Below are 71,340 nucleotides of genomic sequence, written 5' to 3'. Positions count from 1 at the left end.
AGCCTACAGAACTCCAAATAGACTGGACCAGAAAAGAATTTCCTCCTGTCACATAATAATCAAAACACCAAATCCACTAAACAAAGAAAGAATTTTAAAAGCAGTAAGGGAGAAAGGTCAAGAAACATATAAAGGCAGACCTATTAGAATTACACCAGACTTCTCACCAGAGACTATGAAAGCTAGAAGATCCTGGGCAGATGTCATACGGACCCTAAGGGAACACTAGTGCCAGCCCAGGCTACTATATCCAGCAAAACTCTCAATTACCATAGATGGGGAAAACAAGATATTTCATGACAAAACCAAATTTACATAATATTTTTCCAATAGATCCAGTCCTACAAAAGATAATAGATGGAAAACACCAATTCAAGGATGGAAACTACACCCTAGAAAAAGTGAGAAAATAATCTTTCAACAAACCCAAAAGATAGCCACACAAAACATAATTCTACCTCTAACAACAAAAATAACAGGAAGTAACTATCACTTTTCTTTAATATCTCTTAACATCAATGGACTCAATTCCCCAATAAAAAGACATAGACTAACAGACTGGATATGTAAATAGGACCCAGCATTTTACTGCATACAGGAAACCCACCTAAGTAACAAAGGCAGATACTACCTCAGAGTAAAAGGTTGGAAAATAATTCTCCAAGCAAATAGTCCCAAGAAACAAGCTGGAGTAGCCATTCTAATATCAAATATAATCAACTCAACCAAACATTATCAAAAAAAAAAAAAAAAAGATTAGGAAAGCCACTTCATACTGGTCAAAGGAAAAAATCTACTAACATGAACTCTCAATTCTGAACATCTATGCTCCAAATGCAAGGGCACCCACATTCATAAAAGGAACTTTACTAAAGCTCAAAGCACACATCACACCCCACACAGTAATAGTGGGAGACTTCAACACTCCACTCTCAGCAATGGAAACAGATCATGGAAACAGAAACTAGACAGAGACACAGTGAAACTATCAGAAGTTATGAACCAAATGGATCTAACAGATATTTATAGAGCATTTCATCCTAAAGCAAAAGAATATACCTTCTTTCTAGCACCTCATGATACCTTCTCCAAAATTGACCATAAAATCAGTCACAAAATAGGCCTCAACAGATACAAAAAGACTGAAGTAATCCCACGCACCCTATCAGATCATCATGGACTAAGGATGGTTTTAAATACAAATAAAAACAATGGAAATAACACATACACATGGAAGTTAGACAACGCTCTACTCAATGATAACTTGGTCAAGGAAGAAATAAAGAAATTAAAAGCTTTTTAGACTTTAATGAAAATGAAGACACATTATACCAAAACTTATGGAACACAATGAAAGCAGTGGTAAGAGGAAAACTCATAGCTCTAAGTGTCCCCAAAAAGAAACTGGAGAGAGCTTACATTAGCAGCTTGACAGCACACCTGAAAGCTCTAGAACAAAAAGAAGCAAATACACCCAAGAGGGGTAGACGGCAGGAAATAATCAAACTCAGGGCTGAAATCAACCAAATAGAAACAAAAGAACTATACAAAGAATCAACAAAAACAGGAGCTGGTTCTTTGAGAAAATCAACAAGTTAGATAAACCCTTAGCCAGATTAACCAGAGGGCACAGAGACAGTATCCAAATTAATAAAATCAGAAACAAAAAGGGAGACATAACAATGAAATATATCTTAAAATAACTATTCTGATTGTTGAATATTAACAGTTGAAAATATTAAAATCATGTTTTACAAAAAAAAAAACCTTGCAGTAATTCTGTATCCAGCAAAACTGATTTAAACTAAGAAAGAAATTAAAGCATTCTAGATAAACAAAATCAGAGGTAGTTCATTATCTTAGACCTGCCTCCAAAGAAATGTTAATTGGTGTCTTTGGGCTAAATGAAGGAAGTTTTGGATAACTCAAAATCTTATGAAATGATAAATCCTCAAGTAAAGATAAATACATAAACAAAAAAAGAACAGGGCAGCGAGATTCCTTCTCTGTAGCAACTGTTTCCGTTTACCAAGGACCAGCCACAGGCCAGGCATTATACTGAGCCTGTCAGTCAGGTTCTAGGAGGAAAAGTCAAGTCATGTGGATGGAGTAAAATAAAGGCAAAGGACAAATTAACAAATCATGCCATGTGAGTGAGCGCCTATCCCAGGGCAGAAATGGAAAGACAGGCATTACCACATTGAGCCAGGGGAGAGGCAGTGTGATGCAGATAGAAGGATGTGAGCTAGTGTGAAAGGCAGTGTGATCCAAGAGACCAGCAGGGAGGAAGCCAGACTCAACCTCCTTCCTTCCCTGCAGGACACAAAAGGACAAACAGAAGTTCTTCCACTTGCCTACTAGCTGCCCTGCTGTGTGTAGTTAGCTTCCATAGGAACACCCTGGTAGGGATTGTTTACAGCTCCAGTTGGCAGTGTGAACCAGGAAGAGTGGGGTCTAAAAATGAGGCAGATTAAAGTCTCCTGCAATAGCCAACTGAATTCAGAGCATCAGACAATACTCTGAGGGCTAAAAAGAGTCACCTGAATAAAGTGTCAATCACAAGGACAAGCTACATGTGGCCAAAACATGTTTCTCCATGGAGGCATATGAATAACAACAGGCTGAAGTAAACTCACTCTGATCCACTATGCCTGGGAGGAGCATAAAAGCATATTGCATAAACAATTCCTTGTTTTGAAGAAACTGAGGCAACAAAACTCTTGTTTTCTCACCAATGCCCAGAATTCTCACTCGACTCCATTCTTGGGTTGTGTTCTGACAACCTCAGAACCTTTGCGACATAAAGAAATTTAGGCTTACAAGAGAAAGCATGCTTCCCACTCCTGGTAACCATGTGAACACAAATCTCCTATGGCTATGAAATCTCAAAAAAAAAAAAAAACAAAAATACTAAGAAAAGATGATCTTAGGACTGGGGAGGGTGTTATTCAGCTGGTAGAGTAATTACTTAACACACATGAAGTCCTGGATTTTATTCCAGCACTGCACAACCCAAGTATGGTGATGCATTCCTGTGATCTAATAGAAAGTAAAGACAGGAGGATTGGTGTAGCCATTTAAAGGCCAGCCTAGGATACAGGAAACCCTTGGATGGATGGATGGATGGATGGATGGATGGATGGATGGATGGATGGATGGACTGATTGATTCTCTCCCAACATTAACTGCTATTTTGGGGAGAATATATTTCTATGTTCAATATTTAATACTACTCACATCATAGAGGCAGCATAAATGCAACAAAGATCCAACAACGAATTTCCACACGTACCACTGACTTGTAAGACTTGGGCTTTCTCCCTTTCTTATTCCTCACCGACCCCAGAATTCCAGTGGTCATGTCAGAGTTTGGAGGGGAGAAGGTAGGTGAGCCACTGTCTGGATGGGCTGGAGTAAGAGATGCCCAGCCAGAGGATTCTGGGTCTCCTAGCTCCACTTCCTCCAGTTTGCTGTATACAATGTATGATTGCAATCCTGTGGTGGGCAGAAGGCAGAGGAGAGATGGGGATGGGGGAAGTGTATATGGTGGCCAGATGTCAACCTCAGATATGAACCTCAAGCACTGTTCACCCTATTTCTTGAGATAGGGTTTCACCGGGATCTTGCCAAGTCCACTAGGTTGGTTGGTCAGTAAACCCAGAGGCCTTCCTATCTCAGCCTCTCCACTACTTGGGATAGGAGAGCGTGACACAATACCTGGCTTTTTTGTGTGATTTCTAGGAATAGAACTCAGGTCCTCCTGGCATGCACTTTGCAATAGAGTCATTTCCCCAGCCCCAGTGATTAGAATCGTAATTAAAGTAAGAGCTCCTTAACTTACAAAAGCCTCCGTTGGGAAACCACTGGAGCAAGTGTCTTAAGGCCATCAGCCATCATTCTGGCTTGTCACAGTGGCCAGTGCCCAGAGGCCTGGGTGTGACAGCAGTGAGGCCAGTCTTTCTTGGGCTGCTTCATCTCTGCTGGTTGTCTCAGGTTGTCTACCCAATTGAGAGGACACCTTTCTCCAAGCCCGGGGCCTGATCACCCAAAAAGACCTTTCCCTTGCCTCTGTCAGAGAGGCCAGAGAGAGGAGTCAGATTCTGTCTGTCTGTCCTCTAATGCCCAGCATCCCCACAGTATGCCTCTCAGGTGGTAACATGTCTGGGCCTTGCTGAAGGAGTGCTCCCCCGCCCAACCCAAGCACTGCCTGCCTCCTCCAGCTCCCTGGGTCTTCCAGACCTAGATTTAGAACACCAGGTCAGATGTAAAGAATAGAAATATGTATTCTTCCTCTCCACACCCAGGTTCCTCATTCTGGGGCTGGGAGACCGCCAACAAAAATAGCATGATGTCATCCCCGGCTGATCCTGTTAATCCCTTTCTGTCCAATATTGAGTCTCGGTTTTTATTTAAAAGTGATTTTATTGTCAAAGGCTGGTTAAGAGCCTCTGAGAGTGGTGCAGGGAAACCTGGGGACGCCTTTGATGTGCTGAGTGATGCAGGGCCCCCAGGCCCCTGCTTCTAGCATGGAAAGAAAATGAGATCTGCAGAAGGCTTGGGAGCTGGAAACATTCTGTTTCAGATGGCGTGTGTTACCCACAGCATCTGGTTTTACATGTCATGGCCAGGGCTGGCATCCTGAAGAGGATTTTTCGGCCCTTAGCAGGTCTGCAAAGATCGTCAGGTTCTTAGGAATGCCACCTTTCCTGGCCCCATATTGCTTGAGCATCCTGAGCCCTCAGCTGGCATGCTCTGCACACACACACACACACACACACACACACACACACACACACACACACCACCTTTAGAACAAGTATCCAAATCTCAGTCTATCCTAGAAGGGCAAGGGTGGAGTTAAGACCAGCAGGTACAAATTCTAGACTGAGCTTTGGATGAATCTGGGAAAGACAGTTGACCTCTGTGAGCCTTATGACTGTACCTCACCTGTAGGATGACGCATACACACCTGCATAGTTACCCAGCCTCCATCAGAGGGGATCACCAAAAACAAAATTAAATTATGCATTCAAAAAAGCTCTAAAGAGACTGAGGCTACAGCCCAGTCGTTAGAGTACTTGTGTTGTATACACAAAGCTCTGGGTTCAATCCCCAGAATTGTAAAAACTGGGCATGGTAGCATATACCTATAATCCCAGCACTTGGGAGGTAAAAGAAGGAGAATCAGAAGTTCAAGGTATTCTTTGGCTATGAGGGCAGCCAGGACTACATGACTACATGAGGAGGGAGAGAGAGAGAGACAGAGAGAGAGAGACAGAGAGAGAGAGAGAGACAGAGAGAGAGAGACAGAGAGAGAGAGACAGAGAGAGACAGAGAGAGAAAATAAAATGTTCTCCTAACCAAAGAGCCCTGTACTAAGTCAAGTATTTTTCCAAGTAGATTGGAGAGCCAAGTTGGGGGGAAGAAGAGAGAGAGTTGGGGATATTTAGAAGTGAGTGATTCCAGTGAAGGACCGGGCAGTCTATGGCAGGAAAGGGAGACACAATACCAGGAGGAGACAGATGGTAATGGAGAGTGATGAACTGGGCCTAGGTGATCTGAGATCAGGTTGCGGTTTACAAGTCGTTGTCGAAGGAAGCTGGTTTGGGTTAACTCATGTGACCCTGGAAGATCTATCCACATAGATGGTAAAGGCTCAGGAATGATAAAGGGAACAGAGCGAAAGGATACCTAGGAACCAGGAGCTATGGTAGACAGTGACCAAGGGGTTGACCAGATGGTCCAGGAGGGCATAAGGAATGGGAAGGAACTAAGTGTGTGTCTAAAAGAATAAAGTCTTTCACCAGGTGATAGGTAGTTCAGGAGTGGCCAAAGGAGCCAGGATTTCAAACCTGTCCCCTCACCCTCCGAGGGATATATGTAAATAAGAAGCCCTTATCTAAGTGGACAGGGTCAAAGAGAATATGGTTTTCAGAGGACAAAAAGAATGTACATGAAGCAGAGATAAGGTCAATGAAAGGGGTTTGAAGACCAGGGCAACTGAGGAGAACCTAGCAGTACAGGCTTAGAGTCTTCAAGGAGGTCTGAGATCCTGCCTGAGACTGAAGAGAGGGATAATGGGCCTGATGGAGTCCACTCCCTAAATCCTAGCAGTCGGTGAGAACCAGAGCTGAAGGCTTCCCATTACGTCTTGGCCACAAAGTGGGTTTGGGCAGGCAAGTGAGATGCTACTATATAGCTCACATTAGCCAGACGGCACCTAAGGAATGCTTTTAAAAGCCTTGTGTGATGGGTGGTGGCTCTTCAGTCAACTGCTCAAACAGGACTTGTGAGGGAGGATGGTGGCTTTGATGGCTAACATTGTCAGCTTCACAGGATCTAGAATCAAATAAAAGATAAACTTCCAGGCACACCTGTAAGATTATCTAGACTAGGTTAGTCTCTGGCCAAGCCTATGAGAGATTATCTTGGTTAAGTTGAGGTGGGAAGACCTACCACAAATGTGGGCAGCTCCATTCTCTAGGCTGGAGTCCTGAACTAAATAAAAAGGAGGAAAAGAGCTGAACACCAGTGATCATCTCTGCCTTCTAACTATGGATGTAATGTAACAAGCCAGCAGCCATCTCAAGCTCCCGACGGCATGACTTGCCTGCCACGATCACTTTTAACTTTGCCACTGCCTTGCTCCTGGCTCCTTTACCTTGGCCTTAGACTTTATCATTGTCTTGCTCTGGACTCAGAAAGCCAAGTTCTTCAGCCTCTCTTGCCAACATCAACCACATACAAAGATAAAGCACGGGAGCTCCGGGTTTGCTGAGAGTCTAGGTGCCTATCAGGGATCCAAGGAGAACTGGATGATAGGCACTGGTCCAGTAGTTGTTGCCTTCTCACATAACACCTCCTTTCTGCCCCATCTCCAGTTGTTGTGTCACAAGTCACTGGTTTACCCACCCTGGTTGGCAAGTTGGTTCCTCTCTAGGAGGCAGCCTGTGGGGCTCTCAGAACATGGTAACTAAGCTTTCCCAACTGCTTATTCGGGAGACCAGAGAAGACGGTTCAATGCCTCTAGGCCTAGCTTTAGCAGTCACACATTACCTTGCTCACTGCATCTCCTGTCCTGGTGCCTCAACCTTGATTCAGTGTGGGAAGGGACTCTCCAAGGATAAGATATGATCAACAAGGACCACTCAATTCATGCTATGGACCCCTCTGTCTCTTTCTAAAGCACTAATGTGGAGACCTGGGATATAGTTCAGTCAGTAGACTGCTTGCCCAACATGCATGAGGCCCTGTGCTCAACCTCCAGCACTAAGTAAAGGCAGATGTGGTAGTGCACTTCTGTAATTCCATCAGGGCCAGAAAAATCAGAAGCTCAAGATTAGCTGTGACTGGTATCACAGGCCTTTAGATGTATCTCTGTGACTGTCCTGGAACTCACTCTGTAGACCAGGCTGGCCGCAAACTCGCAGAGGTCCACCTGCCTCTCCTCCTGAGTCCTAGGATTAAAGGCATGAATGACCATGCCTGGCTCACTAATTATCTGTTTTTTAAAATTTTGCGTACGTGCACATGATGGGGCTGCCTGTGTGTCGTGAACAGCTTTGTGGGTTGTTTTTCTCCTTCCTTCTTCATGTGGATTCTGGGGAGGAGGAGTTGATAGGTACCCATAAGCCTTTACAGGGGTTCTAGGGATCCAAGACGTGCACAGCAAGCCCCTTTACTATTGAGCCCCATGCAGGTCCTAACTTAGACTAGCAGCTGAACAGTAGTAGCAGAGTGTATGCTGTCTTTAGCAGAGAGCCTTGTGCTTTTTCTGCACCTAGCAGGATGCCTAGGAATGAATCAGAGTTTGCAAAATACTGTTATATTGATAGCACAGGATACGGCTGCAGACCCTGGCCACCAACACCCAGAATGCCAAATAAGGTGATGGTGTGGGGTGGGAGGTGGGGGGGACAGTGAAAAGCTGGGCTCCTCTCAGGACTAGGGGAAGTGATTAAGAAAGACAGTTTACAGATAGCAACGTATCAGTCTGCAAAGCCCAAGTGTCCTTCCCAGCCAGGTCAGAGAAGTAGGACTCAGATGTAAGACACAAAACACAGCCCCAGCTTGTCTGTGGTGCTGAAGGCTGGTACTATGTCCACAGATGTTTCAGGTCATTGGAGCCAGGTCTCAGGTTACACTCCTTCTCTCCCTCAGCTTCTAAGGGAAGGACTTGCTCCAGTGCACAGCAGTTACCACAGCCCCATTAGTGTGGGAAATACTTGCCAGAGAGCGTCACCTTCCAGGAGGAGCAAGGTCTTCATTTCACTTGTTCCAAGACTATTTTAGCTTCACAGGGTTCCTTAATCCTCCCTCCCTCCCTCCCCCCCACTCCTCCCGGTCAGCTCAAAAGCCTGCAATCCTTCCACACACACCCAGTATTCCTTTTAAGTTTAGCAGTTGACCTAACAACAGTGTCTCCTTGCAACCTCCTTGCAAGTGCCCAGTATCTGCTGCCTGCCTTATCTGAGTGTCAACACTGTGAGGCAGGACAAGGAGAGGTCGGGTTTAGATATCTACTGAGTACTTAGTGATAGAAAGACAGCAGCAGCTGACACTGCGCTTAACGCTTTGTGAGCAAACCACAGAACGACCATTACATGGCCAGGCGAGTTAACTAAGGCTTAAAGGTATGAAAACGTGTTGTGGCCTCAAAGGTATAAAAATGTGTTGGGGCCTTGGGATGAGAATGGCATTAGTGCTGTGTGTCTGGTCGTATTAAACATCCACCCTAGTGAGTAACCACAGGCAGGCGCCAGGAAAACACTTCTCCACATCTCTTGTCTTGTGTCTATGAATCAAAAGGAAACCGTCTCCAAAGTGCCTCAGAGGTTTGTGGTTTGTGCCGTTGCCAATAATAAAGATGGACCCCCCCCCTCCTTTACAAGCTGGATAACATTTGAGAAAAAAGAGGGCCTGAAAAGATGGTTCAACAGCTAAGAAGAGCTCATACTGCACTTCTGGAGGACTGGCATTCCGGAGGATTTAGCTGAAAATCTAACTCCAGAAGTGCAGCATCTTCTTCTGGCCTCTGAGTAGCTATGTTCACCTCCCACTCACCCCACATCCATAATTAAAAATTTAAAATAAGTCTTTGGGAAGAAATTTGAATACTGGGTGGTGGTAACCTTAAGTCCTAGAACTTGGGAGGCAGAAACAGGTGGATCTCTGTAAGTTCAAGGCCAGCCTGGTCTACAAAATGAGTTCCAGGACAGGGCTACATACAGAAAAATTCTGCCTTGAAAAAGAAGAAGCAGAGAGAGAGAGAGAGAGAGAGAGAGAGAGAGATTTTAGCTAAGAGGGGTGTCTTAGTCAGGGTTTCTATTCCTGCACAAACATCATGACCAAGAAGCAAATTGGGGAGGAAAGGGTTTATTCAGATTCCATTTCCACATTGTTGTTCATCACTGTCTTAGTTAGGGTTTTATTGTTGTGAACAGACACCATGACCAAGGCAACTCTTATAAAAACAACATTTAATTGGGGCTGCCTTACAGGTTCAGAGGTTCAGTCCATTATCATCAAGGTAGGAGCATGGCAGCATCCAGGCAGGCATGGCACAGGCAGAGCTGAGTTCTACATCTTCATCCAAAGGCTGCTAGTGGAAGACTGACTTCCAGGCAACTAGGGTGAGGATCTTACGCCCACACCCACAGTGACACACCTACTTCAACCAGGTCACACCTATTCTATCAAGGCCACACCTCCAAATGATGCCACTCCCTGGTCCATGAATATACAAACCATCACAATTACTAAAGGAAGGCGGGACTGGAACTCAAGAAGGTCAGGAAGCAGGAGCTGATGCAGAGGCCATGGAGGGATGTTACTTACTGGCTTGCTTCCCCTGGCTTGCTCAGCCTGCTCTCTTATAGAATCCAAGACTACCAGTCCAGGCATGGCACCACCTACAAGGGTCCCTCCCTCCTTGATCCCTAATTGAGACAATGCCCCACAGCTGGATCTCATGGAAGCATTTCCTTAACTGAAGCTCCTTTCTCTGTGATAACTCCAGCTTGTGTCAAATTGACACAAAACTAGCCAGTACAAGGTGATATGCTTAAATAAGAATAAAAGCTAATTAATTAGCTTATCATAGTCTTTCCTATGTGGAGTGCCATTCCTTACTAATGGTGAATTTGCATTTCTTTGCATTTCTTATTTCTCTCTTTCTCCCAATGGGTGATTCCAGAGCCACTCAAAATTGAAGTATTATTCACACTAGTTATGCATGGCATCTGGGAAATATCCTGAAATATAAAATAAGTTATCATATATGCTAGTTTTGTATTTGTAGGTCTATTCATGCATGACACATAGGATACATGGTATCAATTATTTTTATATTTTTATTAGATTTATTTATCTTATTTTGTGTGTGTTTTGCCTGCACATCAGTATGTGTGCATGCCTGGTGCCCTCAGAGGTCTGAAGAGAACTTTGGATCCTCTGAAATTGGGGTTGTAGATGGTTGTAAGTCTCCATATGGGTGTTGGGAATTAAATCCAGGTCCTCTGCAAGAGCAACAAGTGCTTTTAACCTTTGAGCCAGCTCTCCAGTCCCAGTACTAATTCTTTATGCTGACCATAACAGACCTCAAAGCTGGTTTTTATTTCATAAAAATATTTTAAAGATTTAATTATGTTTTTTAAAAATTAAATAAATTTTTATCTAAGTTGATTTTCAAAGGTTGACATATTATAATTTACATTGGATCTTTAAGTTGCAATAGATTGTTTTACATATTTAGTCATAAAAATATTGCCATATGAAAACATGAGAGCAAGGAACTGAAGGATGGAGATTATCAAAGGACATTATATTCACTAAATATATATACTAAAAGACCCAGAGTGATATGACTTTAATATAACTCATATTTCACCTTTTAATTTCAGCAAATCCTTCTGCACACTTTAGTTATATATTGTTTCACGAAAACCTTAGCTGATACAGTGACACTCTAATGCCAGAGCAATGGTGTCTGAGTATGGGCTTCCCAGAAGTAACTAAATAAGGAAAATAGAGCCCTAGAAAATGGGACTGGTGCTTTATAAGAAAGTAGCAGAGTTAGCTACCTTGTTTGTTTGTTTGTTTGTTTAATCACATTTTTCCTTTTTCTTTTTTGAAGCAGGATCACATGTACTATGACTCAGGCTAACCTAGAATGAACAATGTAACTCAGGCTAGCCTCAAATTCTCTGCAATCGTCTTCCCTCAGTCTCTTGAATTCTGGAATTAATGGCAGAGCCCATCATACCCAATTCTTTCTGCCATGAAAAGACACAACCAAAAGTCAATAGTCTGCAGCCGGCCTGAACCCTTCCCTGAAGGCACCCTGATCTCAGACTTGCAGCTTCCAGAAATGACTTCTGTAGCACAATTAGCTCTGAGCTCTTGACGGGTCATGTGTGCACGCGTATGCACGGCTCTGCATCTGTCCAAGAGCTCTGGATTCACGAATGAAACACACACACACACACACACACAAATCACCTTTATATTTTAATATGCCTAACTTGTTCAATGGCTGGGCACTTCCAAACCTCCCTGCGGCTAGCAGAGCTCCCCCCACCCCCGTTATTCCTGAGTTAATATTGGTAAATCTATATTTCATCTCTGCTACCCCAGATACAATTGGGGATGGCTCCTGGGGTCGCTTCCCCTACTCTTACATGTTAGTGGGCTCTTAAGTCTGATCTCTCTGCTTCCCTATCATGGTGAATCTCTCCTTCTCTGCATGATCCTTCCAACACTGGTCTCATGGTGGAATCCATTCCCTCTCCCCTCTGTTTCTTGCCCAGTAATCCTAAAAGTCCCACCTCTGTCCCTCTGCCCAGCCATTAGTCGCTGGCTCTTTATTGGTCAATCAAGAACAAATTGGGGACAAGGACCCTCAGTCTGGACGCATTGATTCCTGCGTGATTCGGGTAACTGAATTAGGACAAAGCATTAGAACCAATCTCCTACAGACTTTGGATGTGTTTAAGCCATGAGTCTACAGGACTCTGCTTACAGCCTTCTAACCTAAGGATAAGATAGATTCAGTACTTCAGTCATCCTCACTTACCCCTCTAGGATCCTTCCTGGGCCAGCATACAGTAGGATGCTGGGGAGTCTCATCTTCAGCACCTCACTCCGCAGGAAGTCATAAAAGGCTCCCTTGGCTGGGGCAGGATGGGAACTAAGCTGCTATTTTCGCTGCTGCTGTTTGTACTGCTCAGTCTCTTGCTGTTTCTTATTTTTTGACCTTGGCCTTTGGACTATCCCCTAGTGTCATAGTCAGGGTTTCTATTGCTGACAGACACTGTGACCAAAACACAAGTTGAGGAGGGAAGGGGTTACTCATCTTACACTTCCAGATCACAATCCATCACTGGAGGGGGTCAGGAGAGGAGCTCAAGCAGGGCTAGAATCTGGAGGCAGTTGCTGAGGCAGAGGCCATGGAGGGATGTTGCTTGGTGTGCTTGGCCTACCTTCTTATGGAACCCAGGACCATTAGTTCAGGAATGGCACCATCCACAATAGGCTGGGCCCTCCCCACTGATCACTAATTGAAAAAAAAAAAATAATGCCTTACGACTGGATCTCACAGAGGCATTTCCTCAATGGAGGCTCCGTCCTCTTTGATGATTCTAGCAAGCTGATACACATAGCCAGCCAGTACACCTAGTGTCTAACTCTTCCCCTTGCCTGCTGGTCTACCTTGACTGATACCCTCAGTCACTGTCCTCCTGAGTCAGATCACTGTCAAACTTCTTAGGTCATCATTGCTAACTTTCCACCACGTATCTCATGATACCCAATTGGCTTGGCTGTTTGCGTTCACTAATATGAATGTTGTTCAAAACTCAAGCCTTGACTGGAGCTGTAGCTCCATGGTAAAGAGTGTTAACAGCGTGCACAAGACTCAGAGTTAAATCCTGGCACCCATGAAAACCAACCCCATCTCTTAACGGACCCCAAGAACACAGACAGCCTTCCTAACTGATTTCATGTCCACTATTATGAGTGTGATGCTAATAATGATCAACAACTCGCCAGATCTAGACTCACCTAGGAGACAGACCTCTGAGAGAGTTTCTTGACCGGGTTAAATGAGCTGGGGAGACATACCCTAACTGTGGGTGCCGAATCCCACTGGGCTGAAACCCCTAGGTACATAAAAGAGAAATTATTCATCATCCGTCTCCCTCTTCCGCACCACAGACTGATTTTGGTTCAGCCACCTCACTCCCATGCTTCCATGCCTCCCTAGCCGTGGGGAGGGTACATCCCCAACCTGGAAGACAAAATAAAGCATTCTTTCCTTAAGTTACTTTCCTTAGGTTCTTTGTCACAGCAGCAAGAGAAGTTAGCTACCCGATGGCGGTTGTGGAGGCTTTTAATCCAGAGGTTCTCAGCCTGTGGGTCTCAACCCCTTTGGAGGTCAAATGACCTTTTCACAGGGGATGTATGTCAGATATTTACATTACAACTCGTAACTGTTTTTATGGAGTAGAAATGAAATAATTTTATGGTTGGGGAGTCACCACAGCACGAGGATCTGTATTAAAAAAGGGTCGCAGCATTAGGAAGGGTGTGAGCCACTGCTTTAATCCCAGCACTCAGGAGACAGAGACAGGGGGACCTCTGTGAGGCCAGCTGGGTTTGGTTTTGTTTTTTGTTTTTCTAGTTTTTCAAGACAAGGTTTTTCCAGGGCCACACAGAGACACCCTATCTTGAAAAACTAAGAAGAGAGAGAGAGAGAGAGAGAGAGAGAGAGAGAGAGAGAGAGAGATATTAAGCAATAAGCTCACCCTGTACACTTCAGGGTTACATGTAAATCATGAAACTAGAAAGAAGTAGCCAGCCAGATGGCTGAACAGATATCTCTTTCTAACAAACCCAAACATCTGAGTAAGATCCCTGAATGCCATGTGGTAAGAGAGAACTAAGTCCTGCAAGTTGTCCTCTGACACGCACACGCACGCACACGCACGCACACACGCGCGAGCGTGCACACACACACACACACACACTACATACATGCACCCAAAATAAATAGATAAAAAAAAATGTGACTGAAGAAGGAGATCATAAGATTCAGGACAATCTTTTTACAACTAGGGAAACTGAGGCAATGGAAAACAGAGAGCAAATGGCTTATCTCTGTCAGCCAGCCAGAAAAGCAAGCCAAGCTTCAGGCCCCAGGCTCCAAGCTCCGAACTCACTCCCTGGCTCCACCTCACCCAACGGATAGGCACATGGCATCCTCAGCAGCATCCCCACCCCACCCCCCACCCCCAGTAAGTGTCTCCAGCATGCCAAAGAACATTTGTCACAAATTACAAGGTCACACACCGAATGCTGGTGTGACCAGGAAAAGCGAGAGAGAATGTAAAGTTGAGCCACGGGGCTGGCTGTCACTGCCGGAGAGTCTGCATGCCTTTCTGGAGACTAAACATTTTCACGGTTCCTTTGGCCCAAGAGCTATTTTCTTGTTGAAAAAGTGAGGGGGAAATTCTCCATACAGATGGTAAGAAAAATAACTTCAGCTGGGCTAATCCAAAGACAAAGGTTTTTCTGAAACAGAAGAGGGACAGAAGGGTGGGGAGGTGGGTGGAAGAACAGACGTTAATTCTAAATAAACACACACAAGGTCTTTCTGGGTTTCATTCTATTTGCTCAGGCCTAGGAGCTCCTACCTGGGTGGGGGTGGGGCTGGGTGCTATGGGGCCCTGGAGGCGTTGGGTGGTCTTGAGCTTGCAGGAACAGCTCCAGCTCACTGGGTCCCCTCCCTGCCTGACTAAGCTGCTAGGAGCCATCTATGCACCACAGGCCCTGTGTGTGTGTTCAAGAGGAAGCCTCGCCTCTGAGAGTTGCTCCCATCAGTGACATCACTGGCAGTCTCACCCTGTCCTTTATCTTCAGAATGCACCTCTGTCCTAGTGAATGGACGCTTCTGACTGACATTTCTTCTGTTACAACTGTTTCTTGATTTCAAAATCATTTGTTAGCTGGGCTTAGTGGTGCATGGTTTTGATCCTAGTATTTGGAAGGCAGAGGCAGAAGGACCCCTATGAGTTAGAGGCCAGCCAGAGCTTCATAGAGAGACTCTGTTTCAAATAATGGTAATTATTTGTCGATTTCATCAATTCATAATACAGTCATTTTTTTAAAAATGAATTTTCACTCAGTTAATAAAACTCCATATTAGAGTCAACAAGATAATAAAAAATGCTGCCGGGAGTGGTGGCGCACGCCTTTAATTCCAGCACTCGGGAGGCAGAGGTAGGCGGATTTCTGAGTTCGAGGCCAGCCTGGTCTACAAAGTGAGTTCCAGGACAGCCAGGGCTATACAGAGAAACCCTGTCTCGAAAAACCAAAAAAAAAAAAAAAAAAAAAATGCTTGCTGCCAAGCCTAGTGGTCTCTAACTGACTCCTGAAAGTTATCCTCTGACCTCCACAGGCATTACACACACGTACAAGTGTATACACACACACATGTACACACACACATACACGCACACACACACACACATAAATATAATTAATTTTTTAGATTACCTTAGTAATAATATTTATAATATTCACCCATGAGACAAACTTAAAAAGTAAAAGATAAGCCGGGCGTGGTGGCGCACGCCTTTAATCCCAGCACTCGGGAGGCAGAGGCAGGCGGATTTCTGAGTTCGAGGCCAGCCTGGTCTACAAAGTGAGTGCCAGAACAGCCAGGGCTACACAGAGAAACCCTGTCTCGAAAAAAACCAAAAAAAAAAAAAAAAAAAAAAAAAAGTAAAAGATGTAACATGAAAATGTCCTTACAGCTTCCACGCCACCTTTGTCCATTGAGATGACAGGAAGTAGCTACATGCTTAGGGCACCTGTTCTGGGACCACGTGTTGCCTTTAACAAATGCCTGCAACCACACCATGCTGTGTGTCTGTGGGTAGTTCTAGAACTTGATTCATTTCGATGGATGAAGCCACACCGATAGGTGGTTTCACTTGGCAAAACGTTAGGAATTGGGTTGTGGATATAGTTCTGTTGGTGGAGTACTCACGTAGGATGCAGGAGGCTTTGAGTTCAATCCCCAGCACTGATGTGGTGACTCAGGCCTGTAATCTCAGTACTGGGGAGGTGGGGGTAGAAGGGTCAGAAGTTCGAGGTCATCCTCAGTTACATAGTGAATTGAGGCTATCCTGGGCTACATGGGATCTTTATCAAAGAATAAACAATAAGGAATTTCTCTGAAAGAGCCTTGGGGCTTCCCAATAACTCTGGTCTGTAAAATGTATGAGAAGGTTGGCTCAGGCACCCCAGGCCTCCCTTCCAGATAGCTGACTCATAGCCAGTGAGTCCGGACAACAGCCTATGAACTGATGCCCTAGCATGATCATGTGACAGATAGCAATGCTCAAAGTGAGGATGTCAGAGGGGGGTTGTGTGACCTTGAGACTGGCTTTGCAGAGGGCACGTGACTGTACTGCTTTAGGAGTGCGCTGAGTTGAGTTGGGGTTGGAATGGCAGCAACACCTTTAATCCCAGCACTCAGGAGGCAGAGGCAGGTGAATCATTGAGTGTGAGGCCAGCCTGGTCTACAGAGTGAGTTCTAGACTACCCAGAGCTACCCAGTGAGACCCTGTCTCCAAAATAAGTAAATAAACAAATGAAAGAAGAAAAACTAAAAAAGAAGAATACTCCAGGTAGGTGCTGATTCTCTGTAAGGCAATATTAACAATACTGACTTGTATTAGTTATTAATACAAGTAATTAACTTATATTGTATTAATACAATACTAACCCTACAGAGGATTAGACAGCCGAAAACACTTCTTGAAAGTACATTGCTCACTCCATTATGTACCCACTAAATATTTATTAAGCGCCATGTATGAGGCTCTGTTTCAGCATTGAACTAAGATAGTTTCAACAGAGAGGCTCTGGGGATAATTAAATGATTACAAAGTAGAGAAGAGCCAGGATAAGGGCCCACTTCCCACACATACCTTGGCCTTCTGCAAGAGCTAGATACTCTCTCAGAAAGTATTATGAAATGGGAAACAACATGACAGGAAACAAGGCTTCCCTAACTGTGCAGACTACACTGTTGTTTTGATGATGAGCTTGTAGGAGTGCCCAGAAACTAGGCCCTCATTTTTCAATAAAAGGATCTTGGGGTTATCACTGCACAGTCACGGTCTGGATTCTAAAGTGTCTGTCTTATAGAGCAGAAGGTCTAATGTAATAGAACTCATCGTATCCAGCACTCCTGGAGCCTTGCACACCAGGAAACTTCATGTGCAGGAGTCAAAGGCTGGTGCTGCGTTGGCCTTGCTGTTTTTGGTTCATTGAGGAACCACTCGGACAATTTCAGATGAAGCTTGAAAACTCTTTTGTATTCCTAGCTCCTGCTGAGGAAAAAAATTCTAGTACTGTACTAGAATTAGTTTGTTAAAACTGTGTGTTGTGTGTTTGTTAGGCATTGAGAGAGATTGAAAGAAGCTGGAGTGGGGGTGGGGGCACTGGAGAAAGAGCTTAGTCAGTAGAGTGCTGTCACACAATCATGAGGATCTGAGTTCGATACCAAATACCCTTGTGGCAAGATGACCTGGTGACACATGGTAATTTCAGCACTGGGCAGTTGTAGACAGGTAGATCCTGGGACTGGCTAGACAGACAGCCTAGCTGAATTGACAAGTTCTAGAGAAAACAGAGATTCTGCCTCAAGAACCAAGGTAGAGAGAGACTGAAGGAGCCACCTGAAGCTGACCTCTGGCCTCTACATGCACACAGAAAGGAAGAGGAAGGAGAGGGCTCCTGCACACACACACAAAGACATACTCATACATAGACATAAAAATGAATTTATTAAATCACTGTTAAACTAATTTCTAGAGAATATAATAAAAATATAATAAGTAGATGATATGGTCCATACTCCTAGGACATCATTTTTCTGGATGAGAAGGAATTCACTCACAAGGAGACCGACTTAGGGTTTTGCTGCTGTGAACAGACACTACAACCAAGGCAACTGTTACAAGGATAACATTTAACTGGGGCTGGTTTACAGGTTCAGAGGCTCAGTCCATTATCACCAAGGTGGGAACATGGCAACGTCCAGACAGGCATGGTGCAGGAGGAGCTGAGAGTTCTACATCTTCTTCTGAAGGCTGCTGGCAGAATACTGGCTTCCAGGCAGCTAGGATAAAGGTCTTATAGTCCACACTCACAGTGACACACCCACTCCAACACGGCCACACCTAATCCCATAGGGCCACAACTTCTAATAGTGCCACTCCCTGGGCTGAGCATATATAAACCATCACAGAGACTTAAATTTAACAACACTAAGGGGTGTAGCTCACTTGGTAGAGTGCTTTCCCAAACTGCCAAAAGTCTATAAACCAGTGTGGTGGCACAGGTCTGTAATCTCAGCACTCAGAGGGTGGAGACAGAAGAATCAGCGTTCAAGACCATCCTCAGTTACATAGTTGGTGGCTAGCCTGGGCTACCTGCCTCAAAAAAAAAGTTGAATGTTAATATAAAATAGCAATAGAAGTAACGTCTCAGGAGCATTGGCACCTCTGTCCAGATTCTTTGAGCAATCTTGGGTGGTAGATCTTCTGACTTCCTATTTGATAGATGAGGAAAGTAAGGAACCAAGGAAGGGATGCTAGTCTCTAACAAGCCTTGCCTCTGGAAATGAAAATACAACCTGGCGGCAAAGATGCCCTTGCTTAACTGCTACCCACTGGCTGGCTCATTCCCTACTCTTCCTGACCTGCAAAGACCATAGTCCATGTGGATAGACACACACACACACACACACACACACACACACACACACACAATGTGAAATTTGACCCTACATCAGTGGAACATCTGACCATCTGATTCTTCTAAAGGTCTGCACAGGTTTTATTGTCCCTTCTTTTAGAAGCTTACTGGATCTTCCCAGCTCTCATAAAGGATGTGACTCCAGCTGCTGTCTCCACCTGCCTTGACCCCATGCAGCCAGGAAGTTAAGGGAACTCACAAGGTTCTTGTCCAGACGGACCTCTGCACCACCAGGTTGTTAACCTATCATTCCATCTGCCCCAGCTGTGCAGGATGAAGTTGCTGTAGCCCACAGAGATGCCCAGTGGCTGTTCAAACTCATCTTTGCTCTGTCTGTGAGCCTCCTCAATTTATCGAATGACCTTCAACAAGTTCCCCAATATGCACAGTCTCCCACTTTTGGGGTCACGTTGTTCTTCCAAATGGAGTGTTCTTCCCTATTTGTCTAATTATTGCTTCAAGCTTTTCCCAATTTTCCTCCTGGGTGTATGACCTCGGCTTTCTCTGAAGCACCACAGACTCTCACCTGCTCCTCTAGTGGTGTTTACCACCCTTAGCATCTGTTTGTTATTTGCAAATGGGCCTTAGAGGGCAGGACTCAAAAGCTTGAGTCTTTGTCTCAACTCTGGAAAAATTGGGAAAGTGAGTCTCAAGAAAGCCATCTGCGAAACAGTTTCATGTAGAAGAAATGAGGTAATAGAGAGGAAAGCACGGGCCTTACTTAAGTTACATGACCTCCTCTCTGCCTCAGAACACCATATGTGGTATTCATAGAATGACCATATAGTAATACAGTGAGCTCGCCTCCTCTTGGGTTAGCCATGAAGATTAAGTGAGCGCATATGTGCACATCACCCATCTCCTGCCCACACATACTCAGAATCTGGGCCTGGGGATGTTGGTAAAGGGCTTCCCTAGCATGTATGAAGCCCTGGGTTTCATCCCTCGCACCACATAAACATGTCTCAGTGGGGCATGCCTATAAGCCTAATGTTCCAGAGGTGGAGCAGGAGGATCAGGGCATCTTTGACTTCATAGTAAGTTTGAGGCCACCCTGGGCTACTTGAGGTTCTGTTTCAAACCAACAAAGATAAAAGTAAACAGAGCCTGGGCTGGGTGAGTGTTCTCCTCTTCACTGGGGCTGTGGCATTGCACAGGCTTCAGGATGCGGCTGCAAAGCATCCTCTGCAGGAGTGGCTTCTAGGACCTGGGCAGGAATTCCATTGCTCTGCCATCATCTTCATCATCATAAACAGGTGGAGTCTTGGCATCCAGGAAATTAATTTCCAGGGCTCAACTCTATGTTGAGAATGAACAGTGAGGGGGGTGGGGGTGGGAAGAGACAGATGGGGGTGGGGAGAGGGAGAAAGAGAGGGAGAGAGAGAGAGAGAGAGGCACATGTATCCAAAACCAAACCAAACCACAGCTAATCCCCAGAAATAAAAGAAGAGACCATTTTCCTGGGCAACTGCTGTTGCTACAGAGCCAAAGGTGGCCACAAAGGCAGCAGGGCCCCAGCGTCCCTAGGCCTCCAGGACCTGTGCTAACTGACTGCTCTGAGCCAAGAGCTCTGGTTTGGATTGCCACGTAGGCTGAGATGTTGGCTTGAGAATCTGCATTTGCAATATGACAAGGCCACCATAAACCACCCAGGAAAGGAACCTACACAGACCCAAAGTCCCTCATGCCAATCTTCAAGCCACATCTTTCCCCTTCCTTAGCAGAACGATTTCATTTCATGGGTAGGTCTCCAGGCCTTGTAGCATCATGTATGTATATATAAACCCTTGGGTCATAGACAGTGACCATGAGCAAGTCAGACCTGTGAACTCTCTCCTGGAGTTCTGGAACCGGACTTAGGAAACACTGGTGTCTGTTGTGAGCTTTACCCAGGAAATCCTACTTTCATAGATTGGATAGAATCCTAGCCAGAGGAGAGTCTGGAAACTTCTACCTTGTTCCAGAGAGACACAGCTCAAGGAAGGACACGGAGGAAAAAAAAAAAAAAAAACACCAACAGAAAACATCTTACCCAAAACACCAACTTCCATTTGCTTCATTGCTTTAGGTAACTTACGTGGTATTTTGTACCAAGAGTGAGTTCACTGACATTTAAATTAGTCATCCAGGACAGAGGGAGACCTAGTCACAAGGTAGACTTTAGGGAGGAATGCCTAGCTGATAAGCTGCTCAAAACCAGGCGAAGACTTCATACTGTTCAAAAACAGGAAAAGCTATTTGGGATAATGGTTACTTCTGGCAGGGACAGAATGGGAGGTAGATCTAGAATGTTCTGATTCTCAACCTGGGGGTTGGTTTTACTAGTCTGTTAAGTCTAACGACTCAATGATCTGCATGTTTTGACACATATTTCTTATGTATAGTTTATGTTGCCAATAATTCAAAAGTATCTGGGTGATAGCTGTACTCTTGGGAGGCAGAGGCAGGCAGATTTCTGCGTTCCAGGCCAGCCTGGTCTACAGAGTGAGTTCCAGGACAGCCAGGGCTACACAGAGAAACGCTGTCTTGAAAAATAGACAAACAAATAGCCAAAGATAAGTATGAGGCCGGAGAGCACCTACTGCTCTTGCAGAGGAACTGGGTTCAGATCTCAGCATCCATGTCAGGTGGCTCAAAGCTTTCTCTAACTCCAGCTCCAGGTAATCAGACACCCTCTTCTGTACTCACATACACACACACACACACACAGACACGCACATACACGCGCACACACACATGCACACACGCATGCGCACATATACATACACACACACACACACATACACACATGCACACACACAAATTTAAATTTTCTTTTTCTTTTTCTTTCTTTTATTGTTTTTTTTTCTAGACAAGTTTTTCTCTGTATAGCCCTGGCTGGCCAGGAAACTCACTATGTAGACCAGGCTGGCCTCAAACTTAGAGATCTGCCTGCCTCTGCCTCCCTAGTTCTGTGGTTAGAGGTGTGTGTCAGCATGCCTGATTTTAAAAAAATATGTTTATAAGATTCAAAAGTAAAACAGTAAATCAAGTGTTCCCAGAAACCACCTCCATTGAAGGAATTCACTCTTCTACTTCCCTAACTTCTGCTTACAGGTAATAGCTGATTAAAACAAATGACCAAAACTAGCCTGGGGTGATAGTTCACTATTAAAATGCTTGGATAGGATCCATCCACAATATTATGAGTTGTTCCCAGAACAATCAATCAATAAACAAAGAAAAACAGAAGTCTGAGGACACACAATGGTGAAGATATTATTATTATTATCCCTATTTTTCAGATGAGGAAGCTGAGGTTCGGCAAAACTTAGTAGCTTGGCTAATGTCACACAACTAATAAACAAACAGTCAAATCTAATGCCTCAAAAGGTACAAAGGTTTGTCCCTCGAGTTTTCTGTGTGAAGGGTAAAGCAGGAAATATTTCGTTTTGTTAGCTTAACTACAGAAACATCTGCTGTCAAGACAGGTGAGTGTGTTGACTTAAAAGAATAAATAGTCAACAGTTAACTTGCTGACTACTTTCCTACATATGAGCAATAGAGGGGAAATGACAGATAGAGGTTCTATACCATACTTAATACAGTGCTCAGTTTTATACAACATATTCTTATCTGTAGTCTCAAGACAGACTGAGGATGGAGAAACATTTAAAGGCCTTCATCAGACTCTTGTCTAGGTGATTCTAAAAGTCATCCATGCCCACGAATGTCATCTATGGGCTAAGTTAACCCCTGAAGTGTCTTCATTGGGCTAACAGGCTGACCCTGAAGGGTTCATGTGTCATTTGGCCCAGCACTAGGTCAGGTGAGCCCAGGGACTGGACTCCTGATGTCTCTTCTCTTTGTCTCCAGTCACTGCAGGGTACTATGACCCAGCAGCTCAGCAAGCAGCGATCATTCCATGGAGAAAACCCACCTTGGGCTCCCTGACAGAGGAACCCAGGAACTGAGAATGGACATCAGCATTTGGGACCTAGAAGAATATGGCTGGCGACTAGCAAGGAGAACTAGCTTCCCCAGAAGAGAGGCCATGAATAATGACTGCCGTGCTGACCACATACGTGGAAGAAATACCTCAGTCCCAGCCATGAGCTCACTGTCCACACTGAGACTCGAGGCTGGTAGAGGGGAAGCGGAGATGAAAGCAGACTGGGCAGGTCTTTGCTCTCTTCCCTGTAGCTGAGAAGTACTGGCTGCTGCTTCCTTGCTGCTGCTGTTAGTACCTGGCAACTACAACCCTCAGCTCACTTCTTTAAAAACAAAAACAGGTTTTTTATTAGCATGTGTTAATTATGCATCATAGTGGGTTTCACACTAGTATTTTTGTAATGTATTTTGACCGTATTCACCCTATCACTCTCTCTTGTCCTCTTCCCACTCCTCCTCTCCTTCATCTTCCCAACTTCCCTACCTAGTCCTGGCTGTCCTGGAACTTGCTCTGTACTCCAGGCTGGCCTCAGAACTCAAAGATCCACCTGCCTCTGCCTCTGCCTCTGCCTCTGCCTCTGCCTCTGCCTCTGCCTCTGCCTCTGCCTCTGCCTCTGCCTCTGCCTCTGCCTCTGCCTCTGCCTCTGCCTCTGCCTCTGCCTCTGCCTCTGCCTCTGCCTCTGCCTCTGCCTCTGCCTCTCTGCCTCTCTGCCTCTCTGCCTCTCTGCCTCTCTGCCTCTCTCTGCCTCTCTCTGCCTCTCTGCCTCTCTGCCTCTCTGCCTCTCTGCCTCTCTGCCTCTCTGCCTCTCTGCCTCTCTGCCTCTCTGCCTCTCTGCCTCTCTGCCTCTCTGCCTCTCTGCCTCTCTGCCTCTCTGCCTCTCTGCCTCTCTGCCTCTCTGCCTCTCTGCCTCTCTGCCTCTCTGCCTCTCTGCCTCTCTGCCTCTCTGCCTCTCTGCCTCTCTGCCTCTCTGCCTCTCTGCCTCTCTGCCTCTCTGCCTCTCTGCCTCTCTGCCTCTCTGCCTCTCTGCCTCTCTGCCTCTCTGCCTCTCTGCCTCTCTGCCTCTCTGCCTCTCTGCCTCTCTGCCTCTCTGCCTCTCTGCCTCTCTGCCTCTCTGCCTCTCTGCCTCTCTCTCTGCCTCTCTGCCTCTGCCTCTGCCTCTGCCTCTGCCTCTGCCTCTGCCTCTGCCTCTGCCTCTGCCTCTGCCTCTGCCTCTGCCTCTGCCTCTGCCTCTGCCTCTGCCTCTGCCTCTGCCTCTGCCTCTGCCTCTGCCTCTGCCTCTGCCTCTGCCTCTGCCTCTGCCTCTGCCTCCTGGGTGTGAGTGCTAGGGTTTAAGGTGTGCCTAGTTGTTTTCTTTTCCCCTTGAAGGAAGTGAATCAGAACTTAAATATTGAAAGGGGCTTATCTTCTTTCAAGTTGTCAGCTTCATTCTGGTGTGTGAAAAATAGCATAAATGAAATCGTACACACACTGGCAAAATTTAGTTGAAAATCATGTTCATGATGGACTTGCTTTATATGTGTGCATGGATATATATACCCACACAGAATAAAAATGTTTGGAAGGCTGCAGAACAATTGTTCTTCTACTTTTGTGTCTTCTTGAAAGACGCAGGCATTATGGGTTTGGCTCCCTTTAAAAGGAACATTGAGAATACTCTGAAAGGGAGGACGGCTCACAATGACCTGGGAATGGGCTAAGGTCACATATCCTTAGGAATATGGTACCTACCATATATATATATATATATATATGATATATACACACATATATCCTATCCCTTGGCCCAGCTCCCTCTAAGCCCTGAGTATACTGCGTTTTTTGTTTTGTTTGTTTGTTTGTTTGTTTGTTTTTTTTGGTTTTTCGAGACAGGGTTTCTCTGTGTAGCCTCGGCTGTCCTGGAACTCACTTTGTAGACCAGGCTGGCCTCGAACTCAGAAATCCGCCTGCCTCTGCCTCCCAAGTGCTGGGATTAAAGGCATGCGCCACCACTCCCGGCTTTTGTTTGTTTTTTGTGTTTTGGATTTGCTAAATAAAGCCTTGCTTAAACTTTGTGTCCTTCTGCTGAATGTTTCCCTCTAAGAAGACCAGAATTGGGAACACCACCCCAGCCACACAAGCATGAGATGGCAAAACAACAATTTCCATTTGATTGGGTGGGTTGTAGAAACACCTACAATAGGACCAATAGATGATCCTGCCTGTCCCACAAACAGTGACCAAAAAGCCTCTCACAAGAAGCCAGGCACTGTGGATCGTTTTCAGATTTCTGGTATCCAATATTATACCCGACAAAGAATAGGTACTAAAGCCAGTAAGATGCCCTGGACAACATGGGATGTTTTAATTCTTAATTGGTTTTTCATGGCCACCAAGCTCTGGCTAGTATGTGTGTCCAAATAATTTTTTTTCTTGAAATGACTTGGGAAATTACAAGCAAGTCTAGAGTTTTTCTATCATAAATGCAAGAATATATTTTTTAAAATGATAAAGGTAAAATTAAACATTTTAACACTTTATATGATTGAGAACATATTATACTTAAAAGTTAAACGTTATCCAGACATAGATGTGTACACCTTTGATCCCAGAAGGTAGGGGAGGCCCGGAAGGCAGGGGAGGCAGGAGGCAGGCAGATCTTTGAGTTTTAGGCCAGCCTGGTCTATATGAGTTCTAGGACAGCCAGAGCTACATAATGAGACCCTGTCTCAAACAACAACAAAACAAAACAAAAAACTTAAACCTCAGGATATTGTTTTCAAACGCTTTGACCCCTATACCCAATTCTCATCCCTGCCTCTCGCCTCCCCAGGAGAAGTGAATTGCATCACCAAATTGTTCTGCAACCTTCCAAACATTTTTATTCTTTTTTTTTAAATATTTTTTATTAGGTATTTTCCTCAATTACATTTCCAGTGCTATCCCAAAAGTCCCCCATACCCTCCCCACCCAGTCCCCTCCCCACCCACTCCCACTTTTTGGCCCTGGCATTCCCCTGTACTGGGGCATATAAAGTTTGCAAGTCCAATGGGCCTCTCTTTCCAGTGATGGCCAACTAGGCCATCTTTTGATACATATGCAGCTAGAGTCAAGAGCTCCTGGGTACTGGTTAGTTCATAATGTTGTTGCACCTATAGGGTTGCAGATCCCTTTAGCTCCTTGGATACTTTCTCTAGCTCCTCATTTTTATTCTGTGTGGGTATATCTCCATGCACACATGTAAAGCACATTGCAAGCCCATCATGAACATTCTTTTCAAGTAAATTTTGCCAGTGTGCGTACAATATTTTTCATGATATTTTTCACGCACCAAAATGAAGCTGACAACTAGAAATGAGATAAGCCCATTTCAATATTTAAGTTCTGATTCACTTCCTTCAAGGGGGAAAAACAACTAGGTACACCTTAAACCCTAGCACCCACACCCTGGAGGCAGAGGCAGGTGGATCTCTGTGTTCTGAGGCCAGCCTGGTGTACAGAGCAAGTTCCAGGACAGCCAGGACTAGGTAGGGACATCCTGTCTCAGAAAGAATAAAAAAACAAAAACAAAAACAAAGACAACCAACTAAACAAAAAACTAAATAAACAACAAACACAAGCTATTGAGTTCACACTAGTGGCATTTTGTATAATAAGCATTGGGAACACTAAAAATAGTCAGAGAAGAGCAATATGAACGTAGTTCAGTTGGGAGAGTGCTTGCCTAGAATGTCTGAAGCAGGGCTTCTGTCCCCAGCATCACATTAAACAGGGTGTGGGTATATGCCTGCAATTCCAGAATTTGGGAGGTGGGGGCAAGGGAATATAAAAAGTTAAAAATCATCCTTAGCCACATAGTAAGTTGAAGCAAGTCTGGTCTATGCGGGTAGGCACCCTGTGTCACCCTGTGTCAGCTCTAAAGTTTACCATCCCTGCACTGTACTGACTGTGATACCAAGGAATCCTGCAGATGGTATGGGCTGATGTCAACCTCCAAGATTAGGGCTATTTGCTGAGACACTCGTTATCCTTCATGACCCACAATGCATCTGTTCTCCACAAATGTATTGGGCTTTGTGAGAACATGTTTCCAATTCCAACCTGTACCATCTTTAGAAGGCAGTGAAGTAAACCTGTCACGGGAAGGAGGTTTATAGCCCTTTGCCATTGTCTAAGCTTTGTCTCATTTTCAGGGCTATCAAAAAAATTTTTTTTCTCCAGGGAATTACACAGTTGTTCTAATGTTGGTGTGAACAGTAGAGGGGCAAATTGAAGTTAGAAGCCAATGGTGGCATCTCTAGCTGCTACTTTTCCACGGCCAATGCCGTGCTTCTTGACCTGGAGCTGTGACGGCCCTGCAGATAAGGAAGAGAAGAAGACGAAATGTCTCCCTTTAGAAAACCATCCCCTGGGTGGTATTTTAGGACATTAGCTCAGGCCGCCTTGTCCTCAGTCATCTCCCTGGCATTCAAGCGCCCCTTGGGTTACAGAGCATGGCAGGTGCTGGGAAGTGAAGAAGGCCACGCTAAAAATAACGGCCTCTTCGGGAACTCTGCCGAGGGACAGCCTGCAGAATGAAGTTTCCTCCTCCAGCAGAAGGACCTAAGAAAAGGAACGGACAGACCATTTCCTCTGCCCCGAGCCCTAAGAAAGGTCTGACCCACTCCCTTGCTGGAGTTGCCAAGATGGAAAGAGTTCTCAGGAGAAAACTCTGAAGGAAGCATTTCTCTGGAGGAATAGTGAGTTCCACAAAAAAAAAAAAAAAAAAAAAAAAAAAAAAAAAAAAAAAAAAAAAAAAAAAAAAGACAACAATAGCAAAACACAAACAAACAAACAAAAAACAACCATACAAAAAAACACAGGCCCTTTCCGGCTTGCCTCTAGCGCAGGCGCAGAGAGTGCTCCAATATGGCCGCCTCCGTGGATCTGGAGTTGAAGAAGGCCTTCACAGAGCTTCAAGCCAAAGTTATCGATACTCAACAGAAGGTGAAGCTTGCAGACATACAGATTGAACAGCTAAACAGAACGAAAAAGCACGCACACCTTACGGACACAGAGATCATGACTCTGGTAGATGAGACTAACATGTACGAAGGTGTAGGAAGAATGTTTATTCTACAGTCCAAGGAAGTAATTCACAACCAGCTGTTAGAAAAACAGAAAATAGCAGAAGAAAAAATTAAAGAGCTGGAGCAGAAGAAGTCCTACCTGGAGCAGAGTGTCAAGGAGGCTGAGGACAATATCCGGGAGATGCTGATGGCTCGGAGGGCACAGTAGGAGCTGCTGGGAAGCGCCTTCCCTTCTGATCCCTCACATCCTGTCACCGCAGGGGCTGTGCAGGGTACTGCCCTTCCTCTGCCCAGCGGCCCCATCTCTCCATCACCCTGAGCCCCTCAGGTCCCAACTGAATGTCTGCCAACCCCTGCTCAGGACACTCTTCTTTCCTGGGGCAAGCCAGGAGCTCTCAACAGAGGGAAGACTGGAGGGCAGATGGAGAAAGCTGACCAAGCCTCTCACTAGGCATGTGGGTTAGACCAGGTTAGACCAATAAAAAGCTATGTTTTTAAAAAACAAACAAACAAACAAAAAACCACAGGCTGTCTTAAGGAGAACAGAAAGACCCATTGGTAAGCCTTGCGGAAAATATCTTACCAAAAAAGAATCCTTACAAAAGCAAGTCCTCTGCTCACTCTGTTATCCACCAAAACATTCCCAACCAAATCACTTCTCCAGAAAAATGAGCTTCTGGCAGTGGGTCTGACAAAGAGTCCCAGAAACAGGACACCAGACATCTGAATTTGAACTTGATACTTGGTCGGGATCAAGATTTGGGAATTTCTAGGTTCTTGGCTTCTTGGAATAAAAATAAAGTCCCAAATAGATTTGCAAAAGTGTCAAGACAACCCTGTTGAGAACGATGGAATAGATATGAATACACTTCAGGACAGCGGGCTACATGAGTGAAGACAGCAGAGAGTAGGTTACTGTGTGAGATCTCTTTGTATGAGGTTTAAAGGAAGGAAGAGCTGAGGGACATAGCTTGGGTGGCTCTGAGGGACATAGTTTGGGTGGTTCTCTATTTTGGTTGATAGACTAGGTTACATGGTCATTTTTTTCTTCAGCACATGTTGCTCCCCATAATGCATCTGGTATTACCTGTGGGCACTCAACTATCCGTATGTATAAGATGATAAATAGCAGGGCTTGGGAATTGGCTCAGCAGTTGAGACTTACTGCTCTTGCAGAGGGCCCAGGTTTGATTCTCAGCACCCACATGGTGGCTCACAATTGCCAGTAACTCCAGTCCCAGGGAATCTAGTTCCTTCTTGTTAGCCTTCACAGGCACCAGAAATATACACAGTGCATAAACATACATAAATATACATGGAGGTAACATGCTAATACACATAAATTATTAAAAATTTAAAAAATCTAAAAACATTTTTAAGAGATGGTAAATAGGGGACTTTCCCTAGAAATTCACTTGGAGAGCAGTGTGTCTCACTGCACAGGCACCCAAAGCCAGCTCAGGCTGGACCTGCCTTTCCGTTCTGCATAGCTAGGCATGTGAAATCTGTTCCAACAGAAACGGTGAGGTTTGATCGTTGTTAGGGGAGGAGAAAACTATTTCATTTTTTGGAAAGAGGCATATGTGTAGCTCAGCCAGGCCGGGGGCCAGGGGGTGGGGGTGTCCATGATTGGTCGCCAGGTGCATTGTTCACAGAGAGACATGTGTGCATTGCCCATGTAAGTGGAGGAGCTGGGCAGCCACATGCAATATTAGAAGTGTGTGTGTGTGTGTGTGTGTGTGTGTGCATAACCCAAACCAAATAGAGTCCCAGGTTTCTAAGCTGTTCCCTGGGCTTGTCAGCCTCAAACTTACTTGACATGGAGGCACTCCCTGAGCCTCAGAGAGGTGTAGCTAGCAGACAGTCCCTCACAAGTGCCTGGTCCACCCTCCTCCACCTATCTCCACCTATATGGGTTGTGACTAATATGGTACATGGGCCAGACGTCTTGAGATGTGTGTGTTTGCGTGCACTCTCGAGCGTGCACAAGCACACTTTTCACACTCGTGTGTGTGTGTGTGTGTGTGTGTGTGTGTGTAGGCTCTAAGCCAACCTTGAGTACTGTTCTGCAGGCACCATCTGCTTGTTGTCTTAAGCTAGAGTTGGGCAGAGGTGCACACTTTTATTCTCAGTACTTGGGAGGAAGAGGCAGGCTGATCTCTGTGAAACTGAGGCCAATCTGGTCTACAAAGTGAGACCCTGTCTCAAACAAAATAAACAAAAGCCCCCATAAAACAAAAAAGGGGTGGAGCTATTCCCTACTGGCCTGGAACCGTAGGCTGGCTGGCTAACAAGCTCCAGGAATCTGCCTCTCTCTAGCTCCCCAGAGAGGGGATTACAAATATCTGCCAAGCCCCCCCACCCCCTCCCAAAGCTTTTTCAAACACAGGTTCTGAGGCTTGAACCCAGGTTCTTGTTCTTGCATGGAAAGCTCTTCTCCCCCCACCCCACCCCCTTTTGAGACAGGGTCTCAGATATACAAAGCTGGCTCCCATTACTGTGTAGCCAAGGATCATCTTGAACTTGTAATTTTTCTGCTTTCACCTCCTGAGCACTGGGATTCCAACCTGTGGGACATCCAGTTTATGTCATGCTGGGGACTCAGCCTGTGAGGTGAGCATTTATCAGCTGAGCCACCTTCCCTGCCCTCCAAGGCCATTTTGCACTGGGCTCACTGGGACACAGGTCCCTCTGCCGTGACTCCGCAGAGGTCACTTCCACATGTGTTCCTGTTAAGTACATCAGTGGAAACTTGAGAACCAAGTACAAAATATATATAAATGAACAGGTGGCTCCTCAATATGAAAAGAATGCAGAGCTCCCTGGGAAGTAATGATTAAAACCATCTCAAAGCTCATGAGACCTGCAGCTGGCTGGATGGCGTCTCTGATCTACAAGGGCTAGAGGTGCCTTCATTTTTGTATGGGTTTAGCTTGAATAAGCCATGAATGCTGTCCCCAGCTGTGGGTTTTTCATCCTCTCCTCAACCCTCGATGTTGGACACACACACACACACACACACACACACACACACACTCATGCACACAAAGCCTGGATGGGTTGGTGGCTCAGGCATGGCCAGACTAAGAACAGAGGGGGCGGGGCAGGAAGCCTTGGGCTTAATCTTCATGGCCAATGGAGATGAAGCTCCATTCCTGGTCTTTTCATGAAAGCCTTTCCAGGGAGGATTAACTGAAAGCAGAAGATGACCCTGAAACAAAGCTGTGGCATCCATGAGCTGGTGCTGGGGGCTGGGCAGTGCAAAAGCTGGTAGAGGAAAAGCCAGCAGAGGAAAAGCTGACACTTGCTCCCTTTACTTTCTAGCCTGCTGTGATTGGAACTGCTCTCCTTCAGCATGTCCTCCTGGTTGAGGGACCAAGACCCCCCTGAAGCTGAGCCCACCCAACTCTTTTCCTTTTGAGTTGCTTCTGCAAGGGGAAAAGGAAAAAGAAACTTTGGGGGCCCCTTCTCTTCTGATCTTTACCTTATAGTATTTTATTTTTTATAGTATTTTAAAACACGAACTGAAATATAAAAATTAAAATAGGCCTAGGAATGAATGGGGCAGAGCTTTCCTGTTGGGAGCAGGAACCTTTGTGTCACCTCCCAGTGACATGGACTCCGACCAGGCACTGCCCTTGGTTTTCGCATCTACAGTGTGGCCGTTACACCACTCAACCTAAAGTTTTCCTACAAGGGAGGTTAAGGGGGAAATGAGCTTGAGAGCCCTTTCCAAAACTTTACATGGAAAAGGGATGGCTAGATAGATGGCTCAGCAGTTAAGAGCACCGGCTGCCCCTCCAGAGGACCCAAGTGAAGTTCCAGCACCCACAGTGGCATCTCTCAACCGTCTGTAACTCCAGCTTTGGGGGCTCTGATGCCCTTTTCTGGACTTTGCATAAGCTCACATGTTCACACACAAAAGAAAACATATCTTGGAAAAAAAGAGAAGCGAAGCATTCTCAAGATGGCTAACTTCCATCAGTAACTGGGCTTGGTTAACTTGATGAGACCCACACATAGATACTTCCATTGAGAGACAGAAGAAGAAGCAGAAAGCAGAAAAACCCTTGTGCTTTTTTTCCCTTTAATATACCAGGGAAATTATTTTACCCATGCCATTCTCTCCAGAGGGTTAGCACACTCTGGAGTCTCAGCAGAATACAATGCCTACACTGGCCCAGAGACCCCAGAGATTGTTCTCAGAGTGTCACCCCTCCCCAGCTCCAGGCAGAGGCTGTTTTCCATGGGCTCTCGATGACCCTTGGAAAACAACACTCCCCTGTGTCTGAAGAGAACGTGCTATATCTTGTTCTGTAGGACAATGAGCCGTGGGTATAACACACTGCATTCCAGAACCTAGTGGAAGGAGCATTGTCTCTGGATTTAATTATAGTCTTTACTTTCTCTTCATTGTGTGAGTCAGCGAGGCACAGGTAGGGGCTCTTGCTGTTAAGCAAGGTGTGACTAGCAGGCAATGAGAGTCTTGTTTTGTTTTGTTGTTTTTTAAAACAAGCAATCCCTCGTGTATACATTCAGGTAAGCATTCCTGTTGAGGGTGTCAGGGAGCCCCCGCTCATGCTGACTCACTTCTATAATTAAATATTGGGGAATGTAGTATGTTAAGTACAGGCGCCTTCCTGGAGGGAAAGGGACGGTATAAAACTCTCCTAGGAAAATTGAACTATCCAGGTGTGAGGGTACATATCTGTAATCTCTGTGCTTGGGATGCTGAGACAGGGGGATGGCCAGTCTAGGCTACATATCAAGTTCAGGGCCAGCTTAGACAATTTAGAAAGACTCTGGGTCGAAAGAAAGATGGGATAAAAAAAGAACAGAGGGGAGGAAGGAGGTCAGGGTGGAGAGGAAGAGGAGGGAGGGAAGAGGGGAGGGACGGGGAGAAGAGAAGTGGAGGGGAAAACTGGCCAACTAATCATGTCACCCTCAGAGCTGTAAGAGACCACAGGCTGGGGCAATCGTAACATAATTGGAAATACATATATATCAAAGAGAGAGTTTTACCCAGTATTTCATTTAGGTACTTTTCCTAGAAAAACTTATTCATTTCTTCTCTCTAGTGTAGACCTTGGGCATCCCTAAAACTATGCGTTGAACTGGGAGGTAATGACACACTCCTTTAATTCTAGCACTCACAAAGCAGAGGCAGGCAGATCTCTGAGTTCGAGGCCAGCCTGGTCTACAAAGCAGTTTCAGGACAGCCAGGATGACACAGTGAAACTCCGTCTTTAAAAACAAACAAAACAAAATAAAACAAAGCTAAACAAAGAAGCCATGTTTTTGAGGACTTGGTGGCCATTCAGAAATTAAAGAACACATAGTTGGTGAGGCCTCGTGGGAGGAAGTTACATTAGGGCATACCCTTGAAGGGGAGACAGTGACTGTGGCTCCTCCCTCCCTATTCACTTCCTGGCTACCTTGAGGTGAACAGGCCTCTACCTCACTTTGCCATTGTGGCATGCTAACTTGTGACAGGCCCAAAGCAACAGGCCAACTAACCATGAACTGAAGCCTCCCAAACTGTGAGCCTAATCAAATCTTTGCTCCTCCTTTAAGCTGATGGTCTTGGGTCTTTTCTGATAGTGGTGGGAAACTAGCTAGCATTCCTCCTTGCTGTATTCCTCCGTTCCCCAAAGCCCTAAATATTGTGCACATAAAGGTAGGCCTGGTGACTCCTGACTATAATCTCAGCATTCAGGATGCTGAGGTTAGAGGATTGTCATAAATTGAGTCCAGCCTGGACTACAGAATGGGACTTTATCTCAAAAATAAAGGGAGTGGGGGTATATATAACCCAATCCATCCAGCATGTTCAAGGTCCTGAGTTTGATCCCCAGTACTGGTTTTGTTTTAAGATGCCTAATGAGCCATGTGGCAGACCTTACCAGATCGCTTATATTCCTTTTTCTGAAGATAGAAGTCCATATTTTGAGTGGGAATAATATCTTTTGAAAGCTGTTTGGATACCTCACCATCTCTGGTGGTTAATGCTGATTGTCAGCTTGCTGCAACCCTGAGGGGCATTATCTAGATTAGGTTCCTTGAGGTAGGGAGACTCACCCTGAATGTAGGTGTCACCATTCCATGAACTGGGGTCCTAGACTGAATAAACAGAGGACAGCAAGCTGAGCACAGGCACTCCTTGTGCTGACTGTAGACACAATGTGACCAGCAGCCTCAAATTCCCACCGACATGACGCCCCTCCCCACCTCCCCAGTGACAAACTTTATTGCCCCCAGACTGTAAGCCAGAATAAATCTTCCCTTCTTTAAGTGTGCTTCTTGTCAGGTATTCTGGTCTCAGGAATGAGAAAAATAGCCAATATGCCTCCCCAGATACTAATTCTCCATTATGTCAATTAAAGAACCATTCAGTAAATACTTGTGGAGAAATGACTGAATAATGGTAAGCATGGACATTCTAGCTGAGTTTCAGTATTCACAAGAAACCTCTCATCCAAGGTTCTTGTGTGTGTTCCCACACCACCATTACTTGGCTACTTGGTTTTGGTTTTGTTGTTGTTTTAACTGAAAAAGAAGATCAGCTCTTTTACTGTCAAGGAATGCACTCGTTCTCATATGTCCCTGGGAAATGAGAAGTGTAAGGCTTTCTTGAAAATAAATTTGATCAGATAACCTCTAATCTCCCTCTGGACTGTGCTTCCCTTCATCTTGGCATGGCTATTGAATGCTCCTACCTCTATGACCAGAGCTCCCTGCTTCCTCCTATCTGAACTGGCCTATGGGGGTGTATTAGTCAGGGAAACTAGCTCTGTTTCAGTAACAAACAAGCCCCAGATGTCAGTGATCTAAAATCACGAAGGTCTGTATCTTGGTTTTGTTACATGTCTGCCAAGACTTAGTCAAGATGTATGAGTGTGTGAGGTGTCACTTGGGAACCCAGAAGGACAGAGAAATGACAATCTTGAAAAATAAATACTGTGAGGCACAGGCTAGCTTTTAAAGTACCCATTACAAGCCATTTGTGCTTCTATTTTCTTGACCAAAGCAAGCACCTAACTTACTCTAGTGAAAATCCAAGACACTGGCTGGACAGAGAGCCCAAACATCTGTCAATAACCACAGTCACTTTTGCGTATGGCCTCTTCAGCCCAAACACTACATCCTTTTCATCTCAGCTGTTAATAATTCATATTTTCTGTGTCCCTTGGTATGAGCTACAGTGAGAGAAAAGCTGAGTATCCCAGCTTGCCTTTGCCCGACAGACCAAAAAAGTAGCTTGTTGGTCCATCTTTATTCATGGTCAATTGCTGGGGAGGGAATATAAAACCATATAGCAAGTGGCTATTCAGCCCTCTCGTCAAGATCCTATTTGAGACCCAGAAGATGTGTTCAGTATAGAATTTGTTATAGAAATTATGGTATTTGGTTTGTCATATTCCTTGATGGAGGGCAGGTCATGATACTTCCTCTGTGAAGCTGGGTGGGACCTGGTCAGCTGTCAGACTATTCAGAGGGGTGAAACGGTAATGACTAAACTCAGGGACACATTATGTCAACCCATCCGTGTTGATGATATGGTAGTTCTGAGGCTAGGGAGCTGGCTCAGTGAACACCTGATTTTACTTCTCAGAATATATGCACACCTGCCATCGCAGCACTGGAGAGTCAGATCCCTGGGGAATCTCCACCTAGCAAACCTAGTCTACATGGCAAGTTCCAGGCCAATGAGAGACCTTGTCTCAAAACCAATGTAGATGCCATCCTGAGGAGTAACACCCAAGGTTGACCTCTAGCATATGCACCCCACTCCCACAAAGTCAGCTCAGTGTAAGTCAGTGTAACACTTGAGCTCCGTAGACTCAGCCTTTGAGTACAGGTGTATGTGAGAGGCCCAAGGGTAAGGAGAGATAGAAAGAAATCTATAGTTTCTACCCACACAAGAGCCGTGTATTGTGTAACCCCAGGACTCAGGAAGCAGAGGAAGGAGGACAGGAGTTCAAGGACAACCTAGAATTCCAAGTTCTTTGCCATCTGGCCTCAGCTTGCCTTTCCAGTCTGTTGTTCAGGGAAACCTACTGTCTAACCAGTGTTAAGGGCTTCTCAGTCCCTGTTGCAACCCTCCTCTAAAATCTGTTGTAAAACTTCCCAAAGGAGCCTTGTCTGTTTGCTCTAACCTGGTTCTTCCCGTGTCTTCCTTTCTGAGGTCTTACACTGCTGTTCATTCTCAGCATCTGGTTGAGAAAGTTGTATGTCACCCAATTTTGAGTGCAGAGTCCAGTGCAGCCTGTCATGCATGTAACAGGTATCCGGTTGTGAGATATTTAATGGACTGTACCATTGGCTTATTTAAAATGGATTTAGTGAGTGAGTTTTTCAACTATGCCCAGCACATAGAGAAAGTCAGTATCTACTCCAGTATCTACTTCACTAATAGAAGAGAACGGAGACTTTAAGAGGTTGCACCATGGCTACGGCTATATTAAAAAGAAGTATCCAAGTCCATTTTGGATCTCAGCTTCTAAATTCCAGATTCCCTATTCTTCTCCTCTGTTAAACTCCAAGCTGGAGAGTCAGCTTCCTATAGCCCACACATCTGAGTACTGCCCATGGCCTGGAAGGGTGTTAGCATCCTGAGCCACTTGGCACGTGGCAAGGAAGGGCTCTGGTGAATGTTCTGTGCCACAGAGTCCCTGTGCATCCTGTTCCAATCTTCTGGTCACTACCAGAGGGTGCCTTTTCCCTCCTGGGCAGCCAGAAACCTGATAAAATCCTAAAGAGGAATATGATCATTCTCTTCTTGAAGGGCTTAGCAAGTCATTTGGCCTGCCTAGTCTACTCAGACACTGTCTGGGGAATATTTGATATCCATGTAGTACAGGCTGTAAATTATTCTGTAGGGACTGGTCACAAGACCCTCACAACCCTGTCTCAGCAGGCCATCAGGAAGGTTCTCCCCTCCTGAAGCCTCACTGAACTGGAAAAGATCAGGCTTCTCTCCTCCTTGGGGACTGACTGGCTTGAGGTAAACTTAAAGAGATACGGAGGGACAACCCTCTTGTCTTCAGTGCTGAGCTGGCTGTCCCCTTTCCCGCTGCAGAGATCAGGCTACAGATAGAACCATTTCCTTAGCTAATTTGTACCATGTTTTCAGCACCAGCATCCAAATGCCTTACAGAGAGAGACGGCTCCCTGTAAGGATCCAAGTAAGGAAACTGGACTAACAAGATGGCTCAGCAGGTAAAGGAGCTTGCTATCAAGCACAAAGACCTGTGTTGGATCAAACTCCCACGTGGTAGGAAGAACTGATTCTTAAAGAGTTGCTCTCTGACCTCTACAGTCCACCAAAGCACGAGTGCACCTCCATGACCCCGCCCCCCAAATAAGTAACCAACTCTAGTAAAACATGCAAATGGATAAATGGAGGGAAGCTACAGCATTGAAGCTGTTACAAATTACAGCTATGCAGCTGCCGATGACTAAAGACCAGACACACACACACACACACACACACACACACACACACACACACACACACCACTGACTCCCACAGGGAAGAAAAATCCCTAGACCGCTACACACTGACACACTCCCTCTGCCCTTTCCAAAGCACAGCGCAGGCACGTTTGGGCCTTAAGTCCCTAAAGTATTTTACTACCCACCCCCAGTTTGGTGAAACGACTCGAGACTACCTGTGTGTCACTATGTCCACTATCAGGGGCAGAGAGACAGGGTCTCAGGAATGGCCCTCAAACCTTCCTCCACCTCTATTTCTCTGCTCTGGTTGAAATGTCCAGACCGTGAGAGCCCAGGACGACAACTGGTGAGTGGGCTGCTGAGTGCTGCCACAAGGACCCAGATGGGTACCGAGAGCTCCCAGGCCCAGAGGCGAGGGGCAGTGGCCGTGACGGGCAGCCCCCGGACCTTACAATGAGCAGCACCCCAGGACCTGGAGGCAGAGTGAGCCGGTGCGCACACACCACCTGCCCTATTCCCTGTGGCTCCGGGCAGGCTCTTCTGGGGACCTTGACGGCCAGACGATGGCTCTGAGAGGTGGCTAGAGACTCTCGCCCAGTGCCGGGCTCCTCTCCAGCGAGGTCCGGCCGCTCTTTCCCAGGCGTGCAGGTTTAGAAATAGGACGGCCTCGCCCGGCCGCGGCCTCGGAGGCTCGGGTCCCCATATATAGTCATATCCACCGTCAACTGGGAGGCCGGCAGGCGGCAGCGAATGGGCGTGCGGGCCCCCGCGGGAGGAGCGAGGAGGGGGCACGGGGCGGAGGCAGGAGACTGGGAAAGGGGGAAGGAGGAACAAGCTTTTCCAAAAAAGTATTGGCTGTCCTAAGGAATGCGGTCGCCCCCCTGGGAAAGTACATATCAGGGAGCAGCAGGCAGCTCCGCGCTCGCACTCCGGCTCTGCTACCCTACCGCGCTCGCGTCTCCTCTCGCTCCGCTGCCTAAGGGCCCCTCGCCACCGCCACCATGGACGCCATCAAGAAGAAGATGCAGATGCTGAAGCTCGACAAAGAGAACGCCTTGGATCGAGCTGAGCAGGCGGAGGCTGACAAGAAGGCGGCGGAAGACCGGAGCAAGCAGGTCTGCACCTATCCCCAACCTCCAATGCCCCAGCTTAGCGTCGGTCGCTCAGCCCCGGGACCCAAACTGGCTCCCTTTCCCCATCCCATCCCCAGCCAGGGTGTCCAGGGGCGCGCGTTTAAAAAAGAAAAGGAGAAGAAGCGCGAGAGTTAGACTGATTCTAACTTTTCTGTCTCGTCTGAGGACTCTCGTGGCCCTTCTCTGGCTCCCACGGTCTGCGAGGTCCACTGAGCTCCCTCCCTAGAGAGGCTCTTGACTCTTAGGGTTGGGAATCAGTTTTGAAAGAGGAAGAGAGAAAGGATACAAGTTCCCGGGTTGCCTGGAGGGAAGGGTGGGGGAGCGGAGCAAGGCTCAAGTCCTAAGGTGTCCGAAGTTCTTTGGACTTTTTGGTTGGGGAGAAAGATCCCTCAACACGGGATGAAGACTTTGAAGGGAAGAGGAGGGAGTCACTGAATTATTTCCTAAGAACAAAGATGGGACAGAATGGGAGACACACAAAAAGCTAGCCAAACAAGGACATGTTTCGGCAGTCCTTCAAATTGAGGACCTGAGCTTGCTGTCTTCGGCCGGAGCGTGTGGTCCCGGGTTGGGGGGTGGTGTGCGAGATGAGTCACTGAGTGGCTCCAGCTCTGGGAGAGATATCTTAGGGTCCCTTGAGCCCCAAAGCAGCGATCCCTTAGCCCCAGGGTTCCAGCCAACCTGGCACCCATTTGTTATGTGTCTCCCACCCGGTCCATGCCGGCCGCCCGCGCCCGCTCGCCGCTGCCCCAGCTCGAGGAGGACATCGCAGCGAAAGAGAAGCTGCTGCGGGCGTCGGAGGACGAGCGGGACCGGGTGCTAGAGGAGCTGCACAAGGCGGAGGACAGCCTCCTGGCTGCCGACGAGACCGCCGCCAAGGTACCCCGGGCGCGCGGCGAGGCACTGCACACGAATGGCTAACTCTTTCTCTTTCTCTCTCCCTCCCTGTCTTTCCCTCTCTCTCTCTCTCTCTCCCGCTGTCCCTGTCCTTTATGGTCTATGCACCCTCAACCCGCACCTTGCGGGATCACGCTGCCTGCCGCACCCCACCCCCTCCCCCTTCCCCCTCCCCGTACTCCACTGCCAACTCCCAGCTGGAAGATGAGCTGGTGTCACTGCAAAAGAAACTCAAGGGCACTGAAGATGAACTGGACAAATACTCCGAGGCTCTCAAAGATGCCCAGGAGAAACTGGAGCTTGCGGAGAAAAAGGCCACAGATGTAAGTGCACGCTCACACTGCCTCCCTCACCTCCTGTCCGCGTGGCCACTCTGGTGGGGGGGGGGGTCACCACAGGGGCTGCAGAGCAAAGGAAGAGGGCGAACCTCCTCCTGCAGGGACACCTGCACACAGTCTGGCCGTGGCCCAGAGCACTGGATGCCGCCTCTACTGCTGCTCACGTTTCATTTTTATTCCGTCCTTTCCCTTTTTCTCTTTTTCCTCTTCTTTACCTCCTCCCCTTTGGTTGGAGGTGGGTGGGTGCGAAGCTGGGAGCTGAAAAGGGTGAAGCTGGAGGTGAACTTCGCCTCCTGCTGGTATAAAACCTCTGAAGTGTATGTCATCACCAAGGTCTGTGCAAAACAGAATACCTAGTGTTTGCCGCGCCCCCAGCCCCCGGTGGTTTTCGCTGATGGACCTAGTCTGAGTAAGTTCACAGAGCCTGGCCTTTAAATGGACTCATCCTTTTACTTCAGACGCTAAATTTGAGGGCTACTGTGACACTTTGAGGCTCTTTTTCTCACTAGACAAACCTTAAGACCTGCCCAGGGAAGGTGATACTTGCTTGGGTCTGCAGTCTGAAGCACTAGATCCAGAAAGTACGCAGGGAGTTATATATAGCTCAGTGCTTTATATGGCATAGCGAGCTGGCTGCCCCCTGCCCGCCCCGCCCCCACCTGTCAGCCCTCTGACAACCACCACAGACGTGCTTCCAGGGGGGTGAGAGGCACAGTTCCAGCTCTGCTAAGCACCCTCTCCACCCTAGAGCTTAGCCACTTCTGTCTAGAAAGTCAAGCTGACGGTCCAGTTTCCCAATGCACTGACTTTTCACACCACTACATTCCACTGGAGAAGCCAATTAAGCCTAGAGGCTCAATTAGAAAAGAATTCCTTGGGAAACTGATAACAATTCCAAGAATGTGTGAGCAGCACAGAAAGCTACACCCGGAGGCTAGACCCCCAAGTTCAACAGCAGTTTGTAATTTTTGGTCGGTTTGTTTATTTTCTGTTTGTTTATTTATTTATTTATTTATTTTGGATAATGTGTAAGGCAGATTTTGAAGTCTGAACAAGCGTTTGTATCATGAAAGTCTAGAGATTTATCTAGTGTTCTTGGTGGTGGTCCACCAGACAACCAAAACTGGGATCAGACAAAAAGAAAAATTTTAGCTTTCTGGAAAGGGGGGGCTTGGGGGAAACACTGGTTTAGCTAAAACTCATGCTAAAACCTACCTGGTAAAAAGGAACAACAAAAAGCCTTCACAACTCTGAGCCTGTTTTGTATAATGTGGGTCAGATGTCTCCTTTGTATGTGCTCCATGGAGGATGCCCAGTCACCCCCAAAATCTCCTGCAGGACGTTTATTTAGGTTTTTCAAAAGAGCCGCTGATAGATCAAGGAGAGATATTCCATATAAGGAAAGGAATTCAGAGAATTTGCAAATAGCCCCAGTACCAATGGAAGCAGGAGGGGGAAAAAACACTACTATAATTCTTAAGGGGTAGAGATAATAATTGTTGTAACTATGTAGTGGTAATCATGTCTTTAATAAGAAATGGGGGGGGGGAGCACTGGAATGGGGTGGGGCAGAAGTAGAAAATAGGCTATTTAAAGTTGTCTGTGGGGGTGGAGCCAGGAGGGGAGGGAGGTTCTTAGAGCCAGTTTTGGTTCTTTCTATGATCTGGAAAGCAGTCTCTAAATATGGTGTGAGCATGTATCTCTCTGTCTCTTTTGGTTAGTGTATTGATCATCTTCCTCTTTAAAATACTGCAAGTTCTGCTGGAGACTCAGGATGTTGAAGGAAGTTTATGAAGACTCATTATATTTAGAGAGATCCTGACTCACTTGAAATAGCTAAGACTTGAGGGAGAGACAGGTGTCACCAGAGGAAAGAGGCGGGCGGGAGAGAAGGAAGCCAGCCTCCTTGCTGTGGGGACAGTCTACTATCTAGTGTTAGAAATATAATTTTTGATTATTACTAAAAAACATTGTCTCAATTTGCCAACCTACTTTTAGAAACTATAGTCCAGAAGTGTCTCCCCCACCCCCACCCTCAGTTTAAAAGGCTGCTGTCACTTGGGAGCTAATACTCCCAGAAATCTGTTTTGTATTTTTACTGTTGTTTTTTTTTTCCCCCACCTAAATGAGTCTGAGTTCCGTTAAGACTCGATTATCTTGGCTCTTTCCCCCAAATAACTGTGATGTAGCTGATTATTTACAGGATGTGAGTCTTCCTCCCTCTAGGTTTTCTTCCTTATGTAGTGACTCAGGCTTATCTAAACTCAAGTTTTCCCTTGAGTGAGTCACACCAGGATCTCTTCAGGTGCGACCTAGCTACAGTGTTTCTTAAACAACCAAGGGATTCTAACCTGTAGCTAAACCCATAGCTTTTCTTTAAGGACATCGGCATGAAAATAATCTCTCCAGAAACTGACATCCTAGGGGGAGTTGAAAAGGAAGACATTAAAGTATTAGAGTGGCTGCTTACTGCACCGGCAAGTGGCTAGTCTGTTCCCTAGACTGCTCTTAGAGGATTGCAGATGCCCTGTCTGGGCATCCTCAAGGTTGGAGGCAGATGATCTGTGAGCTCTGGGAAGGATCTGTACCCACCAATGCTTGCAGACCGACTGCTTAGAAACCAAGCAAGAGGCTCCACCTACCGGATGTGAGGGACCTAGCTGGAGTTCGCAGGCTTTGCTTCCGCAGCACAGACCAGAGTCGACTAGGAATTCCAGAGGTGTTCCAGCTTTGGAAACAGGCTAGGCAGGGTTGTTTTGTTTTGTTTTCTTTTCTTTTCTTTTCTTTTCTTTTCTTTTCTTTTCTTTTCTTTTTCTACCTTCGTTTTCATTCTCCACCCCCACACATTTAAACAAGTCTAGGATTGATTCTTTGACAAAGGTGCAGGATAAAAATCCCGGAGAGTTGACAAGCGTTTAAAAACAGTTGCAAGAAGGGATGGCAGAGATGGGTTCTTAACAGATTGTGTCCATGTGGCTTTCCAGCTGGTAACCAGAGGTTCTGTCACAGGTTTCTGTGGTCGTGCAGACCGGTTCCTCAGATTCTAGATATCAGGCTGAATTGCCTGAGGTTGCACAGTTCGTTACGGGGTCCAGACAAACTCTTATGGTAGTGCATGTGTGCTTAATTATATAGTTTGAGTCCTTAAATATGTAAGGCATTGTTAAATATTTTATATCATCTGATAATTGTCAACAGCCCTGTGAAGAGCCCTGTACTATTATACTCGTTTTTAAGAGATGAAGCCCTGAGAAGTCCAAAGGTACACAGCCAGCAGAGACTTAAAAGCCAGATTCAAACCTTTAAAAAGCTCTATTTAGAACAGGAGATCTAACCACTACGCTTTGCCAGCTAGTAATTTACACTTGGTGAAATAGTTTGGGTTCTGGAGTTCTTTTAGTCAGGATCTTGTGTTCTGTTGTTCTTTACACGGATCTTTAGGATATTCATATTTCAGGCTCCAAGTTCCTTATTCATACTCTGGTAAATCGGGATTACAGAGTGCTCCGAGCGGCCAGGAGTTGTCAATGCCTTTAGCATTGGGAATGATGATGTTCTTTACAACATTTAGGGAACGTTCAAGGTCTAGGTTTCTACCCTTACTCAGCTTCAGGAGAATCGGAGCGCTCCAAATGGCCAGCAGGAGTCGCGATAGGCTTTAGCATCCAGGTCTTCTACTTAGAGTGGCCCAGGCTCAGCGGAATGGATACAAACGCCCTCCTGCGGTGGCCTCGCTCTAGGCAAAGCAGCCTAGAGCCAGCCATCCCCGCGCGCACGCGCAGTTGTTCCATGGGCAGCTAGTTCCCGGGGTCCACCGGGCCCCGCCCGCCTGCCCGCCGCGCCTGTCCCCTGCGCTCGCGCACCCGCCCGCGGCTCTCTGTGCGGCCCAGGAGCCGTGACTTCCGGCCTGCTTCTTAGCCGCAGGGGGCGCCGGCGTTACAAAGCCAGCCTGGGCGGGACGAACCGGACCTGGGCTCGGTAGCGGCAGCAGCAGCAGTAGCAGCTGCAGAGCGCGGAGGCAGAGCACAGCCTCAGCCACCGCCTCGCCATGGCGGGTAGCAGCTCGCTGGAGGCGGTGCGGAGAAAGATCCGGAGCCTGCAGGAGCAGGCGGATGCCGCGGAGGAGCGTGCGGGCAGCCTGCAGCGCGAGCTGGACCAGGAGCGGAAGCTGCGGGAAACCGTAAGGGACCCACCCATCACCCCGAGGCCCCCACGCCGCACCTGGCGCACCTAGGCCAGCTGGCACCCGACTACTCAGCCCTGCCGGGATAGCTCCTTGATATAGAGTAAAACCTCCGAGGGGGAGCAAGAGTGCCGATGAGGAGGTTCTGGGGCGACCATGAAATGGGTCCTCGGGATGCGCACTTTGCGCTGCTGCCATTTATTAACTCACACTGGGGTTGGAAGGAGGAGTCCTCCTTTTAAAGACCAGTCCCTGGGGAGAAGCACTGGGACTTCGGGGCCTTGGGATACTGGACTTTTGTCTCTGTTGATCCTGTGTTTCCTAGAAGCTGTTTCTCAATGGAGGTTAAAGACCTTGACAGGACCAGGTTCTGAGGGAAGAGCTAACTCTCATAGCCCTTATAGTCTTAAGGTTTTTTAGCCCTCCCATCTCCCAAGTAGATATCCCTCCCTCTACAATAGATATCCCTTTGTAACGAGTTTTGACAAAAGTTGGCCAGATGTCGACTGCTACTGAGTATACCTTTTGCCGGCTACCCTTCCCCCCCCCCCCCGCCCCCCCTTGTTGAACATAGCACCTAGCTCCTTTCTTCAAAAGGCAAATGTATCGAGCAAACAGAAACAGGGTTTCAAAGGGATATTAGATATTTGTTAGTCTTGAGTGTGTGTGTTAAAATCAAGGTATTCAAACACCTTGGAAACTTTATGACAAAAAATAATAATATGGTGTCCAGCTGTGCTTAATATGCACAGGACTACACTGAATTGAGTCATTCCTTCTGGCTAAGTGTTTGGAATGGTTGTATGGTGTCTTACAGAAACTCCGTAACATGTTTTGTATAAAATATAGAGAACCAAGAGAGCCTTCCTAAGAGGAAGACCCAACTAGAGGAAGTTTAAGATAAAAAATGCAGATAGAGATATTTTTAAAACCAATAGGCAAAAAATAACTTTCAGTATTCGCTTGAGAGGACTGGTCAGCAAAAGACCCACTATAAAGGCCTCAAGGTGGCTGGTGATAGATTAATCCTGATCCGTGCCTGGCTAACTGCTATGAACCAGTGAACTAAGAACAGGATGCAGAGACTGGGGCCCAGTTTCCCAGGATTTGAATCCTGGCCCACCTCCTCACTGTCTGGGGACAACTGTTGGAGCTTTGGGTCCCTATGAATAAAATGTGATTAGTATGTAAAGAGATCACAGTGGGGCTTAGCACATGGAGATAGTGCTACTTAAACCACCCTGTTATTATCAATGTCCAGTACCGCCTGGCAAGAGCTCCTGAAAATAACCCTACTCACTTCATTACCTGTAAAATTCCCCCCATTTAGTGCTTTAAATCAACAATTATTTTTTCAATTTGAGGAGGGGAAGTGGGCAGGCTGGAAGGACTGGGTTGAGGAGGCATTGGACTCGGAGCCTAGTGACTGGTGGTAACAGGTACATGTGCTATTTTGTACTTCGTTTTTATAACAGTGTTTCCAGGCTACTTGCTAAGGTTGGAGCTTTCATTCCTTTCAAAACCTTGTGTCTTCATTTAGAGCCATTTAAATCCTTTTTAAATTCCCGTTTTCCGGGAACCATCTATCAGGGTGATCGATTGGTCAGGACCCCCATAGCATCTTAGAGCTGAGGTTTAGCACTGGTGAGCCACTTGCAAACTGCTGGTTGCTCCTGACTTTTCAAACTGAAAGCTACAGATGGACAGAGGCAATTTGGGTTGTTAGTAGACGGATCTGAGGCTGTGAGTTAAGCTAGCAGTAACAGTTTCTCTAGGAAGCAAAGATTAAGGTTTAGTGACAAAGCCATGAGCCACTGCAAAAAAAAAAAAAAAAAATTTCTCTGGAGAGTTGGCCCAGGTTCAAGTACTGAGACTGAGGCAGACTTAATGGGCTCTACTAAACTGGTCCGTACCTTGGGAAGAGCAAGTATTGTTTCCTTCCTCCTCCTGGTTTTCCAAGGTGTGGAGGCCCTTCAAAATCTTGGAATGAAATTGCTCTCCTTGATGTAATGCTTGACCCTGAGCCTTGTGACTTAAGGGTTTGCTGAGGTGGTGGGGTGTGTGTTTAATGTAGAGAAAAAGCCAATTCTCTTTCCAACTTTCTGGGCAGAACCTAGCCGATGAGGAGATCTGGAAGTGCTTAATGGATGCCTTTATTAATCATGGGAAATAACCAGTTTTCACCCCCTCCCCTCCCCAGTCCTTTCCTAAGTCCTCAGCGTTGGCAGTTTCTTCTGGAAGCAGGAAACTGAGCATGCTCGGTGTTTGCCTTGGTACTTGCTGAGTGCCTGTGACTGTCAGGATCCTCTGGGTTCCCCCTTTCTCATGCAGTCACAGCAAAGGCACCTCAGTACCTTGCTCTGACTCCTCTTGCTACACAAACATGTCTCACAAATTACAGGCTTTGGCCCAGATAGAGGAGGCTGTGTTTATCTGCTATCCATGGGAGTGCCCTAATGCCTTGGGTGCTTTTTTTTTCCCCTTTCTTGACCATATAAGGGCAGGAGTTTAGCTTGGCCCTAAGTCATTTTGGTCTTACACAGCAAGCAGGGTGAAACCCTCTCTGTGTGGCTACAGTTTACATTGAAATAAAAGGATCTGACCTTTGATCGTTCCGTGCCCTCCTCTGATTCAGTCAGGACTTTGGAAATATATTCCAGAGCACTGGTTTTCAGAGTAAAAGATTTCCTTCTTTCTGCATTGGTTATAACATGTGAATTTCATGTAAATCTTAGGCTCTGTTCAGTTCTGGTTTGGAATAACATTTTGCTGTGTTTGAGTGGGGACAGCTGGACTTCTACACTGTACCTTGTTGGGTAGGAAAACAGTCCGTGCCTGTTTTTTCTGAAGGTAGCCACTTCCTTGTTTGGGAGGCAGGGCAAAGGGTAGGAATGGTGAGCTTATAGGACTTCCTAGGTGGGAGCTGGGACTAAGAGGGTCAGGGAGTATGTACAATACTAAGGATCTCGCATGTATGAGCACTGGGTGGCTGTTTTAACAGGGCTCATAGTCTCGACAACACAACAGTCTCTTTCTGAGTACCATGCTGGGGTCCAATAGCACTTTTGAAATAAAAGAAACTAGCAACTCCACTGGAAAGGATTTGCTGGCAGTGTTGATGTAAGGGGCCACTTTAAGAAGAAAGCTAACTCAGTGTACTAAGGGTGATTTAAGTACCTAGAAATAGTTTGCATCTGGGGTCTTGAGCCTCCCCCAAATGCCTTGTTATTTCTGTCTACATCTAAATAACGGATGGGCATAGGACAGGGGACGTGTACTGACAGACAGTAGCAGGTACTTAAGACGTCTTGGGTGCTGTGATAGAGAGACAGACCTTCAGGAAATATCTAGAAAAGCCTCCGCCCTGGGTGGAGGGACCCAACCCGTAAATAAAAGCTGGTAAAGGTGACCGCCGTAGGTCTGTGGATACAGAACAGAATAATGAGGGTAGCCCGTGCATGTAATCTCTGCAGCTGAATGCCTAAGGCAGAAACAACCCGTCTAGACAACAGTCTCAAAAGGAGGGTTGGAGAATAAGAAAGAGATGGGACTTTAATTATGAAATCAAATTTGTCTTTTATCCTGAAAAATCTTCAAAATTTCTATAAGACCAGTGTAAGAGAGGCCATGGAGCCAGAATACAGGGTTTCCCAGGCACTAACCTCAAATCCTCATCCTTGAGGGTTAGAGAGCAGTGTTCTTTTGTCAGCTGATGGGTAAACACTAGGACACTCTGCCTTTTAAATCAAGATTGAGACGATTTGCTGATTTTCTTGCACTGACTGTTCTGCTGATGGTAGCCAGATTACTTGGGGGCCTGGGGAGTGGGGGATGGCAGAGAACCTTCCACTCCAGTGTCTAAGAGAGCAAGACTGCAGGGGTGAGAATCACCAGACCTGGAGCTTCCACAGTCTCATATTTAAGAAGCCAAAAGGCTTGGGGTTCAGTCCTGCCTTGCCTTGCATTGATGGCGTGCTTCCCAGCATGCCTTAGCACTAAGTCAGAGGTCCTTCCCTCTGTCTTCGTAGAGAGTTTGCTAGGCAGCTCCTGCAGTTACTGTCAGCTTCTTTGGGTGGTGATGGAAGAAGAGAGGAGCTTGCCATTTATATTGTGGTTCCTGCCCCTTTGCACAGACCACCCAAATTGTAGTAATCTCTAGGCACAGGACCTGGTAGTCTCTGTTTCTATTACACATCTCGAGTGGGTTCATATGACTCCTATGTAATGCCCAGGCTCTATGCCCGTTCAGACAATGGGGCTTCATTCTGTAGGTTATAAGCGTCTCCTCCGGAAGTGTTCCCTGGATGGAATGCTGCATGTTCCAGTCCTCCTTCTGCCAAAACTGGCCCAAAGGAACCAGCCCTGAAGCCCAGCCACTGCCTAGGCACCCTGTGTGAAGACCCCCTTGGCTGGTCTTGTTGGAGGACATTAAATACCCTGAGTGTCAGAGAGTTCAGGGTTCTAAGAAAAATGCTGGGGGAAGAGTGTGAGGGATAGCTACAAAGCAGGGTTCAGCTGGACCATGTCAAGAGCCAAAGGAGAGTGTGAGGAAGGGCTGGGGGCAAAGAGAAGGAAGCGGAGATCGAATGGGGTGGGCCTCCATTAGTTAGGACAACCTTGTGTGCAGAGAACTGCCCCAGTGACTCAATCCTGCCTATGCCTGTCAGCAGTCATCCTGTGAATGAGTAGAGTCCTCAAGGTTCGGCTCCTGTGTAGGGAACTTAGAATTTGATGCTACAGAAGTCTTTTTTTTAAAAAACCTACTCAGATTTCTCTGATTTTTCCAACAGCTGCTGTAGCGAGTATATTTACTCTTATAGTAAATGATAATCATTTTATTATATAAGACTATGATAAGAAGGGTACTTTTGAACATGACCTAGATATTCTAGAGGAATCCATATAGGTACTTGTCTAATAGTGCTCTTCTTGCAGTAACTGCCCTGGTGCTGGTCAGAGTCTAGCCATATAGGTTAGACTACTTGGAGCACTGGGTATTGGGAGGTGGCCCAGAACTTTGCACTCTGGTGTCAGAAAAGAAAGAACTGGGTTGGGAGTGGAGGAGTTTGCAACCACCAATCCCAATGGATTTTCTGTTTTTGTTTTGCTTGGTGGTTTTCTGTTCCCACTCCCACCCACCCCCTTTTTTTAAAAGAGGAATAGAATTTTTTTCCTAGAAATGAAACACAAACAAGATGAAGAAATTTAACCCAACCCTAAACTGTATCCTGAATGTGTACTAATGTGTGTTAATGTGTATATATTTCCTATTAAAGAGGCTGGAGAGATGGCTCAAGAGTAAAGGCGCTTGCCGCTCTTGTAGAGAACCCGAGTTCTGTTCCCAGCACTCACAACCATTCACAATGCCTGACTCCAATTCTAGACCTGGTACTAACCTCCATGGGCACTGCAAGAACACATGTGGTACATACTACATACATGTAGACAAAACACTAATACACATACAATTTAAAAATTAGAAATACCTTTTTATAAGGAATGGTTTCTCAAAGGGAGTTCTCTGCCGTTAAGAAGTTGGTTATTTCTCTCTCCCCCAGCCTTCAAGGAAAAGCCGAGTCATTCAGGCCCTTCCCAGCTTGGCCCAGTTACAAGTTGGTTTCTGATAATGACTGACCCTGAGGACTGGTTCAGTTGTAACTAGCACTCCTCCTCCGAATCATTTCATACTCACCCTGCTTCCTACCGCAGGCATCCAGTCACTACACTGTAGTTTTTTCTTTGAGATAAATGTGTCTAAAATATTTATGTTTTTTGTTTTTTGGGGGTTTTGTTTGTTTGTTTGTTTGTTTGTTTTTTGTTTTTTGAGACAGGGTTTCTCCGTATAGCCCTGGCTGTCCTGGAACTCACTCTGTAGACCAGGCTGGCCTCGAACTCAGATATCCTCCTGCCTCTGCTTCCCGAGTGCTGGGACTAAAGGCGTGCGCCACCATGCCCGGCATGTAGTTTTTAAAAGTACTGCAGTCATTCACAGTGGCAGGAGATGTCTTGTTCATTGCCCTTCTCCAGATAAAACCGCCGAAGATCTAGATGAGCTTGGGTCTCATTTCCTGTGACTCAAGGACTTGACCAGCTTTCTCTAACTGCGCGTGTGTTTCCCATTCTCTCATGAGCTTTGAAAGGTTCTGTTGTTTTAGTTAGGGTGTTTTCAGTTGCTCAGCTCTGTAGACATTTAAGGAGCCCAGGCTTCTGTAGAGAGCTGATGATGTCTTGGAGTTTAAGCAACATACAATTCAGTAAAAACAGATACACAGAAAGCCAGTGGCGTGTGCTCTAAAGTGTGTCTTGCTATTGTTAGAAAATTGACTCCTAAATATCCCAAGGGCTCTTCAGCCTTTGATGAACATAGATTCAGAGTGGATGAGGATAAATAATTGCTACCTAATTACCAAGGGCCACCCTCTCTTCCAGGCCGTCTGGGATCAGCCCCTGTAACAGTGAGGCCAGTATCCCCAGCCTCAGAGCAAAAGTACTTATAACAGGAAGCAGTCACGGCCTGCCCAAGAAAGAAACACTTTCATTTAATCCTAAACTCCAAATAAAAACTGTATCTGCATCGCTTTTCTCCTTAGGCCTGTGAAACTTTTCTTGTAGCAACCTTGACTTTTAAGACATTCCAATAAGCTTAGGTCAGAAACCCTTGGGAAATTTATCTTGGCCTTGTTCCAGTAAAGCCAGTTATTTTAGAGAGGTTACTTAAAAGGTGGGGCAAAGGGGAAGTTTCTAGGCTGTATTAGATCTCCATATGGTATATCTTTTTGGTTCATTGGTTTGGTTTGGTTTTGGTTTTTTGTTTTGTTTTGTTTTTGAGGCTTTTGTTGGTGGTGGTTTTTTGTTTTTTGTTTTGTTTTGTTTTTCTGGTATATTTTTTTTAAACCACTTTATTTTTAAAACATCCAGTTTCATTATAAAGCTCCTTTGAGAACATAACTCAGAGAAAGGACAGCATGCTGAAACTCTGCATTCCAACTTCTGATCACCCTGCTGGTGACTCCGTGGCTGAGCCTGGATAAGACCTGCTGTCTCTCTCCATACCTCCAGTGTCAGTGAGATATGAGGAAGTTCCCCTTCGCCCAGCAGCTGAGGGAGCCGTGTGCGCGGATTGCGGATGGCCCGGCCATCTGCTGAGTGTTGTCTCTACGGTGTATTTCCAAGCGTGATGCTCCTGTGTGAGCACTTGGGTTAGGCAGGGCTTGTCAGAACTGGAAGGTAGCTCACACCAGGGCCCAGACTTCCTGTCTGCAAGCAGCACTTGAGTCCTGGCCAGTGTCTGAAGCTACCACCCTCCCTTTCTCCCCGGTTCTGAAGTGTCTTTCGCTCTCTGCCTAGGCTGAAGCTGACGTAGCCTCTCTGAACAGACGCATCCAGCTGGTTGAGGAGGAGTTGGATCGCGCTCAGGAGCGTCTGGCCACAGCTCTGCAGAAGCTGGAGGAGGCCGAGAAGGCTGCAGATGAGAGTGAGAGGTAAGACTACACCATGCCGCTCCTGTGTGTGTGTACACACGCACGACACACATACATATGCACACCAAGGAGGTTGGGGAGACGGCTTAGCACTTAGTACTGACTGCTCTTCTAAGGGCACTGGTCTGAGTCCCAGCCCCCACATGGTAGCTCACAGCTGTCCATAACTCCAGTTCTGGGGTGTCTGATGACTTCTCCTGGCCTCTGTGGTCACCAGGCATACATATGATGATACACAGACATACATACACATAAAAAGATAAAATAATAGATTTACCAAGATGTCTCAAACCTAGGGGGAAAAAACATGGTAATCAGACAGGTAGAAGAAAGACATAGGTAAAACAGATAAGTGATATGCTTTAGATTTTGGGATACAGCTCATCCTGGAGGGCAAATTAGGGTGACAGAAACATGAGGCAGCTGCTCACACTGAGTCCACAGTCTGCCAAGGAATAGCCAGTGCTCAGCTAGCTTTCTCCCTTTTGTTTAGGCAGGGACTCCAGCCTGTGGAATGGTACTGCTCACAGTTAGAGCAGGTCTCCCCACCCTCACTCACCCAGTCTAGAAGATCCCTGGCTGCCGTGCCCGGAATTCTTGTTTACTGCTGGTTCTGGATCCTGTCAACGATCCGTTTTAACCATCACACTGTACAACTGACCTCACTCATTCTGCAAGGCTTTTTTCTCTGTACTCTGCCATGCAAGCTACAAAGTGTGACATCATGAGACTAGAGCATTCTGTTGGGTGAGGGGTGGCACAGCAGAATAAGCCCAGAACATGCAGGCGTGCCTTATTCCTGCTGGAAGCTGGGCAGGTGAAGGTCTGTCTCTCCACCACCACTCTGCTCCTTGGTATGAAGAGTCGCTGCAGACTTTGGAGCTAAGGAGGCTTCCTAGCTAAAGTTTTCAGCTTGATATTCACTACCACTTAGTTTTTCTTTACTTGCCAAGAGCTCAAGAGTTCTTTAAGGTGACCAATCGTGCCTTAGTATGTCACATAGCAGTAGTCTTGTGAACGACTTCTTCCTGCTACTGAACTTTTAAAGGCAATCTGGCAACACAAGACTGGAGGAAAAGGAACATGGAACTTATTTGTTATGGTGCCCTCTTCTGGCATCTGAGGGTACTGCATGCACATGATGCATATACATACATGCAGGCAAACACAGACACTAAGTAAAAAAAAAAAAATCAATGTCTTTAAAAAAAAATAATAACCCTGAGGCCAGCCTGGTCTACAGAGTGAGTTCCAGGACAGCCAGAGCTATACAGAGAAACCCTGTCTCAGGTAAAAAAAAAAAAAAAACCTTTACTAAAACTGCTTACTTAAATTTTGCTAAGTGAAACAAACCCATTTATGGTTTGCCTATGCTGAAAATCAGTAAACTCTAGATTACTGTAACACCATGCCATAGCATCCATTTCTCTAACACCTATTCATCCTTCTCTCTCTCTCTCTCTCTCTCTCTCTCTCTTTCTTTCTTTCTCTCTCTCACCTACTAGTCAGGGTTTCTCTGTGTGTAGCCCTGGTGTCCTGGACCTCTATATAGACCAGGCTGGCCTCTAACTCAGAGATCCACCTGCCTCTGCCTCCTGAGTGCTGGGATTAAAGGCAGTGCCACCACACCCAGCTCTCCATCCATTTCAATCTACAGTTTCCCTCAGGAAGAAGGTAGAGAATCTCTCCACGTAACAAATCAAGCATGCCAGCTTCCTTTATTTCCATGCCGCCCAGATTCAAATGACATCCCGACATAGCACCTTCCACTTAAGGTTAGGTGGCCCGGAAGTTTCGCCAGTACCCCCAAGAACAGAGAGAAATATGTGTCTTTCCTGGAAAAGCTTGCTCTGTCTTAGGAAAGTAAATGGCTCTCTGCTCTCTCTTGGCCGGCTGTGTGCGTGGAGGCTCCTTCCTATTCCACAGCTGTGACAGTCTTCGCGCCATCTTGGGTCTTCCTGCTTGTCTTATCTTTCCAGAGGCATGAAAGTCATTGAAAGCCGAGCCCAAAAAGATGAAGAAAAGATGGAGATTCAGGAGATCCAGCTGAAAGAGGCCAAGCACATTGCTGAAGATGCTGACCGGAAGTATGAAGAGGTCAGTCTCTGGGTCCCTGGGTGTAACAATCAGCTTCTCTGATGCAAGTGGGTGGTTCTGAGAGGCAGGATCCCTTTACCTGCAGAAACTGGTTCTTACTGTGATAAGCCAGCCAGTCATCTGCACTGGGAAGAAAGATCAATACTCTCCCACACCCTAAAGGGTGGGACAAAAACATCTCTAGTCAGGAGAGGTGGGGGCCCTTAGGAAAGCTGTCCCGCTGTTGTGGTATATGTTTCAATCCAGACATTGTGGAGAACACGGACCACACAGCTCCTGGGGAGATTCAGAGAGGCTTCTCCAGGGTGGTAGAAGTCCTCCTGTTAGCATAGGCTCTGCAGTAAAGGGACCCCTGGCTTTGTCCACATGAAAACAACCCGATAAAAGCCAAAATGACTGTAGGCTCCGGTTGGTTCTTTCGGCTTTTTGTTTTTTTCTATATTTCCTCATGGCTGTCTGACACTGCCCAGTGGAATTGAGCTGCCCCAGAGGAATTTTTTCTCTGGGGCTGCACATCTGACTATAGATGTGATCTTGCAGGCATTGCACTGGCTCCTGCCTTCTGCGGTGCAGATCTCTGCAGGGTGCAGGCCTTGGGTTTATTTGTGGCGCTCTCTCGGCAGCTCCTTCCTTTCAGTCTAAAATGCCTCCTCGTGTCTCATCATCCTGCTATTTTTAAGATTGCGGATTTTATATTTCTCTCATTCCGAGAACTGGCCTGGGTGCTCTGTAATTACCTAGACTCCACCTGGGAAGAGCTAACTATTCTGATCTCGGTAAGAGGGGCCGCGGTCTCTCTGTTGGTGTGCCAAGTGAGAGCTGCCTGTCTTTACTCTAGGGAAAGAGGAGCATCCCGTTTGTTAGTAAGAATCCCTAGGGCCAGTGCATATCATTTCTATAACCACCCCCTCCACGAAGTGTGCCAAGCCCATAGCGTGTCTGCTGTGTGTGCCCTGCTGCAGGTAGCCCGTAAGCTGGTCATCATCGAGAGTGACCTGGAGCGTGCAGAGGAGCGGGCTGAGCTCTCAGAAGGGTAAGCGGGCCCATTGCTACCATGTGTGAGGGGGTGCTGCAGAGCAGCTGACTAAACAGCATGACCTTCTGGCAGCTGCACATTTACCCACCTCGACTCCAGGCTCCTTGTGCGCTCAATGTGATGTGGATGAGCCGTGAGCGTGGAACACAGAGGAACCACGTGGGGTGTCTGTGAATGCGTGTGGCACTGCATGCCTTACTTGCACTGATTTTGTGAATGGCCTTGTGCATTTCCTGTGTCCACTAACAGCCAAGTTCGACAGCTGGAAGAACAGTTAAGAATAATGGATCAGACCTTGAAAGCATTAATGGCTGCAGAGGATAAGGTACTGATGGCTCACGTATAGTTTATAGGTTTAACTGCATCCCAGACAGCTTTGAGCTTCCAATGCCTACTGGTCGGTTTGGTGTAATGACTGTACCTTCACTACACCCTCTGCTACTTATATCTTGCTTCAAGTGCTTTCTCTTGGGCCTTTATGTTCTTTGTTTTTCCCCTTCATCGATACTCCGAGGGGTGGCCAGTGAGAAGCCAAACCATCACACCCAGGAGATGCTGGATTCGGTCTCTCTGCCCCGTCCACTAATGGAAAGCAGAGCCTGTGGCAAAGCCAAGCTCTTCCTCCCTGGTGGTTTGGCTACTTTAAGGCGGCCCCCCGGCTCTAGGACTCCGTTTTCATTTTTTTCCCATCCCTCTCCTTTTTTTTCTCTTCTCGTCCCTTGGGCTTCTCCTACCCTTTCTGCTTCTGATCGAAAACATTAGCAAATGTGCCGAGCTTGAAGAAGAATTGAAAACGGTGACGAACAACTTGAAGTCACTGGAGGCTCAGGCTGAGAAGGTAGGCCAGGAGCATGGCATGGGGAAGACGTCTTTTTTAAGAACTGCTCAAAAGAGCCCTCGGTGGAGACAGTAACGGCGCAGGAGGCATTTTAGCAAGGGACAACATTTTGAGACAATTTTCTAATGGTTACTGGATAGTAGGATTTGTTTTATTTAAAAAAAAAAAAGAAAAAAGTTAGCAGAGAATGTATCTTAGGTTGGGTAAATCACCAATTTAATTTAAACAAAGTGCCAAGTGGATAAGTTATCTCATTCTTATCCCGTGTAAAGCAATAGGCAAGAAAGCAGAGAATGTATTGTAGTGTGCCATGTGATACCCGAGGTCCTGTTACCTGCTAGGAGATCCCAACATCTGCTAGTTGGGCTGGCACGTTCCATGTGTGAGAAGGCGCGAGTGTGAGAGCCGCAGCCTGACATCTGGACTGCTCTTTCTAATTACAGTACTCTCAGAAGGAAGACAAATATGAAGAGGAGATCAAGGTTCTCTCTGACAAGCTGAAGGAGGTAATGTGTGTGTGTGTGTGTGTGAGAGAGAGAGAGAGAGAGAGAGAGAGAAAGCCTGGGGAAACTGGCTGGGTTGTGATTAAGGGTCTGTGGAGTGGGTCAAAGCACTGTCATTTGGAGCTGCACGGTCCAAGACTTATTCTTGGCATTTGTGGAGTTAGGTAGCTGCCATTGCTTACAGTAGGGACTGAACCAGACATCTCCCAGGACGTATATACACTTGAGTTTTATCCTGGTTTTCCCTATATCTGTAGCTACTGAATGAGATCTCCCTGACCTTGACTCAAGTGAATTAAATCATTACAGGCTGAAACTCGGGCTGAGTTTGCAGAGAGATCAGTAACCAAATTGGAGAAAAGCATTGATGACTTAGAAGGTAAGATCTTTAATATTTTAAATTCAGTCCTATGGTTAACTATAACTCTCTTGATGCAACAGTCATCCAGTCTGAGGGCTTCCACCAGGACACGCCTGTCTGTTGTCACACTCCTGTCTGACTGTCCTCTGGGGTTCTCATCTGTTACACTGAAACTCTTGGACCCGAGTCTTCAGGTCTTGGGGTGACTTAGTCAGCTGCCAGACAGCTTCCATCTAATTTCTTGAACTTCAGAAGTGGGTGTGGGCTGCTTTTCCCTGAGTGAAGTAATTACAGGTGAAGGTGACTCTGGTTTTCTGTAGCTCTGGCAATATCTCCTAGTTGTCAGAAGAGAGTGTGGATTTGTTTTAGACTCAGTCTATCTTCCAAGTGTAACCCCAGAAGAAGGGCTTGATTTAAGTCATTCATTGGCAAAATATTCCATATTTTGAAGGGGTAGAGGGTAGGAATCAGTAGGCCGTTGAGTGTCAAGAATACACTTAAAGCCGGGCGTGGTGGCGCACGCCTTTAATCCCAGCACTCGGGAGGCAGAGGCAGGCGGATTTCTGAGTTCGAGGCCAGCCTGGTCTACAAAGTGAGTGCCAGGACAGTCAGGGCTACACAGAGAAACCCTGTCTCGAAAAAACAAAAACAAAAAAAAAAACAAGAATACACTTAAGCATTTCTCAAACAACAACAACAACAAAAATCACACACACCATGCATCACAGGCAGAAGGGGTTGGAGAAAATAAATAACAACAAAAAAGCAAGATGTGTGAGAGAAGAGAGAGCAGTGTGTGGGTGCAAACTTGCAGTGTGAGAGAAGAGAGAGCGGCGTGTGGGTACAAGCTTGCAGTGGGTGGCAAACACAGACCCAATGCCATCACAAAAACTAAGCCGAAGACAAGCCGCAGTGATAGCCCCCAACAGTGGCTGACTTTGCTTTTCAAGCCTCTTGTGCTATCGACAGGTAGCTTGAAGAGGAGGACCACGGGAATAGTTTAAGTGCCACCAAGAAATCAATATCCCCTGGTCTGGCCTGGGCAGGAAATGAGTGGTTTGAAGGTAGCATTGCAGGCTGTCATAGCAAACTGAACTTGCTGCCTTTGGCTGTTTCTCCCCATAGCTTATAGTTGCTGGTGGCTGACTACTCCAGTGTAATTAACGGACAGCTTTGTAAAAGGAAAGCTGTTCCATTGCCCATCAGGAGAGACTGTCTTCTGTGGGTGTCTAGGATTTAACAGCCCGTTGGGATTACCCATCCTCTGTGTTGTGTTTTTCATATTGGGTCCTTCTGATTTTATTTTCTAATGGGTTTTTGTTCTCTTTGTTTTTGTTTCAATTTCTTTAAAAATCAAATCGCACGCCTCCTGCATTGGCCATCTGCTGCGGCACCAACCCCTTCATGCACTGCCCTTTCCTTGCTGCCGTGTGGGGATGGCGCCCGCGCCACCCTTGCTCACCCTCCATCTCTTGACCATTCTCCATGTCCTTGCATCTCTGCCTTCCACTTCCTGCTCATAGACGAGCTGTATGCTCAGAAACTGAAGTACAAGGCCATCAGCGAGGAGCTGGACCACGCTCTCAACGATATGACTTCCATGTAAATGTTCATGCACCCTGCCTGCTTGCTCCCTCCCCCTCATGCTTGTGTGATGACCTCACCATGGCTCCCTTCTCCGTCCGTGGTCCTCATTTCTGCACCTTTTGTTGGCTCTTCTTGCATAACCTAGGATAGGTTTTCTCTTTTCACATTGTACTAACAAAGGCCAAGTGGATTCAGTCCATGCAAAACATTTCAAGATCCTTTTATTTCGTATATGCAGATCGAGCTTGTTTCTGCAGAGAGATGAACTGGACTCTAAACAGGCCCCGAGTATCTCCTTTTAAAACCTTAAACCAGGTTCAAGTGAAACTAGGAAGCCCTGATGCAGTGGTGCAGGAAGTTAGGAAGGAATACCAGGTTGTTTCCTGGGATTCTTTGAGGTACAGTAGGGTCGTTTCCAGTTAAAACTGCAAGTTTAAAGTATCAGGTTATTAAGGATCTGAAGTAAAGGAAATGGGCAATGGCCCAGTAAAAATCTCTCCTTCCCTTGTTAGGAATTCCAGAGCAGGGCTAGGGTACATGCCTCTTGTCCTACCATGCGGAAAGCAGAAGCAGGTATATCTCTGAGTTTGAGGCCAGACTGGTCCCTGGCATGCTACAGACCAGCCAGGGCTATCTAGTAAGACCCTGTCTTAAAAAGAAAGAATTGAATTGAATTCCAGAGCAAAAATGAGCAGTCTCCTGAGGAATCACGTTTTCTATATGATATGTTTATGTTGAATGAATATAAAACACCCCACAGTAAATGCTCACCACACCCTACATCAGAGAAGCAAGAAATAAAACATTTATACAGTATGAATTTGGAAGTTAGTGGTGCATATTTTACTTTTGTGAGGCAGTAATAGTTGTTTGGGGAATCTTCAAACATACAGAGCTAATTTACGTATTACTAACTATACTTGTGCCACTTGGGAATCTAACCCGGGAGTGTTCCTTCTCCATTCTAATCCCAAGGGGTTTCATCAAAGCTGGCAATGGCATTTCTTTAACCATTCAGAAACATAGTAACTCCAGGAGTGCTTACATGTGCCTGCTGCCTTGGAGGTTTCAGAACATCCTGTAGAGACCTGGCTGTCACCATAGAAACAAGGGCAGGCCTCTTCCCCACCATTAAAAAAGGAAGAGTGAACTCAGCTTATCTATAAGCTCATTTTGTACAGTCCTCCGGTTCAGTAAAATGGCATACTCCGCGGGGAGAACTTTTGAGAGTGATGAAGTGCCCCAAAAGGAGGATCTGGCTTAAACTTTGTTTTTTAAGTTATGTTTATGACTCTTCCTCAGGGTTAGCCTGTGCCAGCCTTGGGTCCAGGCAGCGGCTGCTGAGGATGGTCTCCCCCAGGTGCAGCTGGCCGTGGGTCTTACATGGCTTCATTACCCGCTTGCATGTCAAAGACAGCTTTCGTCTGTTTGGTTTTCTTCCTTTTCCCCTTTTCCATTGCTCCACTTTTTCTCTCTTACCTTTTATTTCACGCAGATAAGTTTCTTTGCTTCACTCCTCCCAAGACTCCTTCATCAAGCTGGATGTCCCACCTCTCTGAGCTCTGCATCTGTCTGCTCTCCAGCTGACCCAGGTTTCTTTTTAGCGCCCACCCACCTTAGGGCCAGGCACAGACTGTGCTTTCTATTGTACAGAAGCAATTCGCCCAGTGTAAAATAAACACTGTACGCTATTCCTGTTTGCTATTCTTTTACTCCTTATTTATTGACATTTTCGTCTCAACGCTCAATAAAACTACACTTCTGCTTCGTGCATCTCAGGGTACTTTTTTTATTTTTTTGACATTATATGTCATCAGGAATTTTTAAAGTAGTAGTTCCACTTAAAACTTTTTGAAATGCTGCCCAAACCCGTGCCCCTCCGAGTTGTGGTTTCCGGGTGCTGGAATGAGGCCGGGTAACTATGGCTTTAGGAAGTGTGATGGTTCTGACATGCAGTCTGGATTCAGAGTGGGTTTGAGCAATGTTTTCAAACTCTGCCAGTAGTGTAGTTTGGGACCTGGCCCCTCTCTGTGTCATACAGAGATGGCTCTGCCTGGCTAAGTCATGAAGGAAGCCTGTGAAGCCATCCTGAACTCCGTGTAGCGAGGGCATCCGCACACCGTGAGGAGCTGGGACTAGAGCATTGTCGCATTGTAGGTCAGGGTTCTACCTTCTGTGGCCCAGAGATGAGTTGAAGCTTTGATTTTTCTGTAAGGATATTCATTACCCAGACACCTTCATTGTGAACACAGAAAGACACTATAGGAATTTTAAGTATTGCTGTATTTGAGTCACCTTTTGTTTCAGTGTTTTTATGCACATGCTGTGTTCTGCCAGCAGTGTGCTTCTATAAGACAAGATTCCCCCCCCACCCCCGTGCTTCTGTAAGACAAGGTTCCCCCCGTGAATGCTCCACTGCAGATGACTCAGCACCACCCACCCAAGAACACGCTTGGTTTCAGTCACAAACAGCAGCTCCCTAAACTCTTCCTTCAGAACTAAGACTTTAAAACAATGTGGCCTCTAGCTCCTTGGTACTCACGTCAGCCTGGCTCTGCTCGCCAGTATTTTAAGCGTGATCGGCCCTCATCTGTCTTGTGGATGGCACTTGTTAGCTGCCATACCACTCTCCTCAAGTAAATTTGAGCAAACTCTGAAAATAGTCATTTACTCTGAAGTCTTCGGAGCAGATTTTTTTTTTTTTTTTTTTTTTAAGAAACAAAGGGTCTGAATTAAAATATTTTAGTTAGTGGCATGGTAGGCTCTAATTTTAGGATCCAGGCAGAGTCGCTCCACTGAAGGCTGCAACGGCTTCTACAGGTTTCTGGGGGTTTTTTGTTTTTTCTCTTTCGTTTTTTTTCCCCCCTTTCCCTAGTGCTCCATGGGCCTGCTTCTCACTGTGATTTAAGAACCTGGTTCTTTTTAAAATTCAAACTAAGAGCTGTGCTCTTTCTGAGTGATCTGCCACAGTGGAAACAAGACGCTCGGAGTTGTGCCGAGCTGTCGTTCGTGCATCTTGAGGTACAAATTTCTTGGCTCCCCCAGAGATCTTCTCAGACTTTCTGTGAGTGTTCACTGCGGGAGAAATGGGATCGAGCAGATCATAAAAGCAGATCCCAAGTAGCTTAAGGTGTGTACGCAGCAAGTTGAGGTTATCAGGAGTCTGTTTAACAGGCCACAGGCCAGCCTGTATCCATGACTCTTCCAAGAGCCTCAGTTGGCCCAAACAAACATCGCTGCCAGCTGTGAGACCAGAGACCTCAAGACAGCTGGGGTCTGTGCAGAACAGGAGGGTGAACACTTACAAATGTGTCTGCCCTCGGGTCACCCCAGTCACGGGCTACCCTGCAGCTAGAAGGAACAAGGCCCAAAGCGGGTTGAGTTGGAGAACACTGAGGTGTGAGCTGAATTTCTGATTGGCCTCTGGATTCTCCAGTGTTCTTCTGTTCTAATGGCTAAACATTTGGGTTCTGCAAATGGCACCTTTTGTCGGCTGTCACGGTGGCAGTTTCCCACCATGATGCTGTGGGTGTAGTAATTGGGTTTCTATTTTGCAACCTCTTAAGTATGTGGGAGACCCAGGAAGGTAGCAGGGTATGAGAGGAGCTGAGCTGGGCGTGTTCTTTGTCCTGTATAAGCAGGCCATGTGTGGGAACAGGAATGAGGTGAGTGTATTCTGGTAGATATTGTGGGTTTGGAGCCAATAGAGAATAGAAAGTGTCACTGGGTGCTGTCTGGAGGAGATGAGAGCTGAATGAAGTTTTGAATATAAGTTAAGAGAAAAGGCATGGGTTGAACATAGTTCTTCATAGTACACAGCAAACATAAGGACCACAGCAGTTTGCCTCACCTTCTACCACTTATGGAAGGAAGCTGACGAAAAGCACTCCATTTCCCAGCAGTGAGTGCTGGGTTTGACCAGTAGGCAGTAGGGTTGTTAGCTCTCCAAGGTCATCAAGTAGAATGTCCACGTCCATAGTCACTGTCATTCAAAGCACACGTGCCAGTTTCCCTAGTGTGTGCTAGTCCTTGACCTGTCACCAGGTGTCCCCTGACCATCAGACACAGGCAGAGTCCTGTGGTGAACTGCTTTGCCACCCGAATGGATCCCATGACAATACACAAAGTTTGTACCGCACTAGACAAATATGGAGGTTTGAGAGGGTTTGTTAGAGTTTTTTTGGGGGGTGGGGGTTTCCACAGACAACACTGTGAAGTCAGAAGATAACTTATAGGAGTTGGTGTTTTCCTTCCCCTGTGGAGACCCTGGGGATCAAACTCTTGCATCAGGCTCTGTGACGGGCACCTTTGCCCACTGAGTCATCTTCTGGCCCAGTTTTATTTACTTTATGCGTGCCGTCGGCGCCCAGCCTGAGCGTCATCCTCTTGAGGCACACAGATAAGCTCTGAATCAGTGTGGAGTGGAGATAAATGCTTGTCTGCTGTGGGTAACACACTATCGAGGTTGGGTTTGGCCTTTGGATGTGCCTTGGTGTGGGGGATGGGAGGAGGGAGATTCCATGGGACAGAAACCATAGCACCAGCTCAGCAGCACCCTGAGCAGAGAAGATGGGGTTCAGGGAGAGTGTACAGAAGTAGGCTAGTCAGGGGCTCACCTAGAATCTCCACTGAACTCCAACAAGGAATGAGTGGCTGGGGCTGGCCTCTAGCCTGGCCTCAGTCTCCAAATCTGTTGTCCTAAACTACACATGACTATGTTCACTGGCTTGAAGGAAGTGCCAAGGGAGCATTGGTTCCTTCCTGTGTCCTACACCTCTTTCCATCACACCTCTACATCAGGGAAGGATTCCAGCCCGTCCTTTATTCTGCCAGGCCTTGCCATGCACTCTCGGCAACCCAGGGCAGAGGGCCTGGGTCAGGGTATACAGTTGCTGTCCTGAGAATGGTGTTCCCAGTCTGTTAACCATCTCTCGCTGACTCTAGCTAACCTCTTCCTTCTGCCTCTTCTTTTCTGCTAACCCTTGCTGACCTGTCCAGATCAACTCTACCATCAACTCGAGCAAAACCGCCGCCTAACTAACGAGCTAAAGCTGGCCCTGAATGAGGATTAAAAACTTGGGCCATGTTCTAGGAATGGAGTCTGTGTCCAGAAAATCTGTGACTTCACGGGGTTAGAAAAGGATAACTACCTGGAGAAATGGGAAGGAAAGGCATTGGCTGGATGGCTGCTTGCCTTGCCCGCGTTTCCCTTTGTATAGCTTCATTAAATCCTCAATAACCAAGGAGTTTTTACAATATATTATGTATATGTAAAGATATTTATACCAATCAATTCAGCTCTTCCTGCCTCATCAGGTCCTCCTTGAACTGATTGATAATGAGGACTCCTCCCCTACCCCCCACCCCCCAAAAAAAGGAAAAAAAACTGTCTATTTCCTCTAAACAGCTGTGAGTCCTGCTTTAAATATCTCTTACAAATTTGTATTCCTAACGTCTTCATAACCTGTGTAGTTGTTTGAAATGTTGTTCAATGTACCTATGCTTGGGCAAGATAGCTTTTGAAAACAGGAGCTCCTACCAGAAGTCCCTGGTTGAAAGGTATGCTTTGTTAAGTTTAACCGTGTTGGGATCTGATGAGCGTGTCATGCTAATAAGTGGGATACTATAAACATACTAAGAGAATGTCCTAGCAAGGGGTGCATGAGATGTGTTGATATAACCATTTGTGAGCAGTAGAAATAAACCGTTTAAAAAGTGGTTAGAACCTTCCTGATGCCATCTTCGTTTCCTGTGAGGCTGTGTTCTGGCACAGCTACCAGATCTTTAACTGCTTGTCACTCAGAATCCTGTGCTGGTATTAACGTCTTCCGTTTGCGTAACAATGCTGTATCTGTATTTGGTTTTTGTTTTGGTTTGGTTTGACCCTCCCTGGTTCCCATAGCAGCACTCAGTGGGTAAGCCTTCACCAAACACACCCTGCACTTTACGTCAGGGTGGGTTGCAGGTGTAGGTGCACCCAGGGCCTTGTGTAGATGTGAGTGATGTCCGAAGCATGTGTAGTGCCACTCATCTGTGTGTGACTGGTGTTTGCTTACTAAGTGTGCAAACCACTACCGGGTGTGACGTTCAGCTACTCATGACTCAATTTTCTAATCCCATCACAGAGAAAGTGGCTCATGCCAAAGAAGAAAACCTTAGTATGCACCAGATGCTGGACCAGACTTTACTGGAGCTAAACAACATGTGAAACCCTCCTTAGCTGCGGCCACATCCCCCCCCCCTCCCCCACCATGTTTAATTTTGTCTTTAAACACATGCTTACCGTGAAACCCCTTCAATGCGTTTTTTTATATATATATATACTTTTACCACTGTCACTGAAACATCTGCCAAGAGCAAGCTAGGGCAGGGGTTGGGGAAAGATGCGCAGAAAGGCAAGCCCAAGTTGGGGCACTTGTTATTTAAATGTGCCATTTCCCAGGTTGCCACACTTCATAGAGTTTAGGCAGGCAGTTTGCTTAGCCAGTGTAGGAAGCCTCATGAGAACAGAACATTAACAGCCAGAGTGCCAATGGTGGGGTCAGCAGGAAGACTGATGTTGGAGACAATCAGGTGCAGGTGCGGATTGGTGCTAATTTAAACAAAAGGGCCCTGGGGTCTTTTGTTCAATATTATACAACTTAGACTTCTGTCCAACACTAATTTATTTTGTCTTGAGTTGTACTGCGAGAGAAAAATATGGGTTTCGTATGCCCGTATTCCTTAAAGCCAAGGGTTTGAAAGCCACACTGGTCTTCTGAGATTCCCAGTCCTTCCTCAGCTGACATGCCCGTAGCCCCTTCCGACTCAGCAAGGCGAGTGCTCAATGCGGATCGCCCCCCTGCCTTCCCCCCACTTCCCAGTTCTCCATGTCAGGGTAAAAGATCTAGGCACTACATATGTAATTGGTAAAGAAAAGGCATTTTCTTAAGAGTTATAACTATGTAAACATTGTATAATGATATGAAATAAAACGCACATTTAGGACATTTTCTAAATCTGGTGGTCCTGTCGTCTGTATGGTTCTGTTGTCGTTATTATTGTTTTACTTTGTGAACTTGGTGCGGTTGACCTGCCTTCCTGAGAGGTTGCTGACGGTGCTGTCCCATGGAAGCTGGATCCCCCAGCTGGCCTCTCAGAAATGATTCACGTGGTGGCAGTCAGGAAGTTGCCCCTTCTGAAAGTCGTCTTCTGTGTTACCTGCGTAGTTCCATGGAAGAAGAGACCTCTTACGGTGATCTGTAAACTGCGGAGATCTGTGGAGTTTTCCCTTGGATCTTAGCTAAGTCTCGATGCATCCACATTGAACCGTGTTCAGCCGGGGGTGGGCTGAAGTACCTGATCTGTGGCTCTACTTAGTGTTTGTGGAGCTTAGTGATTTTCTGTTTTCAAATCCTTCACTTCCATACATCTTCATCTTCTCAGAGTGAGAAACTGAAAATATCTTTTCTCTGGCTCTTGAAGACACTAAACAAACAGAATCCTTGGCTTTGGTTGTACTACAGCGAGATCTAAAAGGGACTGGGAGAATGGGCATGTCTCGCCCAAAGCAAACATAGTAGAGTGTTAATAAGTAAAAACTCACTTGCATGCACAAATAACATTTGGTTCACAAGCATTAACTATTCTGGTTTTATGGTGAAGAATCCAAACAGCCTGGAGACCTGTCTGTCCTGTCTCTACAAAAAGCTGTTCCCTTATGCTAGACAAATAAGTATTATAAGTCCCAACCTTCCCCTGTTCCACCATCCCCAGCTCCCTGCTCCATCGTAGTCCTGAAAGGCTTTCCTAAACTCAGCATTCTCCCTAAAGATCTGGCTTCAAGTCAGGAGTCACCGTGAAGAGCCTCAGTCTGAGGTGTTACCAGAGATGAGATGAGTTCACGGCACTGCTGTGGGGATCTGATTGTGGAGCCTTCTAGACACTTAAACACATCCTGCACCACTGCTGCTTGCCTGAATCTCTCACATCTCCAGGAGACCACCACCAGGGTATTTAAGGCTACCTTTGTGAGGCTAGGAGAACCCTCACTTTGACCTGGGTAAGGGTAACTTACTGTCCTGGGATACCATCTTTCCGTGCCATAGGCTATGTTCAGCTTGTGCACAGCTCTACAGCTCACAAGTGATGCCAAGACCTCAGACTTTGGCCTGGAGACACCAGAGTTCAATTTGGATTCTTACATTGTTACAAATATGTGGTAGCAACAGAAAATTGGAAAAGTTGAGCAGCAGATCACGCAAACTCTGTAGTTTCTACATCTTTCAAACACACACACACAGGAGAATAGCCATGCCTCCCCGTGGCACATGCCTTGAGTCTGACCCAGTTGTGGTAGCCTCTGAGCAGGACACCCTTTGAGGTCAAGGTAAAGAGAATAGGAATCTGACATAGCAAAGCCAGGCTGGAAGCTGACAGGGATATGTGAACTGTCTTCGAGATCCATGCTGTGGATTCCATTGCTGAGACTGCAGAATTCCCGTGAACTCCTAAGAGAAAGGATATGGGTGAGAATGTATCTTCAGGACAAAGTCACATGAGAGTTCTAGAGTCTTCAGAGGGAGGGAAAAAAAACATTGTATGTCTATTCTGAACTTAATGAAGCTGGGAGTGAACAGAACAATTCCTCCTCTGACTGACTGCTCCTGGAGACTGTTAGAAAAAAACAAAATCCGCTGCTTGTGAATGCTGCTGTGTGTCTTCCTGGAAGTCTGATTTTCTGTTTTTCTCCATGAAAATATTTTTTTTTAAAGATTTATTTATTTATTATATGTAAGTACACTGTAGCTGTCTTCAGACACTCCAGAAGAGGGCGCCATATCTCGTTACAGATGGTTGTGAGCCACCATGTGGTTGCTGGGATTTGAACTCTGGACCTTCGTAAGAGCAGTCGGGTGCTCTTACTCACTGAGCCATCTCACCAGCCCAAAATATTTTTTACTTGAACAAATATTTGAGTGTGTTAACAGTTCTCTCAGCTTGTCAACACTATGTATATATGACACACATATGTGTGTATGTATATATATATATGTGTGTGTGTGTGTGTGTATGCACTTTTCTACAGTCACGTCTACAGAGGAAAAAATGTGAATTCTCTAACCAAAACAAAACAAACAAACAAAAAAAAAAAAAAAAACAGTGGTAGATATGGGGAGCCATCCCTTGCAGAATTATAGACAAGTTTGAAAAAAAAATAAGAGATGCCAGGCAGCATAAGAAGTGTCCCCTTCTGCTAACATCTGGCATTGAGAGTTTTCAGAGCTACAGTCCTCCAACAGGTGACATAAAGTTTGTGTGTCACACAATGAGTGGAGCTATATTGAGCATTTCCCAGTTTGAACACAACTTTGTCAAGCGTCTGACAGATAGGCACCAACCCAAAGGATAAGGCTGGTTCTTGCTGCCTGAGAGTTCACTTTCTGTCTGCTGCCAAGCCTAGGAGAACAAAGAGTCAAGTCAGGGCCTTATCAGAGCCTGCCAAGGCTGATCTCTATACACGGGTGCTGAGGCAGAGATCTGACTGCCTCCCCTTTGGCTTGGTACTCATTCAAGGCCACTTGGGCGGCTGACTTCTGCTCTGCAGATGAGCTGGCTCCTCCTGCCCCTCAGCTCACAGTGAGGCCAGGTTATTGTGACCATTACATGGCTTCATCCTTTAAGGAAGTGGCTTCACCTCTTCCTATGTTCTGAATTTCCTCAGGACTAAGTGAGCAGTGTGACATAATGAGTCAGTGCCACCAACAGACAGTCCTTTGTCTGTTCCCAGCCTTGCGCCTGAATTGAGCCCTTATGGAAATGTCAAGGTGACTCTTCTTAAATAGAATTCCTGGGCTACAGGAGATTGGACGGTGCTCGAGGGCTGTCCCCAGAACCCACAGTAAAGATGAGGGAAGGGGTAGCTGGAAAGATGCCTCTCTGTTCTTCCAGAGGACTCTTGACTTTCAGCATCCACACCATCTATAACTCCAGTTCTATGAGATCCAGTGCCGTCTTCTTGGCCTCTGTGGGCACCAGGCATACAAGTGGTGCACAGACGTACATGCAGACAAAACACTCCTACATAATAAAAATAAATAAACAAAAAACTGGGTGTAGTGGTGAAGACTGGCAGATCCCTGGCCAATCAGCCAGCCTAGCCTCCTTGGCAAGTACCAGCCAATAAACAATCCTGTCTCAGAAAACAAATTGGACAGTGGCTTTGGAATGACAGCTGACATTGGCTCCTGGCCTCCACACATACCTATCCTTGTCACACATGTGCCTACATAAACACACACACACACACACACACAAGAAATAAAAGTCACTAGTGCTGCTACCATGGCTACCACCACACAAAAGAAAACTCATTTCTTGGTGAGACCAGTGTCTCAGCACAAGAATACAGGGGATGGTTGATTCTCTGATATACATTTAGATTTTATTTTTAAGCAGAGGACCAGCCTTTGAAAACATGATTCTGGGTCTCTGTCCTCTGCACATGGACCAGCTACTAAGTGCAAGAAACAGAATTTTGAACACTGCTTGGTTGTCAAGGTGACACACATGGGAATTGGGAGCCTCAACTGAGGCTCTGGTAGATTGGCCTATGGGGTTGTCTGTGGGACATTTTCTTGGTTGTAGAAGGGCCCTGCCCACTGTGGGTGTTGTCACCCATGAGCAGGTGAGAAGGAGCAGTATAAGAAAAATAGCTGAATGGTCAGCGCTTGGACTCTGCTTTCATTTCCACCTCCAGGTTTGGGCCTCGAGGTCCTGCCTTGGCTTCCCTCAGTGATGGACTGTGGCTGGAAAGTGTAAGCTGAAGTAAACCAGAGAAGACCTAGGTTGCTTTTGGTTAGTGCTTATCACAGCAACAGAAAACCAAATTAGGACTCCAGAGACTCAGCCATGGGTATTCATGGGAGCAGCTCAACCTTCATTTGTTCAACGGGAGCCGTAAGGCAAGACAGATGTGGAATTGTGGGATACACTGAATCCAGAAGAGAAATGACGACAGGTAAAGCCCCTCCACCTTGTTTGGGTTTTTTTGTTTGTTTTTTGGTTTTTGGGTTTTTTTGGGTTTTTTTTTTGTTTTGTTTTTTGTTTTTTGTTTTTTGTTTTGTTTTGTTTTGTTTTGTTTTTTGGCAGAGGAGCATTCCATGGTGGTAGCTTCTACTTTGTTTTCAACTCAGTTGTGATTAGAAATTCTAACTTCCCAGAGGAACTCATGTTTAGTCTTAGGTCAAGCATTAAAGACCCAGGTGCCTACAGGAGAATAATAGCACCCCTCCACCTTCCGGTGAGCCTCACTTTGATGGGCTGACCACATCCTACACCAGCCCCATCCCGTTTACTTCCCCTATAAAAACTAGAGTTCACAGCAAAACAATCCCCCAAGAGTTACTGAGGACATCATTATTCAAAGTGCGCCCAATGTTGGGCTTAAAAGTATTACTTCAGCCTGTTGCTGAAAGTCCAGTGCAGTGACCTTCATAGATGTGGAAATCAGTGCCCAAAAAAGCAGGAGTTTTGTTCATGGAGAGTATGCTGGCCTCACTGGTAACTTAGAGGGTTTGTATTCTGGGAACCCAGAGGCAGCCAAATCTAAGTAATTGCTGGTGTGTTCATCATGAAGCCCACCACTGTATTCTTCTCCTCATAGTTATACAGACACATCTTTCCAGAACACTCCACCGCTGTCAGCCTAGTCCCTCCACAAGAAATCCAAAAGGAACAAGGAAGAGTCTAACTGGAAACAGGAATATAACAAGTGTAAAGAAGCCCCCAGTTGATAAAGGGTTTGTCACAAGTGTGAGGGACTGAGTTTGGCTCTACAACACCCGGGCAAAAAATAGTGTATAGTGGTATTTGCCTATAACCCACTGGGAAGTGGAGACAGGAGGATCCTTTGAGCTCACTGGCCAGCCAGTGTAGCCAAATCTGTGAGCTCCAGGTTCAATGGGAGAGCCTGTCTCAAAAAAATAGAAGTGGGGTTGGGGAGATGGCTCAGAGGTGAAGAGCTCTTCCAGAGAACCTGGGCTCAATTCCCAGCCCAGACATGGCACTGGGTCTGTGTCCTTGTAACTATCTGTAATTCCAGTTCCAGGGGATCTGACACCCTCACATAGACGTACATGCAAGCAAAACACCAATGCACATAAAAAATAAAAATCCATACCTAGAGAGAAGGGCATCCACATGTGTTCACACATTCTCACATACACAAGCTCCTTTCTTTGGTTCTCTCATCTCTTGTTCTGCTTACTTGGGCATAGAGAGGGTTTCAATGTCATCTGCTATTAGAGAGTATCTATTGGTCTTAAGCTGCATAACTTGACCTAAATGACTAGAAATCAAGTTCTATTCCCATTTAAGAATGGGATGCATCATGTTAGGGACTTACTTATAAGATGATGTAAAAAAAAAAAAATAGGTGGTGGCACACACCTTTAATCCCAGCAGTTGGAAGGCAGAGGCAGGTGGATTTCTGAGTTAGAAGTCAGCCTGGTCTACAGAGCAAGTTCCAGGACAGCCAGGGCTACACAGAGAAATCCTGTCTGGAAGCTCATGACCCACCCACCCCCAAAAGAGAGAGAAAGAGAGAGAGAGAGAGAGAGAGAGAGAGAGAGAGAGAGAGAGAGAGAGAGAGAGAGAGAGAGAGAGAGAGAGAGAGAGAGGAGAGAGAAAGAATGATGCAGACGATGCAGAAAAAGTTAAAATGGACTTGTTGCTCTCTAGGAGCCTAAGTAATGTAGAGGAAACCACTGATAAATGCATGTACACACACACACACACAGAGAGAGCTCTGATTACACAGCACTTGAGAGTAAATGATGCAGACATACATCAAAGGCAGGCATGCCCCCTTCCAGGAAGAGCTTATCCACCTAAAAGCAATTTTAAAAAGACTTTCTTGATCCTGATGTATAATTTTCCCAAAGGATCTCTGGCCATGGGCAGGTCAGAACTCACCCTTGGCTCCCAAACCTGAGAATCGAGAGTTCTGCTGGCTCATGAATGCATTTTACGATTTGCTCTGTCCACTAAGGTTTGGGCTTTTTGTGTTTGTGTTTGTTTTTGTTTTTATTCATTATTATGGCTTTTTTTTTTCCCTGCCAGACTCATTTAAAAGTTTTCTCTCAACTACATCCCATTGCTTGCTTTGGGACATTTAACTTTTTCTAGCTTTTGACCTCAGCACACCTTTCTTTTATCTTAAGGGATCTCCTAGCCTTTAAAGGAAAAGGTAGAGCATAAATCAGTACATAAACTTGGTGTCAGCAGAGAGGGCTCAGGAGGTAAAGCACGTGCTGCCAAGCCTGAGGATGTGGGTGGAATCCCCGAATCCCTGTAGTGGAAGAAGCAAAGCAACTCCCAAAAGTTGTCCTTTGGTCTCCATGTATGCACCTTGGCATCCACATGCCTACACTCATACTCATACATACATGTAAATGAATAAGCACGTGTAACAAAATTAAAGTAATAATTACAAACACTTGAGGCTGGCGGTGTGGCTCGGTTTGTAGAGTGTTGGGCTAGCATATGCAAAGCCCCGGATTCAATCTTTAGCATCATATAAACTAGATAGGGTGATGCACTCCTGTGACCACAGCATCTGGATGTGGAGACAGGAGGATCAAGAGT

At 46.2% G+C, this 71,340-nt stretch overlaps 1 protein-coding gene and 1 pseudogene across 24 annotated transcripts; both read left to right on the top strand.

Annotated features, from left to right (window-relative positions):
- The first annotated feature begins 27,610 nt into the window (after positions 1-27,610).
- LOC110302094 (prefoldin subunit 1 pseudogene) lies at positions 27,611-28,453 on the top strand (annotated as a pseudogene).
- A 9,652-nt stretch (positions 28,454-38,105) lies between these two features.
- Tpm1 (tropomyosin 1) lies at positions 38,106-64,712 on the top strand. Of its 24 annotated transcripts, none has more exons than XM_029481403.2 (10): positions 38,106-38,375; positions 39,488-39,613; positions 51,159-51,292; positions 53,272-53,389; positions 54,352-54,422; positions 55,188-55,263; positions 55,707-55,769; positions 56,076-56,145; positions 57,651-57,729; positions 59,210-59,405. In XM_029481403.2, exons 1-10 carry the CDS (start codon positions 38,262-38,264, stop codon positions 59,211-59,213), a joined length of 855 nt encoding a protein of 284 aa, XP_029337263.1. In that variant the 5' UTR covers positions 38,106-38,261; the 3' UTR covers positions 59,214-59,405. The 24 variants fall into 24 exon arrangements, with proteins under 24 accessions (XP_029337263.1, XP_085700861.1, XP_021026833.1 ...); XM_085844735.1 differs by lacking the exon at positions 55,188-55,263 and adding an exon at positions 54,675-54,750; XM_085844740.1 differs by lacking the exons at positions 39,488-39,613; positions 55,188-55,263 and adding exons at positions 39,147-39,272; positions 54,675-54,750 and having other exon boundaries at positions 38,143-38,375.
- The last annotated feature ends 6,628 nt before the right edge of the window (positions 64,713-71,340 follow it).

Source organism: Mus caroli, unplaced genomic scaffold, assembly GCF_978045245.1.
Source record: "Mus caroli unplaced genomic scaffold, Mus_caroli_1 scaffold_11, whole genome shotgun sequence".
Taxonomy (NCBI): domain Eukaryota; kingdom Metazoa; phylum Chordata; class Mammalia; order Rodentia; family Muridae; genus Mus; species Mus caroli.
Note: the sequence above shows the minus strand (reverse complement) of the source record. Positions and strands in the feature narration are given on the sequence as shown.

Coding starts and splice junctions, on each gene's coding strand:
- Tpm1 (XM_085844745.1), top strand. CDS start 38,262: ATGGACGCCATCAAGAAGAAGATGCAGATGCTGAAGCTCGACAAAGAG. Junction 39,614..51,158: donor CGGAGAAAAAGGCCACAGAT/GTAAGTGCACGC, acceptor CTCTCTGCCTAG/GCTGAAGCTGACGTAGCCTC. Junction 55,770..56,075: donor TCTCTGACAAGCTGAAGGAG/GTAATGTGTGTG, acceptor AAATCATTACAG/GCTGAAACTCGGGCTGAGTT.